Below are 60,948 nucleotides of genomic sequence, written 5' to 3' on the forward strand. Positions count from 1 at the left end.
AATAGGAAAGCAGTGCATGAGACGTTCTCAAGCTCGACATGACCCCAGGCAACCAGGGCATGAACCACTGGGACCGTCTAAGGAGCCATGTAGAATGAGCCTCTGAACTGCAAATCCAGTGGATAGAAGAAGGTATCATTTATCCATTAGGGTCTTCCTTCCTAGGTCACAAGTTGCACCGATATGCATTAATTCTCTCTGTATAACATGTGAAGGAGGTCTGTTATTTGCCACAAGCATCCCCGCTGCTGGGTAGAGAGTGGCAATGGGACACAAGTGGAGAGTTGAGGAGATTGATGTCAGTTTCCACTTAGCTGAGGATGGCTGCCTCAGTGATGGCTGGGATAACACTATGAGTTGGGGCACCCCAGTTGCCTCTACAGCAATTAACACTACTAGGGATTAAAAAAAAATTTTAAGCCTGGGCATAAGTAGAAATGGAAAAAATAATAACTTTATAAAGAAAACTTTATAGAGAAAGGAACATAGCAGATGCCACCAACGATGGGACCAGATGACATCACATACCTCCTGGTGTGATACACTGAGAAGGAAACACTATTACTCTTACGTAGGATTCTGCCAACATGTGTCACCTACATCTAATCATGAGGAAACATCAGACAAACTGAAATTAAGGTACATTTTACAAAACAAATGCCCTAAACTCTTAAATTTGAAATACAGTGAGGAAGACAAAAAAGATTTTAAAATATTAAATACAATGTGTGATCATGTTTAATCCTAAAAGAGAAAAAAGTTATTAAAAAAACACTACAAAAATTTATAAACTTTTAATAAGTCTGTTGATTAAACTATTATATCAATGCTAAGCTCCCTAATTTGGATAATTTTACTATCGTATGTAAGTGAATATCCTCATTCTTAAAAATATACACTGACATATTTGGGGGTAAAAGATAATGATGTTTGTAACTTATTTTCAAGTGGTTTAGGAAATAAGGTAGATAGTAGGGTGTCTGGGTGGTGCAGTTGATTAAATGCCCGATTCTTGATTTTGACTCAGGTCATGATCTTAGGGTGCTGGGATCAAGCCCCACATTGGGCTCTGCGCTCAGCATGGAGTCTGCTTGAGATTCTCTCTCTCCTTCTCCCTCTGCCCCTCCCACTTGTGCTCTCTCTCTATCTCTCTAAATAAATAACATCATAAAAAAAGAAAAAGTAAATCACGTAGGTAGAGATATGGATAAATAGATAAGGGAGAGAAATCAAGTGGCTAAATGACATTAAGTGAATGTAAGTGAAGTACACAGATGTTCTTTGCACTATTCTTGCAACTTTTCCATAAGTTTCGAACTATTATAATTTTTTTTTAAATAATTATGCTCTGCTCTGGATCAAATGGAACATACGGAGGGCTCGAAAGATCTGAGTTCTAATCGAAGTCATCAATGCTTAAGTTTGAGTTTTCTCATCTGGAACCTTGTAGAATTGTTGTAAGGACTAAATAAGGTAACATGCAAAAGAGGTTTGAAAGCTTAAAATAACACAATTGTGTAGCCGTGTTAGAAATGGAAGTTTGACATTTAAAAGATGGCTTAATAGACGGGGTGTCTGATCATGCATCATCTAAGCAGTGACAGACATATCCAGAGAAATGGAGGCATGTGTGGGATAAAATGAAAGAAGAGAGCATTTTAGGTCATTTTCAGCTACTAACTCCCTTTTCCCAAATTTTTTCCTTTCAATAGATTTTTATTATCTAATTACTAACTAATGTACATACTGCAAGAGTTGCAAAGTTAAATGTCTTCTATCCTCAAGGAACTTAGAGTCTATCACGGGATATAGCTACAAAAATAAAAACTGATAATATGATGTGTTAAGAAATGTCTACAGAACACAAGAAAGAAATCCAGTAAATGTGAGGTTTGGGGACAGATCTAAGAGAGTTTCTGACAGGAAGTAATATTTGAAGTGAGCCTTGATGAATGAGGAGATCACTTAGAAATACAAAAAGCATTTTAGGCAAAAATGGCTGAGGGAGGTATGAAGTCCTTTACATATTAGTCTCTTGGCATTCTTAGCCTCCTCTGTAATACCTCCTCACTAAACTCTTAACATGCATGACACCGTGACAATTCTCCCTGTTTTTACTTTTTTTTTTTTTTTTTTTTGGAGTGCCTCTGAAACTTCAAAGTATATTAAAATCTGGAGGGGCCTACCACAGTCATGAAGAATGAATGGAACCCCTGATAAAAGCTTGTCTGGGGGCTAACCACTTCCCTTCAATCTGATCCTGGATGCCAGGGTTTGGAATCGTTTGGGGAAAAAAAAAAAGAAGAAGCAAGCATCTGCATACGGTGTGGTTCTCTTCTGTGCACTGGGGTTTGGGTTATTTCATGAGCATTTTGATTAATGGTGGAAATTATTCTAATTACCGATTCAGACTAAAACTCTCAGAAGTGAGGTCAATGAATACACATGCTGTAGAAAGGGAAAGAAGCAAGACTTTTCATAAAGCCACAAAAAGCTATTTTGGGATACCCATAAGATGTCTTGCTTACTACTGAGAACAGTCAGATATGTCCTGATTGAGGACTTAAGTGAAAGGCACCTCTGTGGTTAATAATTTCTCTTGCAATAAGGGAGCAGAAACCCCTGGTGGATATACTCCCCCAGCGCTGCAGATAGGTTGAAGTAGAGTTTCAGTTTCAATTTTGCTCTCCCTTTCTTTGAAATGATTGTAGCTTCTGCTTTTGAACAAACAGTAACAGTTTCTGATCCCTGTTTTACTTTATTGAAGACTAAAGTGAGAACTTGTTTTTGAGACCGGAAATGCGGTGAAACTCCTTGCTCTGTCAGCACTTTCTAAGCAAATTTAGGCACATTTCTTCCATCCTCCAGGGTTAAGGTCTTTCTCGACAAAACACTCAGTAGACTTGAAGCGAGAAGAATTCAGCTGCTGGGCGTTAGCAGTCCAGTCCTCTCATTTCATACCTGGAAAACGGAAATCTCAGAACTAATGACTTTTTCCTAGTGGTACAAAGTCTTATACTCAGCAATGCCTGAAAAGTATTCTAATTATCTTGGAAGATAATGATGTACTCTAAAATCATCAACTTGAAAGGCATTGTTAGAACCCTGCTCCAACTCTGTGATATATGGATGAAGAATCATTTGCAGGGCACAACGATTTACGATGGGTATTCTGGGCCTCTCATTTTGAAGTCACTAAAATGCAAACTGTTAGAATGATTTTAGCTCTATAGCCTTTGACTGCCAACTTCTGTTAAAATAAGTCATTTTTTTAATCCACACAAATTCTTCCCTCTCTTACATTCTAGATCTCCCTCCACTCAGGTAGGGCCGTCTCTGGCTCTTCTGGAATGTTCTGTTTCCCTCGAGGCTTAAATGTAGCTTTACCTCTAATGAAAAGATAGTATTTAAATATCCTCTACCTAATTTGAGAAGCAAGACAGAGGATCGTAGGGGAAGGGAGGGAAAAATGAAACAAGATGAAACCAGAGAGGGAGACAAACCATAAGAGACTCTTAATCTCCGGAAACAAACTGAGGGTTCTTGGGGGGATGGGGAGGGATGGGTGGTTGGGGGATGGACACCAGGGAGGGTATGTGCTATGGTGAGCATTGTGAATTGTGTAAGACTCATGAATCACAGACTGTACCCCTGAAACAAATAATAGATTCTATGTTAATTTTAAAAAATACTAAATAAATAAATATCCTCTACCTATATGAAAATGATAGCAACAGGCAGGCACGGGAAATATCTCAAAATCTGGGATTCTCAGATTCCATCCTCAGGATCGGTTCTGAAATTCTCAGTGTATTTCAGAAATTCTCTAGAGGTAGTTTTGTGTCCATATTGTTTTTTCCCCTGGGGATGCATGGCCTTAATTAACAACACTTAAGTAGTTCCACAGTGCCACAGCTTTTATGCCTTTCCCAGGTAAACCAGAAGGAGCAAGGGGACTCCCCAGAAATACTACTTCTCTTTCCAAACTCTTAACCAAGCCTCTCTCCCACACAACAAACATACTCTTTCTTTTAGTTAATACTTAAAAGCTATTCATTTGAACTTTATTCTTTTGGCTTCATGGTTTAATTTCCACTAAAATTAAAATGCTTTCTGTATGATTATTAATATTTACACTCTAATGTAAATGGAAGATGTGATGGAAGAATCTGGACATCAATTTTTTTTCCAGGTTTTTTTTTTTTTTTTTTAAGATTTATTTATTTATTTATTTGACAGACAGAGACCACAAGTAGGCAGAGAGGCAGGCAGAGAGAGAGGAGGAAGCAGGCTCTCCCCACTGAGCAGAGCGCCCAATGCAGGGATCGATCCCAGGACCCAGGAATCCTGACCTGAGCCGAAGGCAGAGGCTTTAACCCACTGAGCCACCTAGGCACTCCAGGACACTTTTTTAAAGGCACTTTTGGTAGATTACTTTTTAAAAGTCTCGCAGTAAACCTGTCAAGTAGCCATTCTTGCCTGTAGTTTTCAGAAGGGAAAGCAGGTTCAGAAGGTAGGAAAGGTTTATGCCACCTACATATGCTAGTCAGCATCTGAATTCACACCTCCCTGTCAGACACCAAGGCTGAGGCCGCCATTTGGCTCATGCACATTCTTACCCTGGCTGGTGGCAGGAAGAGAGTGGATAAATAAGAACCAGATATTGGGGGGGGGGGGGGTGTGGAGGCGGGGGTGGGGACTGGTTTGGTGCTGTGGTGGAGGGAAACTGAAAAAAAAAAGATAATGAAGCAAGAAAAGGGAAACATCAGGTGACAAAGATCTACTCACCTAAGAATGTTGACTGAATGATCACTTTGAGGAAGGCGCTGTGCTAAACCGTGGCACAGGAAGGAAAAGGCAATTGCCTCAAAGAGCTCAGGCAGGAGCAGAGACGGCAAACTTGAAGACCTGAAGGCCAAGGACAGGTTGCAAATTAGTGGCCCATCCAATCCTGGCCTGCTCACCAGTTTTTAAAATTTTTAATTAGTTGCTCATATTTTCCATTATTTGTTTTCAAGTAAAGGACATATGCAAATGAAACAAATTTCAAAAAGTAACAGAGGATGTACAATAAAAAGTAAGTAACTTTTCCAGCTCTCTCTGTTCCCATCCACCCCCCTCCCCATCACTGAGACAAGCCTCAGTTTCAGTTTTTTTCATATTCTCCCACAGATACTCTTTAAATATATATAATACGTACATATGTATTGTATATATCATATAAGCATGTGCAGTATATGCTGTATATATTCTTCAAGTTCAAGAATATACATGTTATCGGGGCACCTGGGTGGCTCAGTCATTAAGCTTCTGCTTTTGGCTCAAGTCATGATCCCAGGGTCCTGGAATTGAACCCAGCATCGGGCTCCCTGCTTGGCGGGAAACCTGCTTCCTCCTTTTCCACCCTCCCTGCTTGTGTTCCCTTCCTCGCTGTGTCTCTCTCTGTCAAATAAATAAATAAATAAAATCTTTTAATAATATACATGCATGTTATTTAAAAAAATACAAACACAAATGGTGGCATTCAGCATTTAAACTATTTTACATCTTCTTTCCTTTGTAAGAATGCATATGATGTTGGTACACACGGGCTGCCTTATTCATCCAAATGGCTACATAACATTCCATTGTATTCATGTACCATAAGTTATTTAACCGATGTCTTTTGATGGATATTGAGAATGTTTCCAATATTTTACTATTAGAAAAGTGTTGCAGTGAGTATCCTTACACACATATCGTTTTGTAAGTGTCCAAGTATGTTTGTAAGGCAAATTTCTAAAAGTAGAATTGCTAAGGGGCGCCTTGTTGGCTCAGGGGGTTGAGTGTCGGACCCTTGGTTTTGGCTTAGGTGATGGTTCAGAGTCAGGGGATTGATGGCCCTCTCGGCTCTGTATTGGAGTCTGCTTGAGATTCTCTGCCTCTCCCTCCTTCTCTGTCCCTCCCCGAGCCCTTGCATGCACCCGTGCATGCACATACTCTCCCTCTCCCTCTCTCTCAAATGAATAAATAAAAATAAAAATATAAAAATGAAATAAAAATTAAAAAATAAAAGTAGAATTGCTGACTCAAAGATAGGTGCATTTGCATATACTTAATTTTGACAAGCACTGCTAAAATGTTTTACATAGTGGCAGTTTCAACTCATGTTCTCCCTAGCAGGACATGAGAGTATCTATTTCCCTATATGGCATCAGTTGACTTTGGCCAATCTCTAGGTGGAGTATAGACTCTTTGTTGTTTGTATTTGGATAGCCAGCGTTTTTAAATGCAGGTTATTTCATGAACGAAAGGCAGGATTTCCAATTTCTCTTTAAAAAGTCTGAAATCTGACAATTCCCAGATGGTTAACAGCTGACTGGTGACTAGTCTCCTTACACAGGGCATGTGTACTCAATTTTGTGCCCCCCACTCCAAACATACAACTCCACATTCTTCCCTAACACTGAATCCAAGAGCCAATTACCCTTTATCATCTTTCAACACAGCCCATTCACTATTTTATATTACTTTTCTGGCTTTAGATACTTGACTTTTCAACCAGAATAGAGAAAGGTTAATAATAAAAGAGAAAACAAAGTAACAAAATAAATACAGTAGATAAAAGAGAATGGTAGGTGAACATAGAAGAAAGGTGTATTAACATAGTTCATGATAGCAAATTTTAGGCTCTCCTGAGTGAACACCCATACTCCTAGAATTTTATCATCAGATTATTTGCACAAACTTAATCCAGCATTGAATTGACTTAATGACTCTAGCATGAACATCCCAGAATAACTTTGAAAATTTGGGGGACAGCTCTGGATGTGGATCTAATCTTATGACAACCTTCCTGGACTTCTGGAAGGCAAATGTCTTCTACATATCCAGGTGTGGGAAGCATCACATTGCTTTATTTTCCTAAACCAAATTAAATTTGGGGCCACGCCCCTACTTGCACAGGAAATAAAATCAGCAGGTATTAGTTATCACTGGGAGGCAAGTGAGAAAGTCCTCCCTGAGGTGGGTTGATGCCACCCACATAACTTGGAAAAGTATTCTAGTTTGCATTCTGTCATTGTCTAAATCTGGGATGTCCTCTAAAGACCAGCAACCTTCTCCCTTCGTGGTAATTATGGACATGGAGAACTTTTACCATGATTCACCTTACTTTCTTCCTGACAAAATATGGGCAGGAAGTGAAGTTCTAACTCAGGTCTTTAGAAATAAGTTGCTGGCTACTCCTCTCCTGTTTGGGGAAAGGAAATGCATTATTCTTCCTTTTTTAATTCACAGTGGGGGGGAAAAACCACATCTCTTTGGCTTTGATTTTCTCAATAACTTAGGCTGCCTAGGGAGGAAATTTCTGTAAATTCTGAAATTTAAAAGTAGATTAGGTCTTCTTTAGATTGTATCCAAATAACAGATCAAATCCTAGATCAATCAGGCCAATCTAGAGAATATTTAAGTTGTCATATATGAACCAGACTATCAAGAATCCTCAGCTGTCCCCTGGGCCCTTTTACTATAGAATTATTTTTGGAAATACATCTAGCCTGGACCGGAGGCCCATTATCTTGAAATTTTTGCCATGTATTAATCTCTTCAATGCTGATCTGTAATTTAATCCATTCTCTTCATGACTTTGAAATGATCTAGAATAAAACAGAATTATATTTACTCTCTTCAAGATTTCTTTAAAAAAAATGTATTCATGGGGCGCCTGGGTGGCTCAGTGGGTTAAAGCCTCTGCCTTTAGCTCAGGTCATGATCCCGGAGTCCTGGGATCGAGCCCCACATCGGGCTCTCTGCTCTGCAGGGAGCCTGCTTCCTCCTCTCTCTCTGCCTGCCTCTCTGCCTACTTGTGATCTCTGTCTGTCAAATAAATAAATAAAATCTTTAAAAAAAAAAAAAAATCTTAAAAAAAAAAGTATTCATTTATTTTAGAGAGCAGGGGACAGCATGGGGGGAAGGGCAGAAGGAGGAGGGAGAAACTCAAGCAGACTCCCCACTGAGCACACAACCTGAGTCAAAACCAAGAGATGGACACTTAAACAACTGTGCCACCCAGGCACTCCAACCCTCAAGCTTTCAGTTGAAGGGACGGATGGGGAGGGGAAGGGAGGACAGCTAAATTCAGGTTCAATTAAAACCTGAAAGCAAATATGAGTCAGAACAATTAATTACTCAAACAGATTTTCCTTCTTTCCACTGCTGACAGACTGCCAAATAAATATGCATCTGAGTAAGTCTTCCTTTCCTGAAATTAAGTTACTACAGAGAAATAAATCCTAAGGCAAAGAGTAAGGACATACATAGCAATTTCCCCTTTGTATAAGATCTCAGCAATTGACTACAAATTGAATATTTTCCTCAATGCCTGTTTACCCCCAAATTTTGTGATATTTCTAATGAATAATCTGAAGTTCTCGAGACCAAAAAGGAAGAAGGGATTTTTTCCAATAACTAAAAATGTATCCAATATTACATCTAAACTAGTTTTAGTTATAAGTTGACTCTTGAAAGTCAACTTACTGTATCTGCTTCAGAGATACGTGTAGAAAGTTGGAATCCTGACTGTTTACGTCTCCTGTGGGAGAACTGTTAAGACTATAAAAACTCAACTCTGTACCTTGCCCTCTCCAGTGTGAGCTTGCAGCCAGAATTCAAACTTTGAGAGCGTTAAGTTGTATTTGCAGTGATAGAGTCTCTAACAAAGCTTTTAATATTTTCATGAGAGACTTTTGCACTCATTTAATGCAAAATGGATATAGATAAATAATTTTTACAGTGAAGTGTTCCAGAAATAAAGTTGTTTTTAAATGAGAATGATGTCATAATAAAGCCATACATATATCAAGAACAATTACTCAACACGTGGTCTGTGAAAATTAAACTCATTATAGATTTTATGCGATGACTCACCACAGTTAGTCACTGAACAGTGTCAACCGTGCAAGTTTTGAATAGACTTTCCAGTTCATAGAAATTTTGGCAACTTTTACACATAAGACATTTCAGATCTTTCCATGTCCCACATGTTTTGTTTTGTTTTGTTTTGCATGGATTCAGCTCAGAGCTTGTCCAGAACTCTCTTAGGGAGAACAGCTTCCCTCCACCATCCCAGGTTGCTGTTCCTTCTGGTTTTTTTGTTTGTTTGTTTGTTTGTTTGTTTTAATTTGTTCATCTGACATCATTTGCTTTCCACCTTCCATGTATTCTTCCTATCTTACTTACTTAAGAGTGATGTTATGGTTTCATGACCAAAACAAACCAAAACAAAAAAACAAATAAAACTTTCTTGTCATTTCAGTGGGAGCTTCTCAGGGAAGCGAGATCTTCTTGAACATTTTCGGGGGCTCTTTATTATCCACTTAAAACAAAATTCATTTCCTCAGCCTAGTATTCGTGCCCCTCTCTCCAAACTTACTATGCCAATTCCAAATCATCGTTCCATAAAACTGCTGGTATGAGTTCAGTTGTGTCCCCCCAAAATATACGTCACAGTCCGAACCTACCTCAGAATGTGACCTTATTTGCAAATGCAGTTTTTACAGAGGAATCAACTTAAAATGGAGTCATTATGATGGGCCCAACCCAATATGACGGGTGTCCTTATAAAAGGGTGAACTTTAGACACAGAGACAGACATGCACGGAAGGAAGAAAATATGAAGACATGGGCAGAACACCACATAAAGATGGAAGATTGAAGTAACGCGTCTACAGGCAAAAGAATACTAAGGATTGCTGGCAAACCACCAGAAGCTAAGAAGAGGCAAGGATGGGTTCCCCTCGAGGTTTCGGAGAAAGTATGGCCCTGCCAACAACAACAATTTCAGATTTTTAGCTTCCAAAACTGTGAGATAATAAACTTGTATTGTTTTAAGCCACCAGTTTTTAGGACCTTGTTATGAGAGCCCTAGGAAACTACTAAAACTGTCAAGCAATTTCAAGTTTCTCTTAATATTATTTATTTTGCTTCTATTTCTTTCTTCTTCTTTAAAAAATTATATCCTTTTATAGAAGCCCAACTGTATCTTACTTCATCTGTTGCCACTGTCCCTTGTAAAAATAATCATTCCTTGGAAGTAGAACTCCTGTACCATTTCCTGTGTTCTTAACACTGGCAATTCACTACTTCTATCGGTAGTTAACTTGGATGTATATGTTCTTTTCCTTATACTAGACTCTGAATAGTGACTATGTCTTATCTTTTGGTATTTTAAGAAATATCATAGTAATGATATGGAAAAGTACTCAATAAATATTTTTAGTGACATGATGTTTATTCACTTAACTAACTCAGTGAAATATGGCAAACACAAATGACTGTGTCATTCAAAGAATGATTTTCATGTACTTTAGTTACATAAATAATACACCCAGTGGTGTATTATTTTTCTTCCCATCATTTTTACATGTTTGTGTAGTTAAAAAGCAAACTTAGACTCACACTATAGATATTCAATTTTATATTCCACTTTATTTAATATTCATTTAATATACGATCATAAAACTTTTCCCTCTATTTTTATACACGTATGCTGTTTAAAACCAAAACTTAGAATTGTAATGTGCACTCATTCTTTAATTCTAACTTAATTTATTTATATTGTACTCTGAGATTATTTAAAAGCATTATTTTTATATTTTTATATTATATTTTTTATATTATAAAATAATATTATTTTATTATTTTTATTTGGTTATTGTGATTGTTAATTTTATGCGTTAACTTGACCAGGCTAAGGAATGCCCAGATAGCTGGTAAGATATTATTTCTGGGTATGTCTGTGAGAGTGTTTCTGGAAGAGATTAGCATTTGACTCAGTAGGCTGAGTAAAGAAGATCAGGCCTCACCAATGATGATGAGTGGGCATCATCCACTCTTTTGAGGGGGTTGAATAGAACAAAAAGGCTTTAAAATGGCTAATTCTCTCTCCTTGAGCTGGAAATCCAGCTCTTGGTCTTGAACTCTCAGACTCTGGGACTCACACTAGGGGCTCCTAGTTGTCAGGCTTTTGGTTTCATACTGAATCATACCACCAACTTTCTTTGTTCTCCATCTTGCATACGGCAGATCATGGGACTTCTTCACCCCAAAACTGCATGAGCCAATCCCTATAATAAATTCATATATTAATTTATTCATAATTCATAATGAATTTATTATATTCACATACATGATTTTATTACACTATATATATATTTAGAAAGAGAAAAAGAGCATTGGGTATGAAGAATATGTGTGTATATATGGTATTAGAGAATATATTAATTTTCTCTGTTTCTCTGAAAAACCCTAATATTGCTATATAATATTACAATCATATAGTTACATCATTTTTAACAATTCTCCTCTTTATGGCTAATTAAATGGTTGTAGTTTTACTCTCATAATTTCATGGAGATTATTTTTGCTTATATATCTTTGGTAGCATCTAAAATCATTTTCTTGTGTACATTACTGGAAAAAGAACTTGTAGATCAGTGAGTATGAAGGCATCTGTGATTCTCAACACAAATCATTAAATTGTTCTTTAAACCTGTTATTCTGGTTTAAAGTCTCATCAGCAGTGTATGAAAAGCACTATCACATCACAACCTTGAAACATGTTGGTATTATAATTTTTAATGGTAATATAATATGTAAAATTGTTGTTAGTCAAAAATTGTTATTGTTCATTTATATTCCTATGAGTTTTCTGTTTAAGTTTTTTGATCATGTTTCTATTGTGGCATTAGCATTTTTCTTTTTTATTTATTTTTTTTCTTTAGAGAGAGAGTGCAAGCGAGGTGGGAGGTAGGGGCAGAGGGAGAGGGAGAGAGACTTTCAAGTAGACTCCATGCTCAGCACAAAGCCCAATGTGGGGCTCGATCTCACAACCCTGAGATTACGACCTGAGCTGGAATCAAAAGTCAGACACTTAACCTACTGAAACACCCGGGAACCCCAGTATTTTTCTTCTAGAATAGGAGGCTTACTATTCAGAATCTAGGCTCAGGTTTAAACTTGAGTTTCAGAGATGCAAAGCATCCTACATGCTAAAGAGAAACATCAAAATACCATCAAAAATTGTGACCACACCATTCCCATATTTGCAAGGTTTACAAAGAGGCGGCCAAAACCACCTTATTTCTCCCAGCCTCCTCACACTCCCTACCTGCCAACCCAGATAAAACATGACATGGAGGGATGCTTGGGTGAATCAGTCAGTTAGGCATCTGCCTTCAGCTTGGGTCATGATCCCAGGGTCCTGGGATCAAGTCCCACATGCTAACTGGGGAGCCTGCTTCTCCCTCTGCTTGTGTTTGCTCTTTCTCTCTCCCTAACAAATAAATAAATCTTAAAAACAAAACAAAAAACCTGGCACTGGAGAGCACAGAACAGGATTCAGAATAATCATTTTTTATTATTTGGGCACTGTACAGTTTTTGTAGTATTTCCTCAACGCCTTACACCCATTCCTGAAGTCATTCCCACTAGCCAGAGAAACAGCTTCTGGTGGTACTAAAGACGGGGATATGAAGATGTGGTTCTTAACTACCTAGGACCCATTTGATAACAAAGTGGCTAGAAGGTTTTGGAATCTGTTTAAGAAAGTGTTGAGGGATGAAAAAAAAATTCCACACAGCACACTTCCAAGAAATGATTTTTTTTTAAATGTCTTCATTTTTATATCTGAACAAGTAGAAATGGCTCAATGATCTGTTATACTCATTAGTATAAAGTACTTTTTACTTTCGACAGTGTTAATATGTACTGGAAATAGTTTTCTCAATTTGTCTTTTGCCTTTTATTTGAATTTGTTATTTAATGTACTGTGTTATATTAAAACTATTGGTCTACCTTGCACTTTAAACAAATTTTTATCATGCATGATTTTGTAACTTCATGCTTTGATCATTTGAAAACTGTTGGTTCACTGAGTAACTCAGACCTTCCAAATGGTGACACATTTCATTATACAATATAAAAAAAAAAAATCCCATTCATAAATATCACCATTGATAGCATTTTTTGAATCTTTATTACAAAGCTTTTAAGCTCACGGGGTGGATGTTTTCCAAAATTCTAATTTAGTTGGAAGCTTCAATTTTTTCATAGGAAACAAAGTATTGTCAATTATTTTTCTTGAAGTGACCAGCTCACTTCATTCATTTTTGAGAAAATATCTGCCCAATAGGCAAATCTGAATAACCCCAATATGTCTGGCACCAGCTCTTTCAAGTGAAAATGGTGTCTCCATGAGAAAAAGCAACTAGTTCAGCTTGCAACTTACACAATCACACAAGACCGTTGTATTTTGAGACGCAGCAGAAGTGCGGTCTGCATGACTTCTTGTTTGGCACACAGAATATTAAGAAGACATAACCTAAAGGGTCAAGTTTTAATACATTTAATCATTTTTACTACCTCCTCAGTACATTCTGTGGAAATTTTTTTCTGGGAGTGCCTCATAGTGAATTATCTTTGACTCTTAGTCCTATTTGATGCCCTTTTCCTGATGTATGCGAAGGGGCCAAAGGTTTTGCCCACTATTACTTTTGCACTATTGGTATAAATGAACAGGAAGAAAATGACAAATTATGTCTTTGTTCTATTAAAATACAGGTTTGATCTCACAGCCTTCCTGAAGGAGTCTTGGAGATACCTAAATTTCCATGGGCCACACCTTCAGAAATCCTCTTGTATTGCAATAGTGAATATAATACTACTAGGTTCATTGATAGTGGTGCTGATAGAAGAGATTCCAGGCAGGGAAGGTAAATTTTGGAAATTTAACCAAATTTATCCCAAATAAGGATATATTTAAGGTAATCATCCTGCTATGAAATTTCTAGCTGCTCTTCCCTGGGAATGTTGCCATTTCAGAGGTTTGGTGATGATCTATGCTATTGGCCAGTCAAGTACTCAGCAATCATGGTAGGCAGATGAGCTTTGATGAGAGTAAGATTATGATGTTGAGCCCATGTATAATTCCCATCCCTGCTATCAGGCCACTTTGTTTGTAAGTTCTTAAGTAAGCACTGGGTGGCTGAAGATAGTAGCTAAGAGTTATCCACATAATCAGTCATTATGTCTAGCTAGCAATTGCCAGACTCCAGTTTGTGACTTTACATAAGAATTCACATGAGACAAATCTTCATATTCTGTCCTCCTTCTAAAGGGTACATCTACATTCTTCTTGCCCATATATCTTTCTCTCCAATCCTCTAATCTTGCATTTCACAAGTTGTTGAATATCCACCACCAAGCATGAGCCACTAATCATGTGATCCACACCTCGGGCCATCTCTTCTTTCAGGCACAGTGAAGTTCTGCTCAGTGAAAGTATTTCATTTCCTTACTATCTGTTCAGACCACCCCTGAACTGTGCCATAATTATGCTGTAATTCACTTCCACCTATGGTACTATATCATGAAGAATCATCTGTAAACTGAGACTGAATTTCTTCTTCCTCAGTCATCTGGTCTGAGGGAACTTTCAAAGAGGTCACAGATGTGAGTTGAAGGAGCAGTAGGAGAAAGTGTCATGAGAGTCTGAACCTCAACTGATGCAAATTATGTATTTCATATTTCTTTAAGTTTGGTCTCTCACCACTATGATGGAGTACTGCTGTTCATATTCAGCTTTAGGGCTTTGTGGATTAGATAATATCCAGCTCGTAAGAGTCATCTCTGATTGCCTGGTCACTTGGTGTCCCATGCATGATTAGGTATTTAGTCCCAACTAGTACTAAGTGGTACTAGTATCAAGAATGGTGCCATTTCTCAAAAGGAGAACGGATCTCGGCATGGTTTTTCTTTCTGGGTGCATGCATTGTCATTCTCTTACAAGGTTTGCCAGAAGCTTCATTGAATAGGTCTCAAAGCCATAGACCTGCTGATTCATATGCTCTAATTGGTAGATGAGCATTTACTGTGCCCTAGACCAGTTTCAGAGCCTTCTTTTTCTCTGAGCCCCATGTGAAACTCAGTAAATGTGCAAAGTAAGTCATTCAGATGAAGCACATACTGGCCCCAGAACACAAGGAAGCCCACAAAGCGTTAGATCTCTTTCTTAACATTAATAGGTAGGAGATACATCAACTTAACTTTTACTTTGGAGGAGAGATCTCAATACATTCTGAATCTCTAGAGCCCTAGAACTACCACTCCCAAGTTTCCATGGGGTTTATCTCTTACCTTCTGGCACAAATATTTGCTACATCCTGTCCAATAGATCTCTTAGCAAGATTTCATAGATGTTATAGTCTGGATTATGACAGAAAGCTCTAGTGCTAAAAGCAAAAAAGTGAGTATTTTTTGTTGATTTGACCATGTGAAAGAAAACTGCTTCTTGATTGATACAGAGAGAATAAAACATTTGCCAATGTACTAGCTACATACCACTTGTCAGAAATTGTGCTGTTTTGCTTCAGTAAGGAGACTATATTGATAAAATCAGCAGCATTTAGGATCACCACCTGATTAAGTTTATAAAAATCCTCTACCACTCAGGCCAATTTCTATTTCTACACTGGTACCAAACTGTTTTTTTATTTATACAGCTTTATAACGTGACTTGAAAACTAATGAGGCAATTCCCAATTTCTTCAGAGATTATTTTGGCAGTCTTATACATTTGCTTGTCTTAATGAATTTTGGAATCCATTTGGCAAAGCCCACATACAAAAAATCTATTACCATTATTATTGAGATTGTTTGGATTTATAAATTCAGGGGACATTGAAACATTTATATAACATCAAGTTATCGCATCAGTGAACATGATATAGCTACTTATTTGGATATTTTATATCTTTTATTAAATTCTATAATTTTATCAGTAGGAGTCTTATACATTTTTATTAGTTTTATTTCTAATTGGTCTCACATAATAAATTTAAAACTTTTACGGACTCATATTCTCATCCAGCTACCTTCTTTTTCCCCTTTATAGCCAAGCTTCTTATGTTACCCACACAACATTTTATATTTACTCATCTCATTTCCTCTTAAACATAGAGTAATTTGGATTCAATGAGCCTGACTTTATCAAAACTTCTCAGTCACCAATGACACATATAAGCTAAAAAAATCCAAAAGCTTTGTGTTGACCCTTATCTTTTTTGGTTTTTAAAAAATTTACATGGTCACTTCAAATTTCCAGTTCTGCATGTAAGGAGCTTAGAAGTTGCCACTCCATCTTAATGACAAGTAAAAAGATCAACAAACTGAAAAATCGGCAACTCTTTTTGGCTCCATAGAGAAGAGAGGACAAAGAGCAAATTGCTGCCCCCAAGATGAGAGAGACAGGTGAATGTAGGGAGCAGCTTCTTAGTAGGCCAGAAACTCAAGAGAAGAAACTGCCTGGGAACCATTGCAAGTACAGGAAAGACTGAAGTGTAACTGACAAATTGCTGGAGGCCCAAAATGGACAACTCTGAGAGTTAAAAACAAATATTGTGAGATTTATCTCCAATAGTTGGACCAGTTTCCCACACTAAGTATCTGATTAAAATCCCCTTGTGTTTCTGGCAGGGAGAGGAAAAAAAAGAACCATTTTTAAGTAACTCTAGAGCATTCTGTTCTTTTAAACAAAGCCTTCCCTTAGGGGAAACTAATTGAACAGAGCTTAGTCTGTTAGAGTATTAGCAGAACCTAACTGACCTGGGGGAAGGGAAATACCCAACTCCTGCCCACTCTAGCTGTCTTGACTCACCTAAGGGAGCTGATAAAAATTGAGAAAATCTTGAGAAGTTCATAGTCCAGAAACACAATCTCACCAAAAGACTGAGACTTAATCACAGGACTATAGAATATTTCTCCTCCACCCACATCTCAACACCACATCACTAAAGACCTATTTATAGCCATTCATTTTATCTAGTACATTATGGCCAAATATCAAGAAAAATTATCATGCATAAAAGTAAAAGGCAAAAAGCATTTTTTTAGGGCTTACCAACATTTTTAATGGTTTAATTTTTAAATTTTATAAAAATCTAAGGAATGAGGGTCAATTGGGCTGCTGTGATCCAAAAAGCATATTTGAAGGGACAGAACAAATATCAAAACCAGACAGTGGAATATTAGAATTATCAGACTGAGGATGTAAAACAACTATGACTAATAGACTAAGGGATCTAATGGGTAAAGCAGATAGAGTGCAAGAAGAACAGATGGATAATATAACAGATAGATGGAAATCATAAGTAAAAATCAAAAGGGAATGCTAGAGGTAAAAACCGCTGTAACAGAAATGAAGAACATCTTTGGTGGGCTGATTAGAATCCCTGGACATAGCTGAGGAAAAGAATCTCTGATCCAGAGGATATACCAATAGAATCCTTGAACACTGAACTGTAAAAAGAGCAAAGACGGGGTGTGGGGGGTGGGGGTAGGGCAGGGGAAGGAACAGAATATCCAAGGACTATGACCTAACTACAAAAGGTGTAACATACACATAATAGGAGTACCAGAAAGAGTAGAAAGAGAAAGGAACAGAAGAAATACTTGAAACAATAATGACTGAGAATTTCCCTAAATTAATTTCCCCAAATTAATGTCAGACCCAAAACCACAGATCTAGGGAGCTCAGAGAATACCAAGCAGGATTAAATCAATCAATCAATCAATCAATCAATCACTACACTTAGTCTATCATAGTCAGATTATAGAAAATCAGAGATAAAGGAAAAATCCTGAAAAAAGCCAGATCATAAAAACATCTTACCTATAAAAGAGCCAAGATAAGAATTATATCCAACTTCTTGAAAACCATGCAAGCAAAAAGAGAGTGGAGTAAAGTATTTATTTAAGTGTTCAAAGGGAAAAAACCACCAACCTAGAATTCTATACCCTGTTAAATTAGCCTTCAAATATTAAAGAGAAATAAGCACTTTCTCAGGCAAACAAAAATTAAGAGATTATGTTGTCAGTAGACCTGCTTTGCAATAAATGTTAAAAGAAGTTTTCTTAGAGAGAAGGTAAATCGCAAAAGGGAGAAAAAGAGAAAACAAAACTGGGAACAACAACAACAAGACAACAAATAGAAAGCAGTAGTAAGTATGGTAAGTATTAATACAATTATATAAAAATCACTCTGAATGTCAATGATCTAAATGCACCAAATAAACAACATAGTTTGTGAGAGGGGATCAAAAACCATGATCCAACTATATGTTGTCTATGAGAAACCCACTCAATGACACTACAATGACACAGATTAAAAGTAAATGGATAGAGGGTACCTGGATGGCTCAGTCATTGGGCATCTGCCTTTGGCTCAGGTCATGATCCCAGGGTCCAGGGATTGAGCCCCACGTCAGGCTCCCTGCTCAGTGGGAAACCCTCTTCTCCCTTTCCTGCTCCCCTTGCTTATATTCCCTCTCTTGATGTGTATCTCTCTCTCTTTCAAATAAATAAATAAAATCTTTTTAAAAAAAAGTAAATGGATAGAGAAAAATGACCATATTAACACTAATGAAAAGAAAACAAGAGAAGCTATATTAATCTCAGACAGAGCAGGTTTCAAAGTAAAAAAAGTTATCAGGGATAATAAAGGCATTTATAATGATCAAGGGTTCAGTTCTCCCAAGAAGACATAACAATTCTGGACCATAACATACAACTTAATAAATTAAAAAAATGCAAATCATAAAATGCCTGATTTCACACCACAGAGAACTAGAAATCAATAATAAAACTTTACATGTTTTAAATTTATATAATTTTCTCTTTGTTATGAAATTTCTATGGGTTTTGACAAATGCACAGAGTTTTATATACCATCACAGTCCTGATCCAAAAAGTTTTATTACTCCCCAAATTCCTGCTTGCTGCCCCTTTATAATCAACCACCATTTCCATCTCTATACTCTACTCCTGGCAACCACTGATTTGTCTTCCATCTCAATAATTTTGTCTTTTCCAGAAGCCATGTAATGGAATCATACAATATGATGTCTTTTGGTTATAGCTTCTTTCACTTAACCAAATACATTTGAGATTCATTTTTGTTATATGAATCCATCCTGGTTTCTTATAGTAGTATATAGTATTGAATACAGTAGTATTCAAATGTATAGATATGCCACAGATTGCTCATTCATTCATTCACATTTGAGTTGTTGCCAAGTTTTGACAACTACAAATAAAGCTGAAAGAAATATTCATGCACAGATTTTTGTGGGCACTAAAACTAAACACTAAATTTGGGTAAACTTGGGAAAACATTTAAGTATGTATTTAAATTTGTTGAAGTTAACAAAAGTATCAAACTGCTTTTTAAAGTGCCCATACCAGGGGCTCCTGGGTGGCTCAGTGGCTCAGTGGGTAAAAGCTTCTGCCTTCAGCTCGGGTCATGATCCCAGGACCCAGGTCCTGGGATTGAGCCCTGCATCGGACTCTCTGCTCAGCAGGGAGCCTGCTTCCTCCTCTCTCTCTGCCTGCTTCTCTGCCTAATTGTGATCTCTGTCTCAAATAAATAAATAAAATCTTAAAAAAAAAAAAAGTGCCCATACCATGTTACATTCTTACCAGCAAAGCATGAGGACTTCAGTTGTTCCACATCTTTATCAACAATTGGTCGTGTCAGGAATTTTTTTTTTATTCTAATAGATGTATAAGAGTATTTCATTGTGATTTTAATTGAATTTCCATTGTGAGTACTGGTGTCTTTTCATATGCTTATTCACCATCAATATGCCTTTTTGAGTAATGTGTCTGTTCAAAACTTATGTTTATGTTTCTTGAGTTATTTCTCATTGAATTTTGTGAATTTATATTCTGAATGTAAGTCTTTTTAATTGAGGTATAATTGACATAACATTATATTACTTTCAGGTGTACATATGATTCAAAATTTGTATATATGGGAAATGATTACCTAAATCTAGGTAATAGCCATTATCATACAGTTAAAATTTTTTCTTGTAATGGGAACTTCTTAGCAACTTTCAAATATGCAATATATTATTATTAACTATTGTTAAAATGTTGTACATTACATTCTCATGACTCACTTTTCATATTACTGGAAATTTGTACTTTTTGATACCCTTCAAGCACCTCTGGCAACCATCAATCTTTTCACTATATCTATGAACTCTTTTTTTTTTTTTTTTAAGATTCCACATATAAATAAGATCATGTGGTATTTGTCTTTTTGTGTCAGATGTATTTCACTTAGTATAATGCCCTCAAGGTCAATCCATGTTGTCACAAATAGCAAGATTTCGTTATTTTTTTTTCAACTGAATAATATGATATATATATATTCCATATATTAAAATATGGCATGTGTGTGTGTGTGTGTGTGTGTGTGTGTGTACATTTTCTTTATCCATTCATCCATCAGTGGACACTTAGGTTGTTTCAATGTCTTGGCTATTCTAAATAATGTTGCAATGAACATGCAATGAATACAAGTTTTTTATTAGAAATGAGACTTACAAATCTTTTCTCCCAGTCCATCGACTTGCCTCTCCATCTCCTAAAAATGACTGCTCCAGAATGAAACATTTTAATGTTTATAAATGCTCACCTTTTAGCAGAATTTGACATTGACTTTCTCATCCTTTGGGTCTCAGTTTCAGGAGGCCTAGCTGAATTGGCTCCTCCAACTCCTCTATCTCAGTAAATTTCTATCACATTGCCTGATAAGTTATTTTATTCATTTATTATGTTTATTATATGTATTCCCCACTATATTATAAGCTCCATGAGAGGTGGGAGCTGTGCCAGCTTTCTCACTAGTACTGTCAATGACTGATACAATGCCTGGCAATAATTATGGGAAAGTAGGAAGGAAGAAAGAAAAGAAGGAAGGAAGGGAAAATCTGGAAGAATAGGTCAAAGATTATTCTGAGTTCAAGGTCAATAAAGTGGCTAATTGTTATCATTTAAATGGAAATAGAAAATACAGGATTGAATAGCAACTCCCACTTCCCCTTCTTTGTCCCCCAGCAAACAGCATTCCACTTTCTGTTTCTCTGAGTTTGATTACTTTAGCTACCTTATATGAGTGGAATACTGCAGTATTTGTCCTTCTGTGACTGAGTCACTTCAGTGAGCATAATTTCTTCAAGGTTTATCCATATTGTAGCATATCATTCTATTTTCTTCTCTTCTAAAGCTGAAAAAAAGTCCTCTGTGTATGTGTGTGTGTTTGTGTGTGTGTGTTACATTCTCTTTATCCACTCATTCATCAATGGACATTTAGGTTGTTTTGACCTCTTGGCTGTTGAGGATAACTGCAATGAACACAGGAATGAAAACATCTCTTTGAGATCCTGTTTTTAATTCTTTTGGATAAATAACCAAAAGTGGGATTGCTGAGTCATAATAGATCATACTTTTAATTTTTTGAGGAACTCCATACTGCGTTCAATAGTGGCTGTACCATTTTACACTCCCATCAATAATGTACAAATGTTCCAATTTTTCCACATCTTCATCATCGCTTGTCTTTTATATATATATACACGCACATACACATACACACACATATATATACATACATCTATGTATAATATTTATGTATATATAATGCCTATCCTAATACATGAGAGATAATAGGTTGATTTTGATGTAATCTCCCTGACTCAGCTTTGTTTAGTCCCCTAATAAAGTATATACCACAATGTTTATATCATTGCTTCCTATTCTAGACTATATCCCCCAAATTAATATTTACCAAAGATAGGGTATAAATTTTTTAAGTAAATTCAGTCATTTTCTCTCAATTTATCTATAAAGAAAGAGTGCTTCTAAATTTGCCTGTCAATAATAACCAGGTGAAATGCATATTTAAAAAATAGATTCTAGGGACACCTGCATGGTTCAGTTTGTTAAGCATCTGTTAAGCTCAGGTCATGATCCCAGGGTCCTGGGATCAAGTCCATCAATCAGGATTCTGGCTCCATGAGGAGCCTGCTTCTCCCTCTGCCTGCTGCTGCCCCTACTTGTGCACTCTCTCTCTCTCTCGCTCTCTCTCGTTCTCTCTGGAAAATAAATAAATAAAACCTTTAAAAATAAATTCTGCTCTAAAATTTCCTCTTTTTTTTTTTGGTCTGTAATTTCATATGTCATAGAAAAGAATAAAAGTGTGGGACATGTAGACCTGAGTGGTTCAGTCAAGCGGCTGGCTCTAGATTTTGGCTCAGGTCATGATCTCAGGGTCCAGGAATCAAGCCCCATGTCAGGCTTTGTGCTCAGCTGGGAGTCTGCTTGAGGATTCTCTTTCTCCCTCTTCCTCTGCCCCTCCCCCAGCTCACACATATTCTCTTTAAAATTAATAAATAATCTTAAACAAAAAATAAAAGCTTGGTACAAAGGTGAAGAACATGTTTTAAGATGACTAGCTGGAGTCATGGGTAACTGATACCCATCCTCTCTCCTTTAGTTCTCATTTTCAAGGGCAATTTTGAATTTATAAGCTTGGTAAACAAGTAGGATATCATTAGAGTACAGGGAAAGCAAGAGGAGAAACTGACTCAATGTATATATAAATCATAAAAATACCTTAGACAATTTTCCATCAATAATCAAAATAACATCTTACCTCTATACAATGTTTATGACTTGCAAAATACTTTCCATTTCCTTTACCTGTTTTTATGCTTTATGACAACCCTGTAAGTTCAGCAGGGTAAACGGGACAACAATCATTATTACCATTTTATACAACTATTTTTTGAGTGCCATTCAAGAAAAAAGTAGAGTACTTCATAGAGGAAAAAGCTATAATCTTCTATGCAATGAAAGAAGTAAAGCTATCAAACTGTATATGCACAGGAAAGGCATTATTGCTGATCTAACACAGGACTAAGTTGGAGAGACAGCCAGATATTTCAAGGTCACCGCAATCTTCTTTTTTCCCCATCACCAATGGAAAGTTATTTAGAAAATTACCACACAAGACTTCTTGATTTTTAAAATTTTAATTTAAAATAATTTCAGGGGCACCTGGGTGGCTCAATCATTAAGTGGGTCTTGGGATCCAGCCCTGCAACGGGCTCCCTGCTCAGCAGGAAACCTGCTTCTCCCTCTCTGACTCCCCCTGCTTGTGTTCCTCTCTCGCTGTGTCTCTCTCTGCCAAATAAATAAATAAAATCTTAAAATAAAATAACTTCAGAATGACAGAAAAATGACCAAATTAATCATCTAGCTTCCTCCATGTTAACATTTTGCATACTATAGTACAGTCATTAAAACCGGGTAGTTAATACTGGTACACTACTGGGACTAAACTATAGATTTTAAACTGGTGACCATTTTTCTACTATAGCCCATTTTCTGCTCCATATCTAATCCAGGATCCCACAGTGCATTTAGTTGTCATGTCTACTCAGTATTCAATGTGTCACAGTTCCTTGGTCTTTCCTTGACTTTCATGACTTCAACACTCTAGAAGAGTCCTGGAGAACTTATTTTGTCATATATCCCTCAATTTGGGTTTGTCTGATGCTTTAGATCAAGGTTTTGCATTTTGGGCAGGAATAGGACAGAAACAGCATTGTGCCCTTCTTAGTGCATACCAGGAGACGTGGTGGTTGATATCTGCCAAGTTTCTCTATGTAATCATTCCCTTTCTCTTGCCATTAATAAATGTCTTAGGGGAGATAGTTTGAGATCATGCAAATATCCTGTTTCTCAAACTTTGTCCACTAATTTTAGCATCCTTCAACGTTTTTTGGCTATGATAATTAGCACTAAGGTGTTTGTTTTAATAAAGATTTTAGATTTACCTCATTCCCTCTACACATACAAAATGGGAATTTTTTTTATAAGGAGAAACTATCTCTTCTCTCTCAGTTATTTATATATTGACCTGTGTCCTTCATTTTTGCTTGTATGTCCTTCTGTTTACCTTCCTTGTCAGGCCAAGAGGAATTTAGGAAAGCAAAAGATAAAAGTAAGTATCACTTTAAAAAGATGATTCACAAAGAATCTTCAAACTTTTTATAGTATCCTGTCAAACCAGAAGGACTAGTCAAACAACAAAAGGGTTAGATTAAGATCAGACATGCAAAACCATTGATCAAAGCAACATGAATCCATAAGAAATGAATTGACCACAAAAAGACAAAAAAAATGTCCTTACTCACTGATTGTGTATGGTGTCTTAAGAGCAAAAGTTAAGTCAATGCATTTTTTTTAATGATTTATTTATTCACTTGGGGTGAGGGGAAGGGCAGAGGGAGAGAAACTTCAAGCAAACTCCCTGCTGAGCACAGAGCCCAATGCGGGGCTCAATCTCATAACCCAAGAGATCCCAACCTGGGCCAAATCCAAGAGTTGGATGCCCAGGTGCCCCAAGTTAATGCTTTTTGTTGATTTATGTTCATTTTGTTCTTATCTGGTTCTCTTATTGCTAAACTTCTAGACAGAAGAAAAAACAAACTGTGTCATTACAAAATGGATAGTAGTTCTTAACGGTTTTTTTGGGTTGGGGTTTTTTCTTTCCTACCAGGACATCTATTAGTATTCAAAGAACAACCCAACGAATAAGTTATTGGTATTGGTGTAGTATGACTACTGTTACCACCAAATGTTTCTACCTTAAGATTATTTCTATACCTATATCAATGAAATATTTTACAAAATACGTTGTTTGATTCTACAACAGATTGGTATACGATGAATAAAAAAACAGTTTGCATGTGAGAAGAATAATCAATGATTCTAGAAATTAGCAGCAATTCCTTGGATGGCCTAAGAACAAGTCAACCAACTTGCCTAGACCCGATTTTCCCATCTATGAAATGACTGTAGTTTCTACCTATTTAATTAAGAGATGTCAGGCATTAATTAATGTTCATAATGGGCTTGAGATCTGAGATTAAAATCTGTTATCCTTGATGGAAAATAGAGTCATTCGATCATTAAGGAGTAGTAAACAAATCAGAGATGTGTAGAAAACGAGAAGAAATACTAAAGTGAAAATGAGGTGTGGGGGCTGGGCCAAGAGTCTCTTGTTGGGTAAGTACTTGTGCTCTTTTCTTCTTCACAGAATTGAGCAATACATCTCTACTATGTCTCAATAAGCAGACTTCCCTATACTAAGGTTCTTAATTTTTTGTGCCATGGACTTTTTCACATTTTAGTATAACTATAGAATTCCTCCCATAATAATTTTTAAATGCATTAAAAATATGTAAAATCATGAAAGAACCAAATTTTATTGAGGCATAGTTATAAAAATGTTTTTTTAATTTAATTTTAGAGTAGTATGTATTTTTCTTCATCAGATAAGATCTAATGGCAATCTAATAACTACCATAATTTCAGAGTAGTTATGATTGTAAACAATTATTTCAAGATATTTGCAACAATTCTAATGTGATATGAAAATATATGTTTTCTACTGATGATAAGGTTAGAGGAACCACTCTTATTTCTATGGCTCCTTGCTTACATTTATAATTTTTTTTTTAATGCTAAGGTTTAGTTGGAAATAACTGAAAATAAAAATGTATTTTTTCCCCATCTAAATTTGTGGACACTCTAAATTTTAACTATGGCTTCCTTGTGGGTATATGAATTTCAGGTTAAGAAACTCTGTCTAGGGGGCTCCCGGGTGGCTCAGTCAGTTAAGCCTCTGCCTTTGTCTCGGGTCATGATCTCAGGGTTCTGGGATCAAGCCCCATGTTGGGCTCCCTGCTCAGTGGGAAGTCTGCTTCGCCCTCTGCCTGCCACTCCCTCTGCCTGTGCTCTCTCTCTCTCTCTCTATTAAATAAATAAATAAAATCTTTAAAAAAAAAAAAAAAAGAAACTGTCCTATGGCCAATATCAAAAAGACAAGAAATAACAAATGTTGGTGAGGATGTGGAGAAAAGGAAAGCCTTGTGCACTGTTGGTGGGAAAGCAAACTAGGGCATCCTCTATGGAAAACAGTATGGAGTTTCCTCAAAAAAATTAAAATAGAAATACCATATAATCCAGTAATTCCACTACTGGATATTTACCCAAAGAAAAAAAGTACTAATTCAAAAAGTTATGTGCACTCTTATGTTTATGGCACCATTATTTACAATAGCCAAGATATGGAAGCAATCTAACTGTCCAATAATAGTTGAATGAGTAAAGAAGATATGGTATATATATACATATACATGTATATGGGGTGTGTGTGTGTGTGTGTATATATATAGTATATGTATATGTATATATACATATATATGTGTGTATATGTATGTGTATACATATATATGTGTATATATAATGGAATATCATGTAGCCATAAAAATGATGACATCTTGTTATTTATGCCAACATGAACACACTAAGAGGGTATTACAAGAAGTGAATAAGTCAGGCAGAAAAAGACAAATGCCATATGACTTCACTTTCATGTGTAATATAAAAAAACAAAACAAATGAACAAATAATCAAACAAAAACAGAATCTTCAATATAGAGAACAAACTAGTGGTTGCCAGAGAGGAGGTAGATAGGGAGATGGACAAAATAGATAAAGAGGATTAAGTGCTACAAATGTCCATTTATGAAATAAATAAGTCACATAGATAGAAAGTACAGCATATGGAATGTAGTCGATAATATTGTAAAAATAATGTAACACTGGCGAGATAGATGGTGACTACACTTAATCATGGTAAACACTGAGTAATGTACAGAATTGTCAAATCAATATGTTGTACACCAGAAACTAATATAACATTGTATATTAATTATACTAAAAAAAAAGGGGGGGAAAAACCAAAACAAAAAAGAAACCCTATTCTATATCTATCCTGGAATCACTCAGATAGCCAAATACTTAATATTATTTTTCAACGTGAAATCAGGTGATCACAGTCATAGAGTATTGATTAAAAATGCAAATCTCTTGGCCTTTTCCTAGACCTGCTGAATCTATATTCTTAACAAGCATCCAGGCAGCTGAAAAATACACTACATCTTGAGAATTTCTTCAAAGGTGGTTACATCAATTGTTACCTTCAGTGGAACCATAGCTATCAAGCCAGAAATTCTTTCTTTTTTTAAAGATTTTACTTATTTGAGAGAGAGAGAGTGAGAGAGCATGAGCGAGAGATAAAGAGAAAGAGCAGGAGAGAGAGAGCGAGAGCACAGAAGGGGGAGGTAGGGGGGCCTAGGGAGAGGGAGAAGCAGACACACAGCTGAGCAGGGAGCCCGATGAAGAGCTCTATCCCACGACCCTGGGATCCTGACCTGAGCTGAAGGCAGACAGTTAACCCACTGAGGCACCCAGGCACCCCCTCAAGCCAGAGATTCTTAAATAATAGTTTGAGATATTATGACAGGTTTGAAAGGGACCTAGAATTTTTAATTTTTTAATAGTCATTTCAATATTGTGATGAATATGTTCTCAACTTCATTATGAGACATATTCTTAAAAAAGACACTAAAAGTCAAGTAGGACATCTGCCCAGGCACAAAAAGAGCTCATGAGGACTTTCACATCAGAATCATGATAGCAATACCACTCCCCTTTCCTTTCCTGCACTAGTTAACGCCCTTCAACTTTCAACTACAACCCTTTTTCTTCTGCCTCACACATCTTTTTCCCTATCCCAGAACCCTGTAATTTGAGCTTCAGACCAGTATATTCAACAGCCTATGACCCATTTGTCCCTGGACATCACACACAATTCAAACACTACAAGCCAAAACTAAACTCATCACATGCTTCACGGAATGGCTTTCTCTTAGTTTATCTGGACATTGGTACCAGCACTTAGAAGATATTCAGAAACTGTCCTGGATGTCTCCCTATTTTTCACTGAGTTGTTTTTTTGTTTTGTTTTTTGTTTTTGTTTTTGTTTTCCCTTAGGTGACATTTTTGGAGTGATGACCAGTTTTAAAACTCTAGCAGTGGCCTGGTGTTCTTTGAGTCTGCATACTTGGAATGTTAACCTTTAATGTGGCATAGTGATTGAAAGAGTCCTTCTCACAGAGCTCCCATTCCCCAGACTAACTACAGCATGACTTCAGCCCTAAGAAATCGTGGGAGGTTAGATTTATACCAACTCAAGTTTAGGTCTCTGAAAGAAATGCCTTTTGTTTCTGTGTTCATGTATTTCTCTGCATTCATTTTTCTTGCCTTTCGGTTTACTCAAGTAGTAGAATTTGAAGGTTCAGGTTTGGTGTACAGGTCTCAGAAAATGGTCTCTTAGTCTGCCTCTAACCTATACAAGATAAATCTTTGGGGGCTCAGAGTGTCCTGAGTCGATCATGAGTAGACTACATGGGGACAGGAGGCCAAAGCCCAATCTAATAACTTGTAATTCAGAGTTTAAAATTCTGATCACCGGGGTGCCTGGATGGCTCAGTGGGTTAAAGCCTCTGCCTTCGGCTCAGGTCATGATCCCAGAGTCCTGGGATCGAGCCCCACATCAGGCTCTCTGCTCAGCAGGGAGCCTGCTTCCCTTCCTCTCTCTCTGCCTGCCTCTCTGCCTACTTGTGATCTCTCTCTGTCAAATAAATAAATAAAATCTTAAAAAAAAAAAATTCTGATCACCGGGGTGCCTGGATGGCTCAGTGGGTTAAAGCCTCTGCCTTCGGCTCAGGTCATGATCCCAGAGTCCTGGGATCGAGCCCCACATCAGGCTCTCTGCTCAGTGGGGAGCCTGCTTCCCCTCCTTCTCTCTCTGCCTGCCTCTCTGCCTACTTGTGATCTTTGTCTGTCAAATAAATAAAATCTTTTAAAAAAATTTAAAAAAAAAATTTTTGATCACCAACATCTGGTGTAGTTAAGCTGACCAAAGTGAGTACATAGCTAAAGTTTGGGAAGTCAGATCACTCAAGAACCTCAAACTTGAAGGGTTATTGCATTATTTATAGGTAAATCCCCACAAGAAGAACATGGATATTACACCAGGACAGGATCAAGTAGACTACGGACTTGGTGAAGAAGACAAAGATTCAGTTCTAGAGTATCAGGATAGCCTCAAGGCAGAGCCTCACTATGTAAACTTCTGACTTTGCAATGCCAATCACAGTGCTGAACCACTCTGTGTCCTCCACTCCAGGATCTGTTCTCCTCTTCACCCTATTCTTCAGCCAGGGCAGAAGGAGTATATGTAACTCCAGAGAAAAGAGAGCAACCCCTGCTTGACCAGGAAAATAGGAGGCAGAATAGAATGATTATATCTCTGTATGGAGAATAATCACAAACTGCGGGATTTCAACGCTGACAAAATAGATTTAGAGAATGAGACGGGGCAGAGGGGTTTCTTAAGGAGCTCCTGTGCATATAGTGCTAGGAAGAACTTAGAATAGTGGTACGAGCAAAGGAAGCGGGGGGTTCCACTAGGAGCGAAGCAGTTTACAAGTGGGCTCTAGGCTGTTGAGCACAGGCCACCCTGAACTCAGGATTATGGGCCAAAACAATAGGAACCTTAGGGGATAGCATAAGGATTCAGAAAAAGAAAGAAGAGGAGGATCTCAGGGAAGCCTGTATCATGATGATGCAAACCTTGCAGCCATTGAACGTAGACTCCTGAAGAACTGACAGAAACTGATTGGTCTCTTGGTGGGTTTGGAACCAAAAAGCCTTTATGTTTGATTTTGTTTTGCTTTATTTTTATTTAATTTGGTTTTATATATTATTATGTTTTATTATTTTATTTTTCTTCTGTCCCACCCCAACCTCAGAAAATATGAATATTCTTTTGGTCTATGGCTGGTAACAGCAATGTCGAGACCTGCTATGTCCAATCTAGAACATACCAACCATCTATGGCTATGGACTATTTGAAATGTGGCTAGTCTAAGTTGAGAGTTTTCTTTGATAATAAAATAACTACGGAATTTCAAAACTCAATACAAAAAAAGAATTTAACATATCTCATTAATTTTTATATTAGTCACATGTTGAAAGGTAGTATTTGGATAAAGTGGTTTAAATAAATGCACTGCTAAAATTAATTCACCAGTTTCTTTATACCTTTTTAATTTAACTACTAGAAAATTTAAAATCACATATGTAGCTTGCATCACTTTTTTACTGGACAGTGCTTACCTAGACAGATGTATTGGTTCTGGGGATAGTGCTCTTTTGGTGTGTACATATTAAATAGAAGGAAATTAGCACTTAACCCAGGGTTCTAAATTTAGTTTATTTAAAAACCAACTGGGAAACATAAGAAAATGCCACTCTTGCCCCAACCCTCCCAGGAAGATTCCAACTATTATAATAGTTATTCAAACAACGAATTTGCATTTTCGACCAGTTCCCTAGAAGATTCTGATACAGGAAGTCCTCTGACCATACTTTTGACATACCCTAGCTTAAGGTGTTCCTGTTGTACTGCTCGTGTTTAATTCTAGAATGCTTTCGTTTTTCTAAATTTTGTGGGTGGGAGCAACTGCTGTAGTAATCTCATATTCCTGTTGACCCTCTGGAACTTGGGCTAAGTATGTCCAACAAATATACTTTAAAATGAGGAAAGGAAAAGAAGGAGACTTCTTTGTCTCCTGCAGACAGCAATAGGAATGAGCAAGGCCAAATGCTTGCAAAGAACAGGGAAGTTGCACAAATATACATATAACATACACTAGGAGATGAGGTGAGAGGGAAATTAAATAGGGAATAATACAATCTCAAAGAAAGAGTTGCCTTTTGCAAAATATAGTAAGCAAGTCCAGACAAAAAAAATTCAAATTCAGTATTTATCAAAATTGCTAGCCAAATATAAAAAATTCCTTTGTGGGGCGCCTGGGTGGCTCAGTGGGTTAAAGCCTCTGCCTTCGGCTCAGGTCATGATCCCAGGGTCCTGGGATAGAGCCCCGCATCGGGCTCTCTGCTCAGTGGGGAGCCTGCTTCCCCTCCTTCTCTCTCTGCCTGCCTCTCTGCCTACTTGTAACCTCTGTCTGTCAAATAAATAAAAATTTAAAAATAAATAAATAAATAAAATATTTAAAAAAAATTCCTTTGAGTTAGATTACCCTAAACTCTCAGTCGGCCACACATTTAGTTTATAGAATAGCCACATGTCACCTCAGTTAAAGTACTGTCCCTTCCTATTTCAGATGTTTCTGAGGGAAACTCCAGGCACTGGGGAGGTGATTGGCACATGTCCAGGTGATGGGAGCTGTGGTGAGGATTATGTGCATTTATGGGCATTTCCAATATACTGCAATCTCCCTTGAAAGAAATAGCAGCACCCCAAGGCCTGAGTGTTAAGATCATTTGGCCCAACAGGAGGAGAATAAAATACAGGCTACTATGGGCTATATACCTGAGGGAACTTAAGGTATTTCTTGCTGTACTTCACATCCAAAAGAGGACAAGATAAAAACAAAAGTAGGTAACATTACTGGTGATAGGAGTTTTTAATGTGGCAAATGAAAAGACTGAAACAGTACTTTTTCAACTGGTTTCAGTTTATGTCACTGCCTGAGGTAACTGGCCTGGGGTCTTGACTGTCCAGCTTCCATCCCCCTCCCTGCCCCAAAGACATACTTCTGACCCTTTCTTTTGAGAGGCACCATTTAAAGTCTCATGAATACATGTGGTACTATATGTGGCTTTTCTTTTCTTTTAATTTTTTAAAGATTTTATTTATTTGTTTGTTTGTTTGTCAGAGAGAGAGAGAGAGCAAGAGCACAAGCACACGCAGGCAGAGCGGCAGGCAGAGGCAGAGAGAGAAGCAGGCTCCCCGCTGAGCAAGGGGTCGGATGTGGGACTTGATCCCAGGACCCTGGGATCATGACCTGAGCCAAAGGCAGCAGCTTAACTGACTGAGCCACCCAGGCGTCCCTATATGTGGCTTTTCATCACTCAGTTTTTCTTTAGGAAACTTGCCTCTGTTATGGATAAGTGACAGATGGTCCCAGGGCTCTTCCTAATTGGGAAGACGATTTCTCCTTTTCTTATTTCTCTTTCTTTGCCTTTTTATTTTATTTTTTTTTAATTTAAATTCAATTAGCCAACTTCCTTTGCCTTTTTTTTTCTTAAAGATTTTATTTATTTGTCAGAGAGAGAGAGAGCAAGCAAGCACAACACAAGCAGGGGAAGCGGCAGATAGGAAAAGTAGGCTCCTCACCAGGCTAGAAGCCCAATGCGGGATTCCATCCCAGGATCCTGAGATCAGGACCTGAGCTGAAGGCAGATACCTAACCAGCTGAGCTACCTAGGTGTCCCTCCCTTTGCCTTTTTGAAGGCTGTACGGGGGAAGCGGTCTAAGAGGTTATTTGAGCTCTTTTTGGTCTTCAGGATGAACATTTTTGTTTGCTTGTGATATACTTTTGCTTGGGGGAGTTCTTCCTAACCTCTTCTTACCATCTATATGCCATCAAGAACACAGATTAGTATGTGAGCTTATGAGAAAGTGGCCAGGAGAGACAGATGGGCATTAGAAAAGTGTGTAAAGATGCAGACTCAGAGCAAAAGAAAAGCAAAGTTGCCTAAGCATAACACAAAACTGGGAGTCATAGTATTGACCATCTACCAAGAACTAGAATAATTGTATTTAAAATCAATTAAATGTACTAATATCACTCTGAAAAGATTAGGTGCTGTGGGTGTCAGATATTCAGAAGCATTAAATATGGGAATGGAACTGATACATAAAACCTCAGTAGTATTCCATAAAATCAGTCCCCTCGGTAGCTCTCTTAACTAACACTCATTTAACTCCTCACTCCCACTCACTGAAGCCCATGGTTGGATGAATCTTGCACTAAGGTTCCTTTCTAGTGCCTCTGAGTATTCTCTCCCAGAGGAGTTGTAAGTTAAGAGTTATATACGTGTTCCCCAACTATTTAAGTGAGCTGTGCTTATCAGTATCAGTATTTAATAAAATATTTATTTTTATTAAATTATTAATACTGCTTTAATAAACTATTCTTAAAATACAATATTTTTCATTTTATTATATTATAAATAAAGACCAAAACATAACAGTAAAATTCAAAGTAAAAGAAATATGAATGTAAAAGACAGTTTATATCTATAACTAAATTTAATGCCTTGTAAAGACTCAATAAAAGTGAGTCATTTTTGCTGGGTCATAGGGTACTTTTATTTTCAACATTTTGAGGAACCTCCATGCTGTTTTCCAGAGTAACAACCTGAGGGTTTTGAAGGGTCAGGGGTGGGAGGTTGGGGGAACAGGTGGTGGGTAATAGGGAGGGCACGTTTTGCATGGAGCACTGGGTGTTGTGCAAAAACAATGAATACTGTTACGCTGAAAAAAATAAATAAAATGGAAAAAAAAAGAGAAGTGAGTCATTTTTAAAAGGTTGCTCTCAAATTAGAGTGTTGAAGACAACTGTAAAAATTTGAGCGGGGGGGAGTCTTAAAAGTCAAAAGAGGCTGCATTCAAGTTGCTTAGTAAGTGTCATTAACTCCTATTTCACTTTAAAGACACAGAAACTAGAAATCAGAAATGATGCAATTTGTGTTATTCTATCATGACATTTTGACTATTTTTTCATGCCAGCAAAAAGTCATAGCAGACTTGTACTCAAAGAAAATCACAAATTAATGAACATGCATGTATTAAGATGAAATGTTTAAGATACGTTTGTGCTATGTTTTAAATATAATTTCTAATCTTAATTGACTTTTTTGGTGACCTAAACCATTCTGGGTCATCTTTGGGTCCCAACTACATGGAGTAAGATGGCTACTATTAAGGTTTTTGAAATTTGTAGCTGAATGCATTTTTGTAGTTGCTTCATGGGATTTTATTATTTTATTTCCAGGGGAAAAGAAATGGCATCACATTACCAGATGATATTCTGTAGTACCTAGGAAATAATACATAGGGAAAGTGTGACAAATATGTAAGTGATGATATAGCCTTCTCAGGATACAAGTAAACCATAATTCTAGAAACAACCTTAAATACCTACATGGGATTTTTGGAAAGTTTTTTCTTTTTCTTTTCTTTTTTTTTTTTTGCACTTTAACTTTTGTTATTTAATAATATTTTCAGTCAGTAAGACATCTCAATAATATTACACAACAGTTTTTATGTCAAATCCAAATTTTAGTGATAGTCTATAGGAATTAATGAAAAAAGCTATATAATAAAAACTAAAATGTGTAACATGATTTCTGGCACAAATTCACACTATCACTGGAATTCATCAAGTTTTTATCAAGAATGCAATACTCAGAGTTTCTTCCCTTTTTTCTACCCCAAATCATATTAAGTATAAGTTTTTATGAAATGCATAATGATTATGCTCATCTGCCAGTTACTTTCAACAGACTCTAATTTTTTTTTTTTTAAGATTTTGTTTATTTATTTGACAGAGCGAGATCGCAAGTAGGCGGAGAGGCAGGCAGAGAGAGAGAGGAGGAAGCAGGCTCCCTGCCAAGCAGAGATCCCGATGCGGGACTCAATCCCAGGACCCTGAGATCATGACCTGAGCCAAAGGCAGAGACTTAACTCACTGAGCCACCCAGGCACCCTCAACAGACTCTAATTTTCCTGGGAAAACCGTGTAGCTAAAGAAGGAGTTACCCATTGATCTCTTTTTGATGTCCTAAGGCATTTTAGAAAACCAAGAGATGAGAAGGAGCAATATTAAATTCAGTGTCCGAAATTAAGAATTTTTGACATAATGCTATCAAATCACTTTTATTGTTTAATATTTATAAGCTTGTTTTTTTTAAGGATTGACTTTCTCACAGTAGGAATAAGAGGACAACTTTTTAATCACAATAACAAGTAACTAAGGGAAAAATTTTATGCCTAACAGAATATCTGAATTATTCTTATTTTTAATTAAATACAAACAAATTTTTAAAAGTCCATGTAAACTCCTGTCATAACTTACCTGTGTCCCATTAGAAAGCATCTTCTTATCTCATTTAATTTATATTAGAGAACAGTGATATATTTAACATTTCAGCAGAATGACTGACTAAAGCTTTAAATAAAAATCTATAACTCCTCTCATTAGAGCAGTTTTATATGACAAATTAGGCCACAAAAAATTATAATAAAACTCCTCTCTCTACCAAGAGATCCCAAAAGGATATAAAACACATTATGAGGTTCTACAATGATAATTAATTATGAAACTTAATCTGCAGTCCTAACAGCACATGTTTTTAAGTTGCCCCTTTTTTTAACAACCAAGGACATACACTTTTTAAATAATTACATATCCCTCTTCATTTATAATGAATATGCAAATGAAATTACTTTGCTCTAACTAGATAGAAATCTTTATCTCTTCATTTAAAAAATATTTATTGAGTGCTAAATATGCCTGGCACTATTCTAGATGCTGCAAATACAGCAATAAACAACATAACCCTATGGAGTTTATATTACAGTAGAGGGAGATAGACAATAATAAAATTAATAAGTAATTAATGACTAAGTTTTTCAACCAGGGACAAGGGCTCAAAATAAAGCAGGGAAGGGAGATAGAAAAGGTGGGGGATATGTGGGAACACAGAAGGTAGTTTTAAATTTTAAACAGGATGCTCAAAACAGACCTCACCAAAAAGCTATTGGTAGGGCTTGCAGACATTTGTAAAGATTTTAAGTATTATAGTCAGTGAAATGGAAAGTTTTTGGAAGTTTGAAAAGAAGAAGTGACACAATCTGACTCACCTTTTGAAAGGATCCCTACTTGTTGTGTTTATCATAGAATGGGGGGGTTGCTGAGAGATTGCAGTGTGGTAGAATGTAGATTACTTAAGAGGCTACTGTAGTGATAGCTAAATTATGGAAACAGCCCAAGTGCCCATTGATCAATGACTGGATAGAGAAAATATGGTATGTGTGCATGTGTGTGTATAAAATATGGTGCATATATATAAATATGGTATATATATATGGCATATATATAGAAACATATAATATAATAATAATAAATATATATTTATATTAATATATTTTAATAAATATGTATTTATATATAATAAATATATAAATATGGTATACATGTATATATATATAATATGGTCTATATATATAATATTATTCAGTCACAAGAAAAGAATGAAATCTTGTGGGGCTCCTCGGTGGCTCAGTGGTTTAAAGTCTCTGCCTTTCGCTCAGGTCATGATCCCAGGGTCCTGGGATTGAGCCCCGCATCGGGCTCTCTGCTTGGCAGGGAGCCTGCTTCCTCCTCTCTCTCTCTCTGCCTGCTTCTCTCCCTACTTGTGATCTCTATCTGTCACATAAATAAATAAAATCTTTTAAAAAAAAAAAAAAGAATGAAATCTTGTCATTTGCAATAACATGGATGGAGTTAAAGAGTAGAACGCTAAGCAAAATAAGTTAGAGAAAAGACAAATACCATATAATTTCACTTATATGTGGAATTTAAGAAATAAAAGAAATGAACAAAGGGAAAAAAAGAGAGGGACAAATCACTCCCCCCAAAAGACCCAACTATAGAGAATAAACTGATGGTTACCAGAAGGGAGTTGTGGGGGGAGAGATGAAATAGGTAAAGGAGATTAAGAGTACACTTATCTGAATTTTCTGTAGAATATTGTTGAATTATAATACTGTACACCTGAAACTAATATAACATTGTATGTTAACTATACTGGAATTGAAATTAAAAACTTAATAAATTTCCCTTATCTAGAAAAAAAATTCTATTGTAGTAATCCATATAAAAGATTAAGATGGTTTAAAAATTGGGATTGGGCTATCTTCTGAAGGAGACTTCTAAAAGAACTGGTAATTGGGTGAGCATATAAAAAAGAAAAATCAAAGATTACTCCAAATTATAAATTCCTTATTATAAAACAATTTCAAAAAAATTAAATTAAGCACTTGTTAAATGAGAGCATCTTTACGAATAATAACAACAATAATAGCTATATTAGTCAGGAAAGTCTGGGTTATGCAGCTATAAGGAAAGAAAAGAAAGAGGGAAAAAAGTCAAGTCTCAAACAAAAGTTAATTTCTCCTTTTGTATAAAGTTCACTGCAGGTTCAGGAGTTGTTCTGGGGCAGCTGCATTACACAGACTTTCCAGTGATCCAGATTGCTTTGATGGGTTGCCCCTTTCATCTCAATCTGAGGCCTACTTCAAGACGAGGAGGGAAAGAGGATGAAGAATTGCGAATGGCCTTTTCACTAACTCTGCCTGAAAGTGATATGCATCATTTCTGCTCACATTTCATGTATCAAGTCTAGTGGTACAGCTCTATTAGGAGCTGAGGAGCAGTCTTCCATGTGTCAGGAAGGGGAGAAGAATGTATATTACTAAAAGATAGCTCTGTCTACTACATTAGCTAACATTATGGAGCATTTTCTATGTGCGCTATGACCCATAAATAGAGAATTCCTGTGGTATGTTCTCAATGGTTTCTACCTTGAATAGAGCAGCACCTAGGCATGTTCAGTCTGGGCTCGGTGTCCTAGACCACACAGATGTGATTTCTTTCTTTTTTTTTTAATTAAAAATTTTTTAAAGATTGTATTTATTTATTTGACAAAGATCACAAGTGGGCAGAGAGGCAGGCAGAGAAAGAGAGAGGGAAGCAGGCTCCCTGCTAAGGGAGGGGCTTATCCCCAGGACCAATGTGGGGCTTGATCCCAGGACCCTGGGATCATGACTGGAGCCAAAGGAAGAGGCTTTAACCCACTGAGCCACCCAGGTGCCCCAAAAGATGTGATTTCTAATGCCTGGGAATCTACCATGATCAGGATTTACAAATGCTCTGGGAAAATTCAACTATTCCCAGATATGCACATGCAATAGCAGAATAGGAGTTATGTCTACCAGGTTCTACCTTAATTTGTGAGTCATAGCATACCCCAGAGATGGGATTATGATACCAACTAAAGACATTTCCACACAAACGAGTCATCACTCTCAAAAGAATCCATGCTTAGGCATAAATATTCATGAACTCTGTTCTTCCAAAGTTTGGGTATCAAATTTTATGCTTAGGGAACTGATGCTGTGTCTGAAAAGATTAACTGAAGAAAGTCCTTCCCTGGGGCATCCTCCAACTTCATAAATGTTACTTCCTGCCAACAAGCAGTTAACTTTTATACCTCGTAAGATTGAAAGAACTCCAGGGCACCCACATGGCACCAAATGCAATGTGGATTCCTAAACCAACGACTGAATTTAGGATCAGTGTTTTGTTATGTTACCTCTCATTTCCCTCAGGTAACTCATTGACCGTGAAGTCTAAAAGACTACTAAAACAACTTTGACCCTCCAATGTCTTTGAAGGGCATTCCTCTATATTAATTATCCTGGAGCCATGCTGCAATATCAAGTAGTGGTGGACAGGTTAATTCTAATCAACAAATTATCTTTTATTCAAGGCCGTGCTCAGCCCCAGACATTACAACCATTTGGTCCTCAATTGTATACCAAAACATAGTCAGTTCAAGTTCATTTTTTACAAAATACAGACTCGTTGTAAAGGTAGAGAGATTTATATTATCTTAGGAGCAAATGTGAAATTCCTTTTACTGAGCGAGAGCTATTTTTATTTGGAAAATACTTCTCTTAAAGCCAAGGGAAGTAACTGGGGTCCTGAGAGTCTGGGTATTAGCTGGCATGAACACTTCAAAAGAAGAGAAAGTCAACTCTTCATAATAGAAGCAGAGGAGTTTGAGTTTTGGGGGAATAACTGAGAGGGGAAGAAAGTGAGCTAAGTTGATGGATATATGAGAGAAGGGCTAGAGAGAATAAACCCCTATGGGCATGATATCTAAGAAAGAACGTAAGAAATTGGTGATGTCTAGCAAGAATATGAACTGTGGCATGCAAACCATTCTTCCTTGTCCTCTATAATAGCTCAAATGAAGCCCAGATTCCTCACTAATGTACATATGGAAGATCTAAGTTCTGCATCCTGAGAGACACAAAATAAAATGAGCATATGGGGATGCAGTAGGCTAGGAAGAAGCAGTTCCTGTTGGTATCTTTGTCACAGCTTAAGACCACCATACCCGGGTTCTTTCACTACTGTCTACCAGATGGATTGCATGAAACTTGTTCTTAAAGAAATACTTTAATATTATTACCAGCCAGTGGCTCTGAAGGAGAAATAAAAAGTACTTTTAACAGAGGACTCAACAATAGAGACCAAAGGAAATTTGCTAGATCTTTCTTTGTTAAATTTTCTTACTTATGGCCAAAACTCAATATTCTCTAAAATTGTTGCCTATCTCAAAAAGTAGGGTAGACACCATCTTCATGGCCACAAACTCATATCTTTGCCCAACCACACAGAGAGATGATATTTCCTATCCTCTGTTGCAATTAAATGTGTGATAAGATTGAGGTCTAGCTGGAGGAGAAGATGGTGGAGGAGTAGGAGACCTAATATCATCAGGTCCCAGGAGTGCAGCTAGATAGTTAGCAAACCATTCCGAACACCTACAAGCTCAACAGGAGATTGAAGAGAAGAGCAGCAATTCTAAGAATAGAAAATCAACCACTTTCTGGAAGGTAGGACATGTGGAGAAGTGAATCTGAGGTGACATACAGGAAGAGAGACTGTGGTGGGGAGGGGCCACGTCCCGGCAAGTAGTAGAGCAGGAGAGCACAGAATCAGAACTTTTAGAAGTCTTCTCTACTGAGGGACGTCACTCCAGAGGCTAAGCAGGGTTGGAGCCCTTGCAGGGACAGTGTGGTCTCAGGACCCACAGGGTCACAGGAAGACCAGGGGTGCCTGAGTGTGGCAGAATTCCCACATATCTGAGCAGGGAAGCCAGCTACAGTGATGGAGCCAAGGAGGGGCTCTCACCTTGGGGTTACTTTAACCCATGATCCAAGGCACACTCAGGCTACTGCTCTTCGAGCAGGGACCCCAAAAGTGGCTGATCTGAGAAGACAACCTCCTTCCTCCTCTGGGAGGAGCAGTGCAGGAGCATGCTGCAGGAATCTGCGGGGTTTGGAGACTCCAAAAAGGGCCGTGTGCCAGAGACAGAAATGCTCAGTCACACACAGGGTGAGCACGGAGTACAGCAGGAGAGCAGGGAGACAGGAGGGACTGAATGCTTTTCTCTGAGGGCAAACTGAGGAGTGGAGTCCTGAGCTCTCAGCTCCTATGGGGCCAGAGATTGAGAGGTCACCATCTTCATTCCCATCCTCCAAAGCTGTATGGAAAGCACTCAGGAAACAAAAGCTACTGAGATCAAACTAAAGCAGGTTTCTTAGCCTGGCCCCTGCAAAGGCAGTGCAATTCTGCCTCAGGCAAAGACATTTGAGAATCCCTGCAACAGGCCCCTCCCCCAGAAGATGAGCAAGAACATTCAACCAAGACCAAGTTCACCCATCAATGAGAACTGCAAAACTTCGGAAATACAGGAATACAGCATATGGAATTCATGGCATTTTCCCCCATGATTCTTTGGTCTTTCAAAGTTAAATTTTTTAAATTTTATTTTTTCTTATTCCATTTTCTTTAATATTCCGATAATGTTTTTAAACTATTTTATCTTATGAATACCTTTTAAAAAATCTTTTTTAACTTTCATTGTTATAGTTATATTCTATCCCTTCATTGTATTTAGCCTTATTTTTTGTATACATATAGGTGTTTTTTTTTTTAATTTAAAATTTTGGGATACAGATTCTTCTAACAGATCATAATATACCCTAAATCCATCCCATGGCTTTGTTCTAGTCTCCTACCTGATCATATTCTTTCATTTTTTTTTTCTTTCTTCAACCAACTTCTTATCAATTCCTTTTTAAGAAACTTTTTAAGTTTCATCTTTATAGTCATATTCTATGCCTTCATTGTGTTTACCCTTATTTTTGTATATACATAAGTTTTTCTTCCTTTAAAGTTTTGGGAGGCAGTTTCTTCTAACAGACAAAAACACCCAAAATCAAGTGTGTGGCTCTGTTCTTTATACCAGTCATATATATATATATATATATATATATATATATATACTCCCTCACTGCTCTTACTTCTCCTGGTTTCAGGTCTCTTCTGATTTGGTTAGTGTATATTTTTCTGGGGTTGTTGCTACCCTTTTAGTATTTTGTTCGCTCATTCATCTACTCCTATCTGGCTAAAATGACAAGGTGGAAAAACTCACCTCAAAAAAAAAAAATGCTGATGTCTAGAATCCTAATCAATATGGACATTAATAAAATGTCAGATGTAGAGTTCAGAAGGAATGTAGAGTTCAAGCTAGCTGGGCTTGAAAAAAGCATGGAAGATAATAGAGAATTCCCTTCTGGAGAAATGAAATCCCTTTCTGGAGAAATAAAAGAACTGGGGGGTGCCAGGCTGGTTCAGTGGGTTAAGCCTCTGCCGTCAACTCAGGTCCTAATCTCAGGGTCCTGGGACTGAGCCACACATCAGGCTCTCTGCTCAGCAGGGAGTCTGCTTCCCCCTCTTTCTCTGCCTACTTGTGATCTCTCTCTGTCAAAAAACCAATAAATCAAATCTTAAGAAAAAAATAAAAGAAATAAAAGCTAACCAAATCAAAATCAAAAAAGCTATTAATGCGGTGCAATAAAAAATGGAGGCTCTTACTGCTAGGATAAATGGGCCAGAAGAGAGAATAGTGATACAGAAGACCAAATGATGGAGAATAAAGAATCTGAGAAACAGAGAAACAACTACTGGACCATGAGGGGAGAATTCAAGAGATAAGTGATATCATAGGACAAAACAATATTAGAATAACTGGGATCCCAGAAGAAGAAGAAATAGAGAGAGGGGCAGAAGGTATATTGGAGCAAATTATAGCAGAGAATTACCCTCATTTGGCTAAGGGAACAAGCATTAAAATCCAGGAGGCACAGAGAACCCTCCTGAAAGTCAATAAAAATAGGTCCACACTCCATCATCTAATAGTAAAAATTACAAGTCTCAGTGACAAAGAGAAAACCCTGAAAGTATCTCAGGACTAGAGGTCTGTAACATACAATGGTAGAAATATTAGATTGGCAGCAGATCTATCCACAGAGACCTGGAAGGCCAGAGAGGACTGGCATGGTATATTCAGAGCACTAAACGAGAAAAATATACAACCAAGAATATTATATCCAGCTATGCTGCCATTGAAAATAGAAGGAGAGATTAAGAAGCCTCCAGGACAAACAAAAACTAAAAGAATTTGCAAACACCAAACCAGCTCCACAGGAAGTATTGAAAGGGGTCTTTTAAGCAAAGAAAGATCCTAAAAGTAACATACCAGAAAGGCACAGAGACAATGACCAGTAACAGTCACCTTACAGGCAATACAATGGCACTAAATTCCTATCTTTCAATAGTTATTCTGAAAGTAAATGAGCTAAATGCCCCAATCAAAAGACACAGGGTATCAGAATGGATAAAAAACCAAGACTCATTGATATGCTGTCTGCAAGAAACTCATTTTAGATCCAAAGACACCTCCAGATTTAAAGTGAGGGGGTGGAAAACAATTTTCCATGCTAATGGACATCAAAAGAAAGCTAGGGTGGCAATCCTTATATCATATAAATTAGATTTGAAGCCAAAGACTTTAATAAGAGATAAGGAAGGACACTATATCATATTTAAAGGGTCTGTCCAACAAGAAGATCTAACAATTTTAAATATCTATGCCCCTAACATGGGAGCAGCCAATTATATAAACCAATTAATAACAAAATCAAAGAAACACATCAACAATAATACAACAATAGTAGGTGACTTTAACACCTCCCTCACTGAAATGGACAGATCATCTATGCAAAAGATCAACAAGGAAATAAAGGTTTTAAATGACACACTGGACCAGATGGACATCACAGTTATATTCAGAACATTCCATCCCAAAGCAACAGAATACACATTCTTCTCCAGTGCACATGAAACATTATCCAGAACAGATCACATCCTAGGTCCAAATCGGGTCTCAACTGGTACCAAAAGATTAGGATCATTACCTGCATATTTTCAGACCATAATGCTCTGAAAATAGAAGTCAACCACAAGAGGAGAGTTGGAAAGAACTCAAATACAGGGAGGCTAAAGAGCATCTTACCACAGAATGAATGAGTCATCCAGGAAATTAAAGAATAATTGAAAAAATTCACTGAAACAAATGAATATGAAAACACAACTGTTCAAAACCTTTGGGACACAGCAAAGGCAGTCCTGAGAGGAAAGTATATAGCAATACAAGTATTTCTCAAGAAATAAGAAAGATCACAAGTACACAACCTAATTCTATACCTAAAGGAGTTAGATAAAGAATAGCAAAGAAAGCCTAAGTCCAGTAGGAGAAGAGAAATAATAAAGATCAGAGCAGAAATCAAAGAAATAGAAACCGAAAGAACAATAGAACAGATCAACAAAACTAGGAGCTGGTTCTTTGAAAGAATTAATAAGATTGATAAACCCCTTGCCAGATTTATCAAAAAGAAAAGAGAAAGGGCCCAAATTAATAAAATCATGAATGAAAGTGGAGAGATCACAGCTATCACCAAAGAAACACAAACAATTATAAGAACATATTATGAGCAACTATACATCAGCAAATTTGACAATCTTGAAGAAATGGATGCCTTCCTAGAGAAATATAAACTACCAAAACTGAACTAAGAAGAAATCAAGAACTTGAACAGACCCATAACCAGTAAGGAACTTGAAGTGGCCATCAAAAATCTCCCAACAAACAAGAGCCCAGGGCCAGATGGTTTTCCAGCAGAATTCTACCAAACATTTAAAGAAGAATTAGTACCTATTGTCCTGAATCTGTTCCAAAAAAATAGAAATGTAAGGATAACTTACAAACTCATTTTATGTGGTCAGCATTACCTTGATCCAAAAACCAGACAAACACCAACATATCATATAGGAGAATCACAGACCAATATACTTGACACACAAAGATACAAATATTCTCACCAAAATACTTGCCAATAGGATCTAATAGTACATTAAAAGGATTATTCACCACGACCAAGTGGGATTTATTCCTGGACTGCAAGATTGGTTCAACATCTGCAAATCAATCAATGCAATACATTAATAAAAGAACAAGAACCATATGATACTCTCAACAGATGCTGAAAAAGCATTTGACAAAGTACAGCATCCTTTCTTGATCAAAACTTCACAGTGTAGGGATAGAGGGTGCATTCCTCAATATCATCAAAGCCATCTATGAGAAACCCACAGCGAATATCATTCTCAATGGGGAAACACTGAGAGCTTTCCCACTAAGGTCAGGAACACAGCAGGGCTTTGCACTATCACCAATGCTCTTCAACAGAGTACTAGAAGTCCGAGCATCAGCAAGCAGACAACAAAAAGAAATAAAAGGCATCTAAATCAGCAAAGAAGTCGTCAAACTCTCACTCTTTGCAGATGATATGATACTTTACGTGGAAAACCCAAAAGTATCCACTCCAAAACTGCTAAAACTTGTACAGGAATTCAGTAAAGTGTCAGGATATAAAATCAATGCACAGAAATCAGTTGCATTTCTAAACACCAACAGCAAGACAGAAGAAAGAGAAATTAAGGGGTTGATCCCATTTACAATTGCACCCAAAACCATAAGATACCTAGGAATAAACATAACCAAAGAAGCAAGGAATCTGTACTCAGAAAACTATAGTCAAGGAGGAAATTGAGGAAGACACGTTCCATGCTCACGGATTGGAAGAACAAGTATTGTGAAAATGTCTATGCTACCTAAAGCAATCTACACATTTAATGTAATCCTTATCAAAATACCATCATTTTTTTTTTCAAAGAAATGGAACAAATAATCCTAAAATTTAAATGGAACCTAAAAAGTCCCCAAACAGCCAGAGGAATGTTAAAAAGGAAAACTAAAGTTGGTGGCATCACAATTCCAGACTTCCAGCTCCTATTACAAAGCTGTAATCATTAAGACAGTATGGTACTGGCACAAAAACAGACTCATAGATCAATGGAACAGAACAGAGAGCCCAGAAATGGACCCTCAACTCTATGGTCAACTAATCTACAACAAAGCAGGAAAGAATGTCCAATGGAAATAAGACAGTCTCTTCAACAAATGGTGTTAGGAAAACTGGATGGCCCCATGCAGAAGATTGAAACTGGACCATTTCCTTACACTACACATAAAAATAGACTCAAAATGGATGAAAGAAATCAATGTGAGAAAGGAATCCATCAAAATCCTTGAGGAGAACACAGACAGCAACCTCTTTGACCTCGGCTGCAGCAACTTCTTCCTAGAAACATCACCAAAGGCAAGGGAAGCAAGGGCAAAAATGAACTATTAGGACTTCATCAAGATCAAAATCTTTTGCATCTTTTGCACAGCAAAGGAAACAGTCAACAAAACCAAAGACAACTGACAGATGGGAAAAGATATTTGTATATCAGGTAAAGGGCTAGTATCCAAAATCTAGAAAGAACTTATCAAACTCAACACCCAAAGAACAAATAATACAATCAAGAAATGGGCAGAAGACATGAACAGATATTTTGGCAAAGAAGACATCTAAATGGCCAACAGGCACGTGAAAAAGTGCTCAACATCACTCGGCATCAGGGAAATATAAATCAAAACTACAATGAGCTACCACCTCACACCAGTCAGAATGGCTAAAATTAACAAGTCAGGAAATGACAGATGGTGAGGATGCGGAGAAAGGGGAACCCTCCTATACTGTTCATGGGAATGCGAGGTGGTGCAGCCACTCTGGAAAACAGTACAGAGGTTCCTCAAAAAGTTGAAAATAGAGCTACCCTATGACATCAATCACACTACTGGGTATGTACCCTAAAGATACAAATGTAGTGATCTGAAGGGGCATGTGCACCCGAATGTTTATAGAAGCAATGTCCACAATAGCCAAACTATGGAAAGAACCTAGATGTCCATTAACAGATGAGTGGATAAAAAGATGTGGTATGTATGTATGTATGTATGTGAGTGTATACATATACACATGTATGTGTGTATATATGTATGTATTATATATAATATACACACACACATATATGCAATGGAATACTATGCAGCCATCAAAAATGAAATCTAGGCATTTGCAATGACATGGATGGAACTAGAGAGTATTATGCTGAGCAAAATCAGTCAATCAGAGAAAGATAACCATCATATGATTTTTCTAATATTAGGAATTTGAGAAGCAGTGTAGGAAGCTCGTGGGAGATAGGGAGGGCAAAAATGAGACAAGATGGGAATGGGAGGGAGATAAACCATAAGAGAGTCTTAATCCCAGGAAACAAACTAAGGGTTGCTTAGGGGATGGGAGGGGAGGGATGGGGTGGCTGGGTTATGGACACTGGGGAGCATATATACGATGGTGAGTGCTGTGACATGTGTAAGACTGATGATTCATAGACCTGTACCCCAAAGCAAATAATACATTATATGTTAATTTAAAAAAAATAAAGAAAAAGGACTGAGTTCTAGCCAGTGAAATATGTGTACAAATGACATAAGCCACAATAAGCCTGACACACACACAAAAAACTTCCCATGTAGTCTTTTATCTGCTACCTGATCGAAGAGGTCTTGGAGGACCCAGAAATAGGGCAGATTCTGGACTCCCCCCAAAATATTCAGAAGGCCTCCAAACCAGGGTTACAAAACAGGACTATTGAAGGAATGAGAAATAAATATACTATGTTAGGCCACTGAAATTTGTTGTTTAACTATTAGAGCAGCTAACATTACAACTTAATTAAAGCAAAGAATCAGTATTAATTAATTAATTAATTTTCACTACAAGAAAAGACTCCTATCTTCTGATGCTTAAAATTGCAGAACTCTGGGGTTAAGAGTGAAATAAGAAATCATTTAGTCCATTATGTTTTGCATTTACCAAACCCCAAGTTTGTCAATAATTCTTCAACTCTCTTCCAAGTGGAATTATTCTCTTCTGGCTTCATTTCCCACACTCTTCCACTGTTTCTAGACTGGGTTTCCTTATACCTTCTCTAAGTATGATATATGCTATCTTAACTATTCAGGAATGGTGCTTGGTTTTAGGTTACTCCAACGGGAAACATAAATTCATAACCAAATTATACAAGATTACAAATAACAAATGTTCAAGGTGTAATATCATTCGGGATGAAGTTATACTCCAAATATTTGTGCAAGCATAAAAATAATGTCCTATATTCTCCTTCCAGATGAGCAATGTCCCAGAACTTAATACTTAGAATATTGGTTCCTATTAAATAGTTATTGTGATTTTACATGATTTTACTTAAGGAATTTTTTTTTAAATTTCTCCTGAATCTATCTTCTCTATTATGATTGCTCTGTTACTTCAAAACAAACTCCCACATATCTGTAACTGATGAAAACTCTAGAATTAGTTTTGGTTTTTGGCAAGCCCTGATTCTTCTAGAAGCATTTTTTCAAAACTTATTTTTGATATGTCCACAATTGTAAATATGTAACCTAATTTTTATATCACAAACTTTTAGTCTCTATTTAGGAATCTTAGTTCAGTGCTTAATAATAGCAGCATCACTATACGATCTGCTCTATGAAACACTGTTTGTGATAAATCTTCCCAGACCACCTTAGGGCTTTTTGTTAATATGTCCTTTTCTTTTTTTTTTCCTCCAAGCAGTTCACATTTAACCTTAAAGGAATCAGTTTAGTTCTGCTGTGCAGAAATGTCTTTATAACTTACATTCCATTGCTATATCAGAAGTTTATATTATTAATTTATCAATATTGATAACAATTATTAATAATTAATAATATAAAAGAATAATTAATAATAAAATTATTAATTTATTAATATGCAACAAAGTATATCTTAAGTAAATCACATATTAGAGATTTTATTTGAATGTCAAAGTAAAACTTTGTCATTTAAACAAGCTCATAATAAATAGCAACAAATTTCAAGTTCTGTGTATTTTCAAGATTTATGTCCCTTTACAGAGTCAGTACTCACTTGAAGCCATGGAACATCAAAATGGTTCTCTAATAGTTGCAACAGGGGTAGTCTTCCTGCTTTGTAGTAACAATTTCCATTCCATGTTTTCTAGCATCTTATTTTCTTCCTTTCAAGAGAGATCTCCTTTTTTCTGACAAAACAATAACAGAATTCTCATCATCTCTTAATAATCACAATCAGGATGTTTCATAAAATTTATGTTTAATGTGACTAGAAATCCATTTGATGAATTTTAGTATTATTATAGTGTGGGGGGTTTGTTTGTTTTTGAATATTTGTGATTCATCTAATCCAAAGGAAGCATATACAGTTATATTGATAAAATACTGATAGGCTTTGTTTTCAGAATCAACACATACTATTCCTAACCATGAAGCTTCAGAATAGTTTCCCATTGTATTATTTTTATGAACAATATGTATTAGAAAAAATGTTTCTAAATGGTTCTTCGATTTTTTTTTTAGACCTTTTTTTTTTTAAGATTTTATCCATTCACTTGACAGAGAGAGAGAGAACACAAGCAGGCAGAGTGGGAGTGGGAGAAGCAGGCCTCCCGCCGAGCAGAAGCCTGATGTGGGGCTCAGTCCCAGGACCCTGGAATCATGACCTGAGCCAAAGGCAGGCACTTAATGACTGAGCCACTCAGGCACCCCTGCTTCTTTGATCTTAATGTCTCGTGTATTATTTCTCTTTTCTGATTTCCTTTCACACATCCTAGTGGGCTAGTTATTGATAACTTTGGATCAGCATGACTACTGTAGATTCCTAAATTATTCTCTCTCTCTCTCTCTAAAACTTCAGTTTTCTGTACATAATGGCCTTACAACTTTTTCTAAAATAATTACATTAGATCATTTTTTTCAATCAATAACCTTCTATTGCTAACTAAAGTAGTAATTTCTTGGTGAATTGCATCTTACTCGTTTTTGTAACTCTCACTCCTAGTACCAAGTTCAGCTATATTAAATACATTTTTTTAGCTAATGGCTTAAAAATTATTCCAAGCAGGTCCTAGAGGAGTAGATAGCAAAAAGCAAGTAATACTGCAAGGAAAGGGAAAGTAAAGAAAAATTATATATAATGAGCTCCTACCATATCATCTTATATATTCCCCCAAACAGCCTGTGAGCTAAATATCATTACTCTCCCATCCAAGTACTAACCAGGCCCGACCCTGCTTAGCTTCTGAGATCAGATGAGATCGGGTGTGTTCAGGATAGTATGGCCATAGACTAAATATCATTACTCTCATTTCATAGATGTGAAACTAAAGCCAAAAAATTACATGATAGCCATGTGCATACAACTTGAAAGTGGCAAGCCAAAAGTCAAAGGTAGGTTTGACTCATACATTTTTGCCTCTTTCTCTGGTCTCAGGTGGTACCATCTTTGTTTTGAATCACAAATACTGGTTTCTCAGCTGGGAGAGAAGTGGGAATTTTATGATAGGCAAAGGAAACAGTACGAACAAATAGGTACTCATATACATTTTCCCATTTGGGAAAATTTGAGTTGCCAGCTATTATTGGAGCATAGTTCTACCACCATTTCCACTGGTGAATCAGGTGGACAGATTGGGGAACCTGTCAGTGTTCTAGAGCAGCACTTGGGATAGTGGGTAGAATTACCCACTAAGCAGTTAGCCATGTTAATATATATATTACGAGAGGTGTTCTGGAGCAAGATGGAGCTATCAGCTCTCTGATATTCAAAGGTAACCACTATTTTAATTTCTGAAATTTAGTTTCTTAATTTTATATTAATGGAACCAGGCAATTATATTATTTAATGTCTAGTTTCTTTCAGCCAACATTATATCTTTGAGATCGCTCCATATTGTGTAAATGGAAAAAAAGTATGTCACTTTCCCTTCCATTTTATGAATGTGCCACCCATTATTTATCTGTTGATTATTATTATTTTATTGTGGTAAGAACACTTAACATAAGATCTATCTTTATAACAAATTTTAAGTGCATATTATTTCTGACTATAAGTACAATGGTGTGGAGCAGATCTCTAGAGTTTATGCCTGTTGATTAATAACTCACTGTTTCTTCTTCTGCCCAGCCTCTGGAAAACACCATTCCAATCTTTATGAATTTGACGATTTTAGATACTTCATATAAGTGAAATCACAAAGTACTTGTCTTTCTGTATCTAGTTTACTTCTGTATTTAGTTGAATAATACTATTCAAGTTGAATAGTATTCCACTACACACACACACACACACACACACACCACACACACGATGTTTTCTTTTTATTTTCTTTTTATTTATCCATTCTAATTCCATCTGGATTGCTTCCTGTTTGTAGTCATAGGAAGTAATACTGTTATGAATTTCCAGTGTAGTTTTGACGTTTATATGTGTTTATTTCTCTTGAGTATATGTCTAAAACTGAAATTACTGTTCACTGAGGGTACATATGTTTAATTTTAGTAGGTAATATCATTTTTTCAAAGTTACACCAATTCTAGAACAATATCAACACATGGTATCCAAATCCTCATCAACTTTTAGTACTGATATTTTTAATTTAACAATTCTGGGCACTGGCTAATGTTAACTCATTAGAGTTTTAATTTTCATTTCCCTTTTAACTAATGATGTTGAGTGTCTTTTCACATATTTATTGAAAATTTGGATATTATACCTTATGACAAGTCTATCCAAGTTTCTTGTTCTTTTTACTATTGTTACTTAACTTTCTTATTAATTTGTGGGGTTACTTTGTTATAAGCATTGCAATTTTTTTTTCCTATTTATACCTTGTCTTTTCACTCTTCTATGGTAGCTTTTGATGAATAATAGTTCCTAATTTTAATATCATCTACTTTGTCAATATTTGCCAATATTTTCCTTTATAGTTAATATGCTTTGTAATACTGATTACGAAATCACTGGATTTCTTTGGGAGGATAAATAATATGTGTTTTTGAAGAATCAGCAGTCAGTTAAGGACAGGATCAAAGCAGACACAGAAAAAGAACAAGTGAGCAAGGGCAAGTCAGGCATGGTATGTGGATGTATTGGGATTATTTAAGGCTACAGAGTTGAAATGGATACTATATATGACTCAGATCCCTTCTGCCAAACAGGGTTCAGTCTAAGTTTCTTTGGAATGACCTAAGGAAAACAGGCATACATATTCAGAGGCAATCTCCATATGAGGACAATCGCAGCATACCAGCTCAGCAGAGCACTACTTTCACTATATACACTAGTATTCCCCAGCTGAAGCTATAGGTCCTAGATGTAGAGCAGTGTGTATGTTAGCCAGGTTTGGCATGAAATAAAAGATAACATGAAGAAGCAGGCGCCCACACTGGGAAGCGGGGGGATACTAAAGGGTTGGTTCCCTTGGTGAATTATCTTAAAGAACCCTATGACTTATCCTCAAACAAGTACAAATGTAAATGCCTATACATTAGGGAAAGCCATCCAGTGTTTCCCAAGTGGTTTGTCTGCTTGGATGTGTGATACAGGTTTGCATATACTTTATATTGCTCCTTCTCCACTGGAGAGTAGATTACTCAGGTTTTCCAGTTTTAAGATTTAAACCAGCTTCTGAAGAAGGGATAGGAAGGAGAGAGAAATCTCTTTGTTTGTTTAATTGAAAAAAAAATCAAGAAGTTTATGATTTCAGGCATGACCAGATTTGGGAACTTAAAGACAAATAACTGGGTCTCTCTCTCTCTTTGTTTCTGAAGTCTATGTACTTATTAGTAACAGCTAATTACCACTGTAACATACTGGTAATGAACACAAGTTCTAGATCCAGATTGTTGAGGTTCAAGCCTCGGCTTTACCACTAGCTGTGAAACTTTGGGCAAAACATTTAGCTTCCTTTACTTCATCTCTGGATTGGGGATAATAAATATTTACCCTGCTTCTCAGGGTTATTGTAGACTAAACAATTAGTTGTATGGTTAATTAACACAAAATAATTATTCAATTAATATCATCTAGGCATATATTGATTCTACTTTACTCTGCATTAATTTTAATCTTAGATAGGCTCTCCTTAGGCAGGCTCTCCACACACAGTAGCAAAATTGTCAACAACAGCTCAAGATTTTTAATACTGGTTTAAATCTGTTGTAAAGGGAGCTTTTCTGCCCCCCAACAATTTCAAATATAGCTCAGAAATTATCCTCTTGTCTTCTGTTGTGTAGTTATCCATGGCCCAAGCACTATGGCTAGACTAATGTGATTTTCCAACCAGATCACATAATCACTCCTGGACCAAAGCTGGGGGAGGATCAGTCCCAACCTAATAAAGTGAATTGACAATGGAAGAGAAGCAATGCTTTAAAAAAAAAAATCTGATGTCTTTACCATGAGAAAGGAGAACATGCTGGCCAAGCTAAAACATTAAATGTCCAACAGAAGCAGGGATCCTGTAGGTTTCCTTGAGCAGCTCATCCAGGTAACCATCAGGGCTTGTTCTTGGGAAGGCAGGATATGGGGGGAAAGGGATGGAAGCTTTGATGGCATAAATGTGGTGATTAGCTGAATGGGTAGAACAATACGCTTTTTGAAAATTACACTGTAGCAGATTATGCCTTGGGCCTGCATAGTATATGCATTGGAAATAATCTAAAACATAGCTGGAGCAGTAATTGGTCCAAGATGGTAGATGACAGACAAATGGATACAGAGATATAGAACTTTGAGCAGTGACTGCTGGAAGCATGAGGAGAAATGGGCTCAATGATAGGATATCAGTGTTAGGTACTTTTTCTTAATAAATCACATGACAATGACTAGGGGAACTGGAGGTTCAGTATAGAGAAAGCGCTCTTGCTGGCTTGCCATTTTGGCAAATGCATTTACCAAGATTGTGATGTGGTCTCTGAAAAGATTCAAGCATTTCACCAATCTAGGGTGATGATTTTGCAGATGGCCTAAGGGGTTGGAGTGAATAAAGAAAGTCTTCCAGAATTTCCTAATCCCAAAGAAAGAGATAACTGAGTAGTGCCATAGTATAGGGCATTGTATTTTTTTTCTTTTTTTTAAATTCAAAATTCAATTAGCCAACATATATTACATCATTAGTTTCAGATGTAGAGTTCAATAATTCATCAGTTGCATACAACACACAGTGCTCATCACATCAGGTGCCCTCTTTACAGCCCATCCCTCAATTACCCCATCCCCCACCTAGCTAGGGCATTGTATTTAGAGAAAGCACTTAAAAAAAAAAAAAAGATTTGATTTATTTATTTATTTATTTATTTGAGAGAGGGGGAGGGTCAGAGGGAAAAGCAGACTCTCTGCTGAGCAGGGAGCCTGATGCCAGAAAATCCTGGGACTCCAGGATCCTGACCTGAGCCATATGCACTTGCTTAACCAACTAAGACACCCAGGCGCGCCTGAAAGAGCACTGAAATTTCTAAAAGCAACACCAGCATGAGAGTCCAATTAAGATTTATGTTTGTACTTCCTCATTTGAATGATGGAGCATGGTGTTTTTGTCTAGTTTATGACCTGATTGGGGTTATGTCTGGCTCACTAGCAGACACTAAGAGGCATAATCTCCACTTATTTCTGCCTAATTGTCTCAGTTATTGTCAGTTGTGGCCAACTAGTGGACTTACAGTCTGGGACAGCTTCCCAGTCAGCTCTCTCTTGAGGTCCTCCTGATCTAAGCCATAAGTGTGGGCCAGTTTCAGGCCAGTTGCTCTTAGAACCTAAATTCTACATTCACACTTTCCAAAACAGATGTGCTAAACGTTCTGTTAAGGTAAGCTGGAAGTCTAGAAGATGACCAGAAACCCCCACACAACTCACCAATGGGAAATTGCCAGGTTATCTAAATAAAAATGTGCATTTATCAATGCCTAATTCGCAAAAGACTAAAACTACTCTTTTTAAGTTCCATATTCATTCATTAGAAAAATATTTATTTATTTTTAAATTTTATTTATTTGAAAGAGAAAGAGCACCCGACGGGAGAGAAGCAGAGGGAGAGGCAGAAGTAGACTCTCTACTGAGCAGGGAGCAGAAAAATATTTATTGAGGACTTATAATATGCCAGAAAACTTTTCTTAGGTGCTGGGAATATTTCTGTGATTATAGCAGATAAAAATTACTGCCCTCATCTAGCTCACATTCTAGTAAGGTAGGCCAGACATTAAACATAGTAAGTAAAGTATACATTATGGAAGGACATACTATAATGTTTGAGACTTGCTTTAACATACAACAGAAATAAGTAGTGGGGATATAGGTTAAATAATACTGGTAAAGTACAGATAATTAGTGAAGCTTGGTGATAGAAACATGGCAGTTCATTATACTTTTCATACACACCCACAGCACAACACACAGTTGTGACAAACACTACGTAGAAAAGTAAAGCAGAATAGGAGAATAAGAAGTAGTTGGGGTACAATTATAAACAGACCGTGGAAAGGTGACATCTGAGCAAAGATCAAAGGGATAGGGTCACACAGTTATTCACTCTACTCAGATATACAATAACGATGAGGTCTTTTCATTTTCTATAACCCATCTGATCTTTCTTGGGAGTCCCCACTTGCTTTTGGGAAGCAGGAAAGAAAAAAAAAATCTAAATTTAATCCAGTCCAAGAAAACCTCAGCCTCATCTACTTGTTGTCTGAAAGGCGAAAGAGAATGAGACACTATGAGGCAATCTGGAGACACAAACTTCTATTATCCATAGTGAACACAATCTTCTAAGTTAAATGTAACAGGTCTAAAGCATCTAAGTGTTTTCTGTGCATACAAGTCTGTACATTTTTTTTTTGCCTAACCCAGGTTTATCATTTTTATGTTCTCATCTTTCTTCCACAATTTCTCTCTGCCTTACCTTCCAGTTGCTCCCTCCTTTTCCCCCAAGGTGACAATAACTAGACTACAGATTGTTCTACCACTGTTTAACACTTCATTTTCTTACTGTATTTTCCTATTTAAACAGCGTGATCATGAAGAGGGACTCCATTATTCAGGACACCAGGAGTGGGGCCTTATACAGCATCAGTCAGTTAGAGCCTGTCCTTTGATCAAACTCCAGTTGTGGTTTTTAGCTCATCCTGTGCTTATCATCATAATAATGAAAACATTCTGTACTTGCCTCATCCTTATCTATTTTTCAGAATGTCTTGGTGACCTTATACTTTCCCCTGAATTCAGTAAGGAACTCAGTGACTTTATACATTTTGTTTTTTATAACCTACATTAATGTAATTCCATTATAGATATTTTCCTTCTGATCAATTCTACTCAACACCAAGAATTTGAATACTCTGATTCTTCTGATTCTCTCCCTTAAGCATTGTCCTACCCCTGTCATCCCCTCCAGAAGCTGACTTAACTTCTCTTTTTCCCAATTGAATCCTCCCTTTTTGAAAAAACCACTAGGCTAGTTTTTTGTTTGTTTTTAACTCTGATCCCAGTTCAGTATGTTGTGAATAGTGTATTAAAAAGAAATGAAATTGTAGTGGATAAAGTATATCAAAATACATTGCAAACAATAAGTTTTCTATGCAACAGTTTTGTTTCAGTTATTGTATTTATACTACATATATAATGAATATAAGTACATTTGAACTGGGTCATAACACAATGTTTCCTATTGTGATTGGGGTGCCCTGAAAGCCCAGTAGCTATCAGGCCTCACTTTTGATATGTTAAATGCAAGTAAAAGGAGTTTAGGGAAACCTTTTCACTCTCCAGGTTTGCAAGACAATTATCTTCCTAGATAGCAGCTTTTGAATCTAAAGCTCATCAATGTCCTTTTTGGGGTAGCTTCTTCGGTATAATAGCCTCTAGCTCCTTCTGTACAACAAGCCTCAAAGCCAGGAGGAGGAAGGCTGCAAAAAACACTAAGTTGTATCATATTATATTATAAACTATCATCCTATTAAATGTGCCAATTATGAGTCTTGGGCTTCCATGTGGACTTGCAGTTGCTTAAGCAAGAGCAGCATTTTTTTCCTCACTGACCCCAAGACATGTCTGAGGAATGAAGCAATGTTGGCTTGCAGATCCCTAGAACAGCTGTGGGAGAAGCTGCTGGTACCTGCAGGACAAGCAGTTTCTCTTTTTAACAAACTCATTCAGCCAGGTGGATAGGTATAAATATTATGGTCAGCATTCCCCTCCCTCCCCCTCCCTTATCTCTGGGCTTCAGCAGATGCACTTATCCCGCTAGAACACTAGTATATAAGGGGTTTTGTCGACCGCTGTATCATTAATAGCCAGAACAGCATCTAGCATCATAACATGTGCTTAAAAAAAAAAAAAAAAAAATCGTTGGGGAAAAAAAAAACAAAAAACTGCTGACTTAAAGTATATTTTTACACATATCTTGAGGAAAAGCATACTCCTAGAATGAACAGTTAGCAGCAGAATGTCCATTGTCCCCACACAGGGATTAAACGTTAAACTACCCTGGGCTGCAGACCTTAGAGCATGAGAAGGACTATGGTAACTCCATTAGTCGCAAAGGTCCAAAATAAACAAAGGCAAGTCAGAATCCCAAGATTCAAGAATTGAGAGCCGGAATTTACACACAGATGCCAGGTTCAGGAAGTGGAGATGATGGAATGAAGACTCAGGGAACGTATAAGAAATGGACCACAAACAGGGAAGTGGGTCCAGAATGATTTTTGCAAACACTGGGTAGTCTCTTATACAGGCCTATAGCTAAGTGACATGTGGTAAATTAGATGGATTAAGAGGTACAGGGTTGAACGAGAAAATGAGCAGATGGCTAAAGAAGTAAAATTGGATATAGATGGGCTTTGGGGCAAAAAAAAAAAAAAAAGAAAAGAAAAGTGAAGGCCTGAATAAAGCAGATTTTTAGACACATTTTTTATTAGAATTTTTAAGACTTGGGGATGAATTGTTAGCAAGCTATTAAGGAAGCATAACAATGATTAAGGTAATCTACTTTGAGAAACTGGGAAGACAGTGATTGTATTAAAAAGGAATGGGGGGGGGGGCACCTGGGTGGCTCAGTGGGTTAAAGCCTGTGCCTTCGGCTCAGGTCATGATCCTAGGGTCCTGGGATCGAGCCCCGCATTGGGCTCTCGGCAGGGCGGGGAGCCTGCTTTTACTTCCCCCCCTTCCCCCTGCCCGGCTGCCTCTCTGCCTACTTATGATCTGTCTATCAAATAAATAAATAAAAACCTTTAAAAAATAAATAAATAAAAAGGAATGGGGACTATAGGGGAGCAGTTTTGTTCACTTCATGAGTTGAGTTTTAAACATAATGAATTTGAATTGTCTGTAGAAAATGCAAGTTGAGAGGTCAAAAAGGCCTTTGGAAATTCTCCTGTGGATCTCAGAAAAGATTAGATTTGGAACTAAAGATTTAGGGAACCATTTGTAAGTACTAATGAATTTCGCAGGAATAATTTGAATGTAAAGATTGCTCATGGAATCATAGAAAAAAGAGTGAAGCCCATAAGGATGCGGTAGTTTAACATTTAGGGATAAATGGAAGATTATCCAGTAAAAGGAATGTAGATAAAATAGGAGCAGTGGTATTTAAGAAAATGAATTTGATATCCAAGCCTTGTGTTCGTCCTTCCCCCATGATTATGCCACATGTGATAGCTAAAATTAATCACCTCATTCAAATTTCTCTCTTCCTTTCTCTCCCCTATTTCCATATATCCATATATATATAGTATTACAGGGCCGGATCCTAGGAAACACACCCTGAGATTCTGAGATCTGCATGTAGGAGGCCTGCTGGGGGTGGGGGTTTCTCTCAGAAACAAGATCTGTGAGCTGTAAGAGAAATAGTATTGGGTAGAGGGAGAATTTGAACTGTGATGCCATTGTAACACAGGCCTCAGTTGACCCGTGTGAGCTCTGAAGCCTCCTCAGAGAAGTTCCCCACGTGGACAGAGGGAGTGTAAATTTGATGCAGGATCTTCTTCAGATCAAGAGGAATTTCAAGATAAGAAGGTAGCTGTGAGAGGTCCTCAGTCAACACTCTAGGTGGATATAAGCATATGTGTCTCAATCCTAAAGGGGCTGAAATCTGGGTGTCACACCACAGCATCCAAGATTCTCATTTATATTTCTACAGATACACGCACATGTGTATTTACTGATTCTCTGGTTCATCAGTGAGTATATAATAAAAAATGATTACCCAGGACAGAAGCATTTTGGTGATATAGCAAATACTCTGGTAAACTAACTGACTGCACCTGCTGTTGTTGAGAAGCTACTAGTAAGAACAATTTTCCAACTCATATCCCAGAAGCAGAAAGAGCATAAACTTGGGTGGGAAAACCAATGTTGGGAGAGCTTCTCTTCCCTAAGAGAAACAGTCAGTAAAAATGTCTATTTTATGCCCTGATCTTTACAGTTTGCTCATATTGTAGCATCAAAATGGGAACTGTGTTGTATTACTTAGAGCCACCTATACGATAAATACAATTTTGCCAGAAATTTTCAAAGCCTATCAAAGTTCTTACTAAGAATAATTTTTAACCAACATACAGATGTAATATGCTGAGATTTTTTTTTTTTTTTTTTTGGAAGGGACTTATACTGTTTCTGCTTTGGCTCACTTGGAACTCTCAGCAGCACCCCAAGACAGTGAGGGCCAGACTCTGGCCAGCAGTCCGGTGGAGATTATGTGCAATCTCTGGAGATTATGTGTAAACAACCTATCCAGCGCTTTACCTTTTTGAAGGGAAGGAGGCCAGAACGATAGTTCTGAGGAGGGAAGGCCCCAAATGCACCATGAGCAGGGCAATGCAGAGTTCTCACGGGCTGAATAAAAAAAAAAAAAAAAAAAAAAAAATCTAGTCAAGCAAAGTAATACAGAGCTGGGATTTAATACATAATGATTTTTATATATCATCCAAACTTAATACTAATAGTGCAAAGCAAGCCCAAGACTTTTATGCTTTGTAAAAGTATGTTTTGGTGTTGTCTCAAATCCTCTTTGAAAGGAATCCAGATGTATACAGATATTAATAGAAATATAGTCAATGAAAATGAGGAATAGGATCAGGAAGAGGAAGAGGCATCAGATTTATTTGTGAATTCAGATAATGTAAATTAATAATTTTTGACTCTTTTTTTTTAACTATTAAGTAATTCTGAGGGGGTAAACCTGATCTTATTCAAGCCTAAAGTTCTTCAGATCTCTTCTGAATCCATTGTAAAGTTCATAACTAGTCTCCATTTCATGGATGCAAACTAAACGGATGGTTTGCTGTGCTAATAAGGACAAAATTAAATAAATTCTGCCATCAAGAGGTTAGGCAGTCTTAGAGGTATCACACACGATCTTTAGGCTTTCATCTTCTTACCTATAAAGTGAGGGGGTCAGACAATTACTAAGGATACTTTATGCTGTAAGGGATACATGAGAGGCTTAAACGATTCATTAGTAATGAATATAAAGAGCATGTAGCACGTTACTGAAGGAGCATTTTAAAAGCAGAATTATAGGATTTTGGCTCTGAAATATATGTTAAGCCATAGAATTCTTGAAAGCAGTCTATTACTGCCCTCTCCTGTTAATTATATGGTGAAAATAAGAAATAAACCAGAAGACATGTGAAAGGTATTAACAGGTACATGACAACACACGCAATGTCACTAGTCATTTGGGAAATGGAAATTATGATCACCATGAGATATCACTTGATGCCTGTTAGAATGGCCGTCATCAAAAAGCAAGAGACAAGAAATGCTGGTATGGATGCGGAGAAAAGGGAGCACTTGTACACTGTTGGTGGGATTATAAAGTGGTACAGTCATTATGGAAAAGAATATGGAGGATCCTCAACAAATTAAAAATAGAACTACCCCATGATGCAGCAATTCCACTTTTGGGTCTATATCCAAAGGTAAAGAAAACAAACTAGAGAAGATATGTACTCCTCCATGTTCACCTCATTCTTTACAGTAATATTATTTATAATAGCCAAGATATGGAACCGATCTAAGTGTCCATCAACAGATGAGTGGATAAAGTAGTTACCCCCAACCTAAACACATTCAGTTGAATATTATTCATCTATTAAAAACAAAACAAAATAAAACAAACAAGGAAATCTTACCATTTGTTTTGTGACAACACAGATGAACTTTGAAGGCATTATGCTAAGTAAAATAAGTCAAATACAGAAAAACAAATGCTGTACAATCTCACTGTACAAAACCAAAACCAAAAACCAAAACCCCAAAACCCAAAAACCTGAACTCATAGAAAAAGAGATCAGACTTGTGGTTAACAGAGGCAGAGAGATTGAGGGAGGGGAAGTTGGCGGAAGGTGTTCAAAAGATACAAACTTCTGGTTATAAGATAAATACATATTAGGGATGTAATGTACATTATGACTATAGCTAATACTGTTGTATGATATATAGAAAAATTGTTACAGTAAATCCTAAGAATTCATCACTAGGAAACATTTTTTCCTTTTTTTCTTTTTATTTTATCTATATAAATAAATTGATATCAGCTAACTTATTATTGTAATCATTTAATAATATATGTAAATCAATCTATCATTCAGTATATCTTAAACTTATACAGTGATGTATATCAATTATTTTTCAATAAAACTGGAAAAAAAGAAGTAAAACAAATACGAAGCATTTTTATTTTAAACTAACTTAAAAGATTCCTAACACCCCTCCCAGCAAATATTCACTTACTCACAAAAGGAGGAAATACATTAATATACGGCATTCATGTTGAGTTTGATCAAACATTGTAAATTTTTATAGTTAATAAAAAAGCCCATGACTATCATTGCATTAAGAAATTGATCCAAGGAAATAATATGCAAAATGTGAGGCATCATGAATTCATGTCATTAAATGTCACTGTAGTACTTATAAAGCATAAGAGCATTTTTAAATGTGGTAAGGGAACACAGCTATCTGGTCATTATTTTGCCTCTGAAAAAACAGCAAAGAAATTTCTATTATATACATGCTTGCCAAAATCTCAAAGTTCAAGGTGTATCCCAAATATCTTTAATGTCTCCTGACAACTAATGTTCCTATTAGGTATTTGATTTAAATTTCCTGTTTTTATTTTGTTTTGTTTTATTTTTTTGATTCTTGTTGTTTTATTCTGAACATCAGAAATCAACATTTTAAAATCGCGACATGAATACCCTTTC

General features: G+C 36.8%; 1 long non-coding RNA gene across 1 annotated transcript; it reads right to left on the minus strand.

The window, feature by feature from the left end:
• Nucleotides 1-2,877: 2,877 nt before the first annotated feature.
• LOC123938247 lies at nt 2,878-58,561 on the minus strand. Its single transcript, XR_006817697.1, has 4 exons — nt 58,484-58,561; nt 47,801-47,933; nt 4,789-4,908; nt 2,878-2,961 (listed from the first exon to the last, which is right to left on the minus strand). It is a non-coding gene; the product is annotated as an uncharacterized LOC123938247 (long non-coding RNA).
• Nucleotides 58,562-60,948: the final 2,387 nt, after the last annotated feature.

Source organism: Meles meles, chromosome 3 (genome assembly GCF_922984935.1).
Source record: "Meles meles chromosome 3, mMelMel3.1 paternal haplotype, whole genome shotgun sequence".
NCBI lineage: Eukaryota > Metazoa > Chordata > Mammalia > Carnivora > Mustelidae > Meles > Meles meles.